Below are 72089 nucleotides of genomic sequence, written 5' to 3'. Positions count from 1 at the left end.
CATCTTCAAACTGGGATCTTTGTAAACCAAGGAATTTCAGTGCATTGCCACCCAACAGTTTATCCTGCAATAAAACCCCAGCATAAATAACAGATAAAACCAAACATTGGTGGCAATCAATGTAAATCAATAACAATCAATATTTATTGATCAATTATTGATTTTTGACTGACTGACTTAGGTAGTATTTTAGGGATCCAGTGGGTGACAGAATCAATCACTTCGATTTCTCTTGACTTAGTAAATTGCATCGGCAAAAACAGCAACATTTTTTTCAACATTTTACCTTGGTGGTTGAGAGTTAATTTTTTATGCATCCTTTTACTTACTGCGCCTTTCAATAACATACAGACCCTGAAATTCAACCCCAACTAATGAATTCCGTGTTTTAAAGCCATCAATCATAATATATAATAATTATTATATTAGAGCGACAACCGACTGACCACAAAAATACAGAAACCAACAAAGTGGATCGAAATCGGCCAATCACCGTGCATGAACATGACCTTTTGACCTTGTCGAGCCAAACAAATTTGTTTTCTAAGAGGTCCGATGCAGTGATTGACGGCAGTGAAAAGTGTAACGTTTGGTTGAATCTTCAGCATCCTCGGAGACCCAGGGGCAGTTAGTCGGGTAGAAGGGATTTGTGTGGGCAAAAGTTTACTATAAGAACAAGAGAGCCCTTGGGTCTCCGAGGATGGAACTTCAGAGTCTGCACGTTATTGAAAGGCGCAGTAATATCTATTGAAATAAAACTAGCTTTGGCAGTGAAGGGTGTCAGTGTTGCATTCGTCTGACAGAAAGTGAAGTGCTGCAAGAAGATGTTCTGCAGCAAAGTGTGGCTGACATATTCAGTAGACTCAGGGTACACTTTAATAAACGAGTGTCACATACAGCGTAACTGTACTTTGTACAGAATACAATGCATTCAGTTCCAAGGTGTAGGATTTATGGATGCTATTTTGTGGATGATTTCTGATCATTCATTATTGTTCCGCACAATTCAAGGCCTTTGTCATAAACATTTAACATAGGTGTGTTACAAGCGCAAGTAAGAAATCCCCATTTTTGTCACATTGGAGTAGTATGATTATTAATCTTACCCTAAGTTCTGGATTGTCTTTGTACACTTCCTCAATTAGTTTCCCGGGATGATGTTCTCCAAGGGGAAATGGGTAATCACTGCCTAAAATGACATTTTCCTGAAAAAATAATAAAATTAATAAATAAAGGCAAGCAGGTAAATATCCTCTATTTTCTACTCTCTGAATGTTACTAGTTTTCATTAACTTGGAATTGCCGTCCTGCAAAATTCAAAGATTAATCACTTTATAGTAGTTTGTTATCTATATCTACCAGTATACTCTTTTCCCTTGTGTAAATTACTTAACACTTGTATTTCTTCCTCAAGATTGTAAGAGGGTAGGACCTGAAAGTAATAAGCCCTTTTCAGGCTGCTGACTGACGCTACTTTATTCCTGTAAATATTATTTTTAGTGAAAAACGGTCTCATTCAATAAATTTATAGCAATAAATACAACTAGGTGGGTTGATAAAAGAAGTTATCAAATGAGAGCTTTGTTGTACATTTTGCCCAATTTAAAATTTGGTTAACGCAGAGGCACATGGCATGGCCATGTAACAGCACATGATGGCAGCATAATGTTGTTCCCTTACCTGACCAATAGTGTCCACCAGATATTTGAGAGCTTTATCATCATGCACAAGACAGTCTGTAAAGATCTGGCCAATGTACTTTCTGCAAGATAAAACATTTTGTTTTACAGACAATTGGTTTGTTTGGCTGCTTCACCCAGCAGCAGTTGTAGAGGAGGGGCTTTGAGGGTTTTTCTTTTTTATTATGTAGAAAATTGGGTCCAGGAGAATATTTTTAAATCCTGAAACACTTGCTATTTTAATCCATCCTGGTCCAATTATTGCCAAACTCTCCACCCCTTCCCCAACACTTCTACACATGATGTTCTAGATCTGCCACTGAGACCATTATTATTAAGAATGAAAGTCAATATCTTGACACAACCTGACCTTGGGTTGACGTTGTTTTCCACCGCACAGAGATCAGGTCTGACGTTGAAACCATGTTCAATACGACCAATGGTGAAAGGAAATGCTCCTCCTATGTGAAAATGGTGAGGAGGATAATTTGGTAATATTTATTGGCATTATGTTATAGCTGAACATACAAAAAATAACAGGATATAAAATTAAAGCTGTATATATATATTAAGATAAACAGTTTTGTGAGTCTTCCTTATTAGCTATAGCAAGCACTGCAGCCCCATTTTTTTATGCAGGAATTAAAGTGCTTCAATTTATTAAAAAACAGAGTAGAGATGAAGAAAAAGCAGCCAAGAAAGTTTAAGGTGAGGCGCTGACAATCCACCCACCTTATCTGTACATCGTGGTAATCTACATGACTGTATGATTATAGCAATTTAACACACCAACGAATGGTCCAAAGTTGCCAGCCCAAAACAATGGAAGGCTCTACACTAGTTAGGTAAAGATGATCCAGTGACACCACTGGCCTTCCGTTTTACTAGTTAAGACAACAGCAGACCCACTTAGTTGGCAAATGCCTGATATTTGCAACTATACTATAATAAGAATGAATAACCCACAATTTTACTCTGAGATCAAACTGTCACTCACTATACAGTCATTTAAAATTACACTAAAGTATGTACTTTTTTTATTTTATTTGCCCATTATATTTCTTTTAGTTCCAGAAAATAACATACTCTGCATTACCCCCCCCCCCCCCATTCCCTGACAGAAGGGATTTTTTTCTAATACCTCCCCCCCTTCCCCCTACCACCACCACCTCTCTTGAAAATTATTTCAATTTAGCTAATTGGTTTACAAATTTCTTTAAATTTTTGTTGGCTTTTCAGACACCTCCCCCAACCACCCTGGAATTTCCAATTCCTTCCGTGTGGGTGGGGGGTGGGATGGGTATTTTCTAAAACTAGTCATTGATTTCATGTTGTTTCTTAGAAGGGAGGCCGGAAAGCAAATACTTAATTTAACTAAATATTAAATACATCATTACGTTGAAGACTCGGCTACTAGTAGACTACAACAATATTTATTGTAAGTACCTCCATGAGCAAAACACACTTTTAGTCTTGGGTATCTCTCCAGAACTCCACCAAATATCATACAGCAGATTGCCTGTGCTGTTTCACCAGGCATTCCTGTAAAAAACACAAGATTACAGTTGAAAATCAACCCTTAGTATTTTTTTCTACATGTAAGTGACCCATTTTCCAATCTTGAATGATAATTTCCATGTAAGAACCCTGAAAGTTCTGGCTTCCTAGCAAACTCAATCTCAGTGTTTTGTTCAGCTAAAAAATACAGGAAAACTTATTTAAACACAAAATTTGCACCAGACTGCATGACTCAAGTGTCTGTAATATTAACCCCCACGTGTAAAATGTTTTAACCCTTTAACCCCTAATAACAAAGTATAACAAATTCCCCTATCTTGTCCCAACACTTTACTTATAAAAGTGCTGAGGAGAAGTTATTAGAATATTAAGAAAATTCACCTTGGGGTGTTCATACTTTTTTCAGAAACAGTTTTCCAACACTTTTCCAGGCCTCAGAGAGTCTAATTTCAGTACCCACAATAGACATTAAACAATTTTTAATTGTTGGTCAGGATCTTTCCATCTGGCTGCTTCTCAATGTCTTTCAAGAAAACTTTATTACTTGAGTTTACAGATCTACAGATTTCCAGGACCTCCTACCATTTTCAAGGACTTTACAGTCCTGGAAAACTCTTGACTAAAATTGAAGTACTTTCCGGGATTTCCAGGACCCGTATGAACCCTGTTAATTCTCATGACCTCAGGGGTCGAATAAGCATTGATATTACAAGGAAAAATTTGCTGATCGCTGTTAGGGCTTTCAAAGGGGTTAAAAACTTAAAAAAGACTTTAAAAAGGGTGAAAAACTAGCTTAATATGGAACTTACCAACAAGCCATGGCAGCCAGTATTTCGACATTCTTCCTGTTAACTCCATATCCCAGGGATGAACAAAAATAGCACATCCCAGTTCTTCAGCTGCCTAAAGTGGCAAACAAGCAAAAAAATATGTGAAAAAAAAAAACATGAGACAAATTTTGGTGGGCTGATGTTCAAGTATCCAGCAGTAAAAAGCTAGAATCATTAACTTGGAATGCCTGTAGTGCATAACTTAAACACCGAAACTCAGTGCAGGTAATAAATCCATGGTTGAATTGACCAACTAATCTACAGCCCTTGGATCCCAAGTTGAGAAGGAGTCACTCTAAATGCTGTTTTGTTGTAGAAAGAAGACAACGCGAGAAAGCAGAAGAAAAAATTTCCCTATACTTTTTTTGGGGGGTAGGGGGGGGTGGGATTAGGATAGGGTACTCAGATTATGGTAATATTTTGTTTTGAGTGGGGAGGGGTGTTTGAGATAAAGATTAACATAAAGTCACAGATAGTATTTCTTTCGGGGGTTTGGTACAATCTGTACTGACCCTTCATATTAACCTTTTTTTTGTGGGGGGGGGGGGGTGGGGTTAGTTCTGGTCCCTGAGTATTTTTGGGTATTGAATAAATTATAATAAATTATTACTTCACCCACACCTCCCTTTCTTTTTTCGGTGTGAGTAACCCTCCTGGGACCTAGGCACATACACGTAATTGTCAGGCATTAGCTTTCTCCCCACCCACTCAACTTTTCTCCCATTGGAGTGATTACTGAGACACTTGTGAGTCTGAGTCATCAGATTTGCATTTATAAACATCTTGCGTGTCAAACATTTAGTATACGAAACATTTTTACTTGAGTGTTAGTTTAAATTTCATTGCACCTTGTTTGTCATTAGCTAACTACTGCAAAGGATTATTCTTGTATGCAAATGAATAACTTACAGCAAAGACAGGATCCAGTTCAGGGGCATCAAGGTTCCAGTCATTAATATGGGAACCTATCTCAACTCCAGGGAAGCCAAGCTCCTAGCAAATAAAACAGTGGCATTATGTTAAATTAAATTTAAGAAGTAAACACATTTTAAAGTATTTTCCCAAAGTACCTGAAATAGATATAATTTGCTTAGTAACTCAAGTCAAGTACTTCTTGGTTGACTTCTTTCATTACTTTATGGGCTAAAAAGACATTTCATTATTAAAGCTGTAGCTACATGACATTATGTACAGCATTTAGAGATGAAAGACTGTAGTTAGTGTTGGTACTAATAGCACTGTCCACAGGTACAGTACCAATTAAAAGTACTAGTAATTTACAAGTCACATCTCATTTCTCACAAGATGTGATGCTTGTCTTGAGAGACACAACTCTTGTCCCCTGTGGTTCAAATGAACGACTCTCATAATGTCACCAATTCAGCTAATCTTTCCAGCAATAGTGGAGCTGTTTTGTTCTGATTATTGAACAAGGTTACCGTAATAACATTAAGTGATAAAGTAGGTGGTGACTATTGCCACAAACTGGCTACTTTTGACAGCCCCAGCCCTACTCACCCTCACACATCTTGTTAGCTCCTGTACTGCAAGTTCTGGTGCCTATGAAGTAACACAAGTTTGAATGTAACTGAAGAACAAAAATTACAAATTAACCTGTCGTGACCAGCTGGCTATAAAAAAATTGCCCATGACCATACCATGTAAAACAGAAGAGTTGGGCCACCAAAGTTTGGTTTGACTGATTTAGATACTCATTAGTTAATCAGCACCATGAGCAATTGGGCCATCAAGCAGTCGTCCCATCGCAAGACCACTTCCCTACACCAGAGTCAAGTTTTAAGTATAAATCCACCAGTGAGAACATTCTTAGTGACTCTTAAGATACAAGCTTACAAAATGGTGGGGAGCTTCTTTGACTGACTATGCAACAGCTGTCAGGTTGAACTAACCGTCTGTCTGCTCTTTTCTGACATCAGCTGTGCATGGCTCAGTGTGTCTGTTCAGCTATGATAAATTATAACAACTCAATGACCTCAAAAATTAATTCTGATCAGAAAGTCAACCTCTATAAAATGCCAACGCATATTAATTGAATAAAAGCGCTCAGATGTTTGTACCACACTGTCTGTAAAACTTTACCTTACCTGCATAGGAAGGGTACCAAGTCCAACAAATCTCTTGGGATGCTTCTTTACAGTCTTGGCGAGATCGTCATTTACTATCCGGCACAAATCCAACGTGTCTTCTGGCTTGGCCTAAACAACAAGGAACCAAGAGCAAAGAAGAATTAAAATCTTTTAAATCAACATAAAAAGACTATAAATTTATTAACAGCATTAAATTGTGATACTCAACAGGAAAACCAGCAAAAAGGTGATGGCACAGGCATGCGATTTTAACACACTGTTAACAATGTTCAGAAAATTCCTTTTATTTAATTAATTAACACACCAGAACCATGTCACAAAAAACGTCTCATTAAAATATTCTTTCATCTCATGTCACATGGCAAAAACAACAAGCATTTCCAGAAAATATCCATACTACCCCCACAGACTCAGAAGGTATTTTTGTTTTGCACCCTGCCTCCCCCCAGGAAATTCAAGTTAAGCTTCATACTTTGCTTCTAAAATTTGGCTTTTAAGACCCCCCTCCCACTAGGAATTTCTGATGACCTTCCATGCAATTGTGAAGTGGTCCAGTCTAATAAAAAAGTGTCTCAATGCATATATGGTTGGTTACTAACTATCATAAGCAAGTTTACAAGATTGAACAAAAATGTTGCTTGCCGATTCATACCCAGTAGCTAAACATCACAGGAACAGTTGAAAGAGCTTGGACAGTAACACCTAGGAAACAAAAAAAAACATTGAGAATGATGTGTTTTTCAGTAAGCGACACAGGCATACTCAGAATAAAAAATCTGAGTGCTCCTATCAGGCGTCGAACCTACGACCTTCCCGATTACTAGTTCAGATGCTCTACCACTGAGCTACAGGAGACTCATGGGAGCTAAGGCCATTAAACTAGGTTCACGGGACAAACATCCTGCATGCTGCTAGGATTGGAATGTCATGTGTGGCAATGCGCAAATGGAATAAATGTGATGGAATATTTTAATTAAGCCTGGTGAATAAATGAGAATGATGTATTTTTCAGTAAGTGACACAGGCATACTCAGTTCGACTCCTGATAGGAGCACTCAGATTTTTTTTTCCTGATTGTCCTGATTTATAAAAACCCTTCAGTTGGTAAACTCAGGCTCTTTATCCATACATCCCTTGGTACTGAAAAGAGCTGAAAACAATCTCTATTTTACATTGCATGCCCGTGCAAAATACATCATGTGGTGATTTTAGTTATTTTAATAATTATTAAACTAATCAAGACAATTGATTTAATGACCCATGTCCACACCAGTACCTGTTTCATCCATGTCTCTAATTCTTGCTTCTGGAGACCAACAGTTCTCATCTATTACACGGAAAAGCTTCCCATCTTTCATCATCTTTGCTTTACCCTAAACACCACAATCCACACAGTTATGTGTATTTAAAGTTAATTTTACTTGATATACAACTTTAGTTGAAGTTCGATCATATCATTATCATGATATTGTGCATGAGCATCAAAAGACTGTACAGTGTGTTTATAAACCCTAAATACATATATGATGCCATCCATTGTAGTGCTAATTAAGCCTCAAGAAAGGAGTACAACAATCTACAGTAACAACGATGCAACTGTACAATAAAAACAATGGAAAGAAAAGGAATTAAACACCAAACTTACATTACAATGATGATGAAGTTGAATCCAGCCACCATATCCATATCGCTAAAAAGAAAACACGGCCAGGTTGACTTTCATACAACTGAGATTAGGGTTAGTTTGAGAACAGATTGATAGAGACTCACCCCACATTGTAGCTACAGTAGACCTAATCTTGGCCTATTAAATTCCTACGTGTTGCTTAAACCTAATTGATGTCATACATGTAGATCTGTAGTCTGTAAAATGTTGCAAAATGTGTTAAGGAGGTTAGGAATTTAATTATGCCCTCTTTCATCCATATACTGTGCCAAAATCTTAAACTCAAGTGCCTTACTCAATTAAGGTAGTACAGGAGAAATATGCAGCGCTGCTCAAGATAAAAAAGGCATGCACAAAATTTGTCGCCACTAATAAACTGTATTGTTTGTATTTGGGAAGTTTTGTCCTTTTATCAGTTCTAATACAGTTTGCATTGAACATCATGAAAACTTTGCCCGCAAAAATTGAAGGGGTTTCTGGAACAAGGCCCTAAGTGACTTTGATGTAAGGTCAAATTCTCCTTTTGTCTAACAAGTGAATACAAGGAGATTTGGAAGGAGTATCTAACAATTTATCAGAAGTCACTTAGGGCTTTTTTCCAGGCACCCCTTCAATTAAACTAGCCAATTTACATGATTTTTGCAAATTTCACACCCAGATAAAATTTAGTGCAGTAGGTTAATAACTGGTGTGTACTTTTACACAGTCAATCAATAAACATTGGCTCTGACAAAAAACCAGTAAAATTGTTGAAGTTGATGACAGTTTTATTGACTGTTTCGGTCTTTATTGATTTTTAATGATTTCAACTTTTATTTCCATCTTGCCTGTATTTGTCTCAAGGAAATGACATGATTTGCTTCAATTTGGCATCTGCCCAGTTAAACCTCGTTGACTTTGTATGAAAATGTAAAAGTTAATATAATAATTGCTATTCGTTTGAGCAAGTTTGGCAGACTTAAGAGAAAAATTGGTCTGATATGTCTGCCGTCTCCTTACTTCAAATGGGGTTATGTCATAGAACTAATGTTCTTTTTGAACAAAGCTAGGACTTCATTTGTTTTTCTGATAATGGAGTACTTTTTTATATTTTCCTTTTTAATGGGCCTTTTTTACACTTAACTAAAGAACAGGGAAGGTTATCCATCTGAAATTAGTAAACTCATGGGAAACTGACAAATGACATAAATTACTGCCTTGGCACACCAAAAGGACTGACTTTCACTGATTTTCATTAGCAATCTCAAGTTGATCTTTTTTTGACCCCACTTTTTAGAATTTGATTGACTACACCAGGGGTAAATACAATTCAAATACATACTCAGTAAAAGTCAAAGTATTTAGCGCATGTTGAAAAAAACTAAAAACTAGTATAGCTGAGGTGTACTGCTGTTCAATATACTGCTGACAAGCGATTGAATTTTTTAAGCCTTTCTATTATGTTAAATCATCAATGAACAGTGTGGCCACTTGATTTAAGGTTCCATAGTGCACGGGTCTACAAGTAAATGAGTTACCTATTAACCCCAGTTTGGAGGCGGGGTGGGGGTGTTGGCTGGGAAAATATGAAATCAATATGCTATATTTAATTGTGTGTTCCCAACTTTCTTTATAGGACGAACACCGTCTATGTTGATTGTACAAAGTTCCAAAAACTATCTACATAAAAATTGTTATTTAAAATACCAGTTGTTTAGTCATTTGAGACATAAAAGCCCTCGAATTTTGCTCACAAATTGCACTGGACGCTTAGGTAGCCTAATTAAAATTCTTACACACACAAGTTACGTCGACACGATATCGATAAAAAGATAAAATACGTTTCATTAGTTCTTCCTCTATAAGTCATGTTACGATATCTGTTTCCAGTGAAAACATTGGTTCCTACAACAGCTTAAGGTTTAGGGAGGATAACCTTAACGTTACAGAAAACAAGACGTCTTTGATACCGTATAAATTTTGATCGGCTCCAAGGCTAAACATGCATGGATAATTTCCCGCTTCTTAATTCTCTCCGAAGTCTGTAGAAATGTTGCACTTACCTCCTTCAGATCGGGCCATCTTTCAGGTAAAATGTGATTATGAATATCAATTTTAAAAGCCATTGTACCAAATTTATGAAAATTGCTTTAGTAAATCTACAAGCCCGAAGATTTCGAGCACAACAGAGCCCCACAGCGACAAAACTTCAACTCCTTTTGCTTCCTTTTGCTATATTGCGCAAACTCGTCCCAGTCTTTTTCGGTTCGGCTGATACTTTCAATTTTCTCAGAGTCGCAGCCTTTTCAAAAGCCTCCCCAAAGTATGACACAAATTAAAAATCAGGGGCGTAGCTACCTGTACGCACATACGCACGTGCGTACCTGAAAAAGTCGAAAATAAAATAAAATAAGGTAAGATAAAAAAAAATAATAATGAAAAAAAAATATAATAAAATGAAATGAATAAAACGAGAAGTGACTTGGTGGCGTCATAAGTGGCTGTTGGTTGAAGATGGCACTACCCAGGTCTTGGTGGAGACTGTACTTTTCTATCCCAGAATTTTACCCTAGAATTGCTAGCAGTCACGACGCTTCTCACATACCCTGTGTCTACATGTGCTGCACAGCGGAGCTTTAACTGACGCCACTTACTTATTCCTGGTAATAAAAGTTTTTCAGTTTTCTGAGCGTCAACATCAGTTTGCCGTGTTTTTCACAAAAATACACTTTCTGTTGTGTTCCCAGTTCGTTTTGTGGCCTTGGTGCGTCTCATGGGGACAACCCTAATACTGAAAATGATATAGACATGCGGTCCCCGGCCCTGGTTATGGCACCTGGCGACAGTTTTAAGAGAAAACATCGAACAAAAACGCTTTTCTAATCACGATTAAATATCTCCAGCCCTTCACGTTTGGAATGATCGTCCACTGTTCTCTAAAAAAATTGTCAGGACAAAGGTCATTTCTTTGTCCAAAATTTAACCTTTGATTGTTAATTACTCCAATTTAAAAACTTGAGGACAGTCATTCCAAACGTAAAAAAATAACTGATCTAAAATTAAAAAAGAGCAAGGCTGATTTCACGGTCAGGGACTGAAGTATATTTTCAAACTTTTGAAAGGCACGGCCTTACTTCTTCTTCTTTCTTCTTATTTTTCTTCTTCTTTTTTAGATTATTTGTTTTACAATTTTTTTGCTGATTAGATCCTTCACTACAGGATGCGGTACTTTTATTTTGTCGCGGTGGTCCTTGCAAACAAAGTTAATTCCAAACGTAGAATGTGTAAAATTTTAAATCTATATCGGAAACGCTAATTCAGTTATCTGTATAAAGAAAATTCGCCGCCATATCGCCGATTTACGGAATTTTCATTTCTTGATCACTTGATAGGAAAACATCGGCTTTTATATTCAACGGAAAATTTCATCCTGTTCTAAGCAGTCAAACCGAAGATATAGGGGATCATTCATATTTTCCAAACACCCTTCAAACCCAGGCCTTAAACTGCTTGAGAACAGACGTATTTCTATAACATTACAACAGATTGACTTGTTTGGATGCTTTAGCTTTAAAAAATTCATGATTATAAGTTTTAGGAAACGATAATTTTTTCCCCGAATTTACTCAGCCTTTGTTCGTTTTACGAAAATGCCCGCTGACCTTTTTTGGCGCTTTATATTTCGTCCTTCTCAATATTAATTGCTAATATCGGTTAAGAAAAATAATCTGATTAATTATTAAAATTTTAGATAAGGATCAAAGTGGGCCTGCAAAACATTATTAAGTGCCAGGTTATTTGTTCAAAATATTGATAAACATCAATAAATTCGCAGAAATTGAAGTTCCCTATCAAATTGTTGAATCTACCCTGTTTGATATGTGCTGTAAACCTATAACTTGCTCATAAGTCAGTTGCTCAGAAAGGCAAAACTGGCTCAAGGTTGCAAGAATTGCACCAAGTTGCTCACAAACTGCCAAGCACTATCGGAACAGGCCTACTCTTGGTCGTGTAATAGACGCCCTCTTCAAAAAGTACTACAAAAAATCAAATAAACTTGTCCACAACTCGAGTCCACTCAAAGTCCTCAAACACCTGCTACCAGTCTGCAAATCTGAATTGAAAACGTTCTTTCACCGAGTTCTTTTTTTACTGATCTCTTCCGAATTGGATTACTGCCGGCTTTTTTTTTCTCTTTCTTTCGTTGCTTCATTTCGAAGAAAGAGTGAAATATTTGACATTCACTGTACAGCTAGTTTTGTCATAAATATCTTCAATTGTTCTCTAGAGTTGATCGCAGCTCTCTTATAAGTACCTTAGTCAGCCAGGCAGCTTTCTTCAGCGCGCAGTTAACTTCTGTTCGAGATGATTAATACAAGTAGCGACCAGCGGCAAACGACTATGAGATAATTTATAATGAAGACCTTGTTCAGGGGCACCCAACGACAGTTTTCTCTCAAATCCTTTGGCACGCAATTTTAGGCTATCTGGAGTGCCTTTAAAGCTCTGTAGGTTCATTTTAGGCCGCGCTATAATATTTTTATGTGCTCGGTCATTCTAGGAGAACTAGAGTCTTTTCGAAATTACTAGGGCATTTTTGTCCATTTCCCGAAACCCTTGGGTCTTATTTCCTTTCCGAAAATCTTAGCTGACCTTTCTCCGGTACCCGAAACCAAATTTTTATCAATCCGTAAACACTAGGCCTGAAATTTTCCATTTCAGGAAAGTGCGAGGTGAAAATTCTCTTTAGAAAATCGAAGGGGATTAAGGGCCTTCCGAACAGATAATTTACCGAAAAAATAACAATCCGTTGGGTGCCCCTGCTTGTTGGACCGCTCACGGACCTGTTACTTCCTACCCGCGGCACACGGCAGACTCGTGATCTGGTATATCTCCTTGTTTCATTTCATGCCTAATTTTCTATTGTGTTGTTTGCAGTCGACTCACGATAACTCGAATCTTCAAGGGAAATTGAAAAAGGTTCAAGTTATCGAGGGTAAAATTAGTTCGGGTTAGCGCGAGGTTCGAGTTAGCGAGGGTTCGAGTTATCGGGAGTCGAGTGTACATAATTATAGATATGCTTGAGTTCAGTCGTTTCCTTTCTTCTCCCCCCTCTTTCCTCCCATTTCTTTCTTCTTTTTTTTTTTTTTTTTGAATTGATGTTTTTTTTCTCGCAAATACGGACTGGAAACGAGAAAACGAGAAGTAGTTTTAAAATTTTTCCTGTCGGTGGCCAATACCTGAACATTTTCATGCACAGACAACAAGTATTCGAATTAAATGTTAATTAAACTTAATTGATATGTGTTCATGTTTTTATTTGTTCGTTTGTTTATCTGTTTGTTTGTAATCTGAGTATCAGGTCTTTGTTGTTGGTTGGCACCAAAAGCAGAAAGTTCATAGAAATATTTCCACCCAGTGAGGATGGAAATAAACCAATTTAACCTCTCTATACATAAAAATTCTATCAATTTCTTTTTCCACGATAAATATCCAAATCTCTGTTTTGAGTGGGAGATTTAAGTCGGGCTTGCTTCCGGTTTCTGAGACAGGGCGAGTCCGGTGTGGGATGACGTCATTTTACTAGCGATCAAATTCTTTCTTCACCACTTCCCCTGATATGATAATAGTGGAGAGAATTAAATCTGTGTCACTGTTGCGAAGTGAAGAGCAGTCATGAAATTCCTAAGTTGACCAAAATAATTATTCTTTGTAACTTGGTTACGGTATTCAATTATTATTTTGTTGGGGCTTTAGAAGAATTTTGACCGGAGGGGGCATGTGAGCTAGTTGTGAAGCGCGCGCGCTATTGCGCGCCATAGCGTAGCGGATTAGTAGCGTGACGGCGAGAGGCTTGAGGGAATGGCAGAAATTTATGACTTTCCGGGGACGCTAGCTAATTCTAAATAATATCTGCTCTTGTGATCCCAAAGAAAAGACACCACAGGTGAGTCTTCAAACTGATAAAGCTTTCAGCGTTTGTTCCCGATTAGAGAGTTGTTAAAATACTTAGTGCAAACGTTTGTTATCAGCGACAGAGCTGCGACAATCGACTGTAAAGGCAGAGTTCTTCTGCCCTCGGTATTCCATTTCCTTCGGATAAAATCCTGTTGCCCAAGTAACTCGACTTTATGCTTTTCTCACATTAGGTGTCCATGACACTATTGAATCTGTATAAACACGGCCTTGAAAAGTTATTTCCTGACGGCGGTTGAGTGTGAAAAACCTCTAAACTCCATTGCCAATTTTATAATGACGTAAAATTTCAATACGACAACTCACTTTGAAGTTGACATAAGCTTAATATTTACAACTGGAAGTAAAACATACTGGAATGGGTTTCATTGACAGGCCAGGTGCTTGATTTGTAATTAACCGGTAAGAAGTTAATTTATTCACTAAAACGAACCACTAAAGTCAATTCATATTGCAGAGGTAATTAGTTGATACACAAGACTGACAAGAACTTCACACTCGCGGCGTAAGAGAGAGCTGGAAGCCCCATAAATATTTTTTCAAATGCTTCTTCTTTTTACGTTTCTTTAAAACACAGATTTGTGCCACCGAGGTAGGTGTTAGTGATTTTCATGGCGCAGAGAGTTCTTGTTTTCGATACCAATGACCTCAATTTCTCTGTTGGTATCGTAGAATTTCTTCACAGGATGGGAAGTATTTGGTCTCGTTGCAGATCGGAAGTTGAAGCTTACCTTTAGGGCTATTTTCTATTAGTTTCTTTGCTATTTCTAGCAGCTCACCAATAAATTTACGGGTAGTCCTTAAAATTGTCACGTAATTTGTGCAGCAGGTTTGAAGTGTGAACAAACATATGTTACTACACACTCATTCCGCTTGAGTATGTGGATCTATTGTCTGTAGTGTGGTTATAATGTTTTATTTAGACCATTCCCTCATCAAAAATTACTACAATGCTGCCGAGATCGTGAGCTTTCGCTTTGCATTAATTTAATTCTCCTAATGGCGTTTAAACATCTGGTTAGCATATTATTTGCGTCCGTCGATTCTTGTCTGGTGAAAACCTCTCAATTTTTTTCTTCTTTGCAGAAAAATGCGTAGACTCGCTCACCCATTGTGTGTTATACTGTGGGGCTTATTTGCTGGCGTTTGTGGTATGTTCAAATCTCTATTTTAATGTGGTTAAGCCCATAGATATAAATAGATATATTATACATGTGAGGGGGAAAAACATGTATTCTTCATCGACCTCTCGACCCTTTCAAAAGAAGCCTTTTCTTTACACGCAGGTTTGTTTAATAAACAAAACTTACCCAATAATTTTTCATCCTTTTGGAAAGGTGGGGGGATTTTTTTTTAATCAAAGAATTGATTTTTGTCCCGAATGCAAATTTTTTTTCGCGCTTTTGTTCAAAATGTTTAATTTGACTGCTTGTATTATGACAGGAGATATTTAAATAATGAAAATATCACCAAAGACAGGTGGGTTGTTGCTAATTGTCAACATTTATCAGCAAAGCATTTGTCCATACAAACAAAACGAAATGTAAAAAGAGGAACTCGCTGTTTTGTTTTGATTTTGTGAAGTCACAGGCCTCAAATTTACAATTTCCTATTAATTCTCAATAGGGTGCTGGCATGGAAATTACTATTTTTTGTGATTTTGTTTTCAATTTTCTTATTCAACAAATGAGAAAACACAAATTTTCATTCTGTGAAAAAACGAAGTGGAAGACATGTAGTGCATTTCGTGGGATGTCAATTTCCCGTGTACATATTAGGTAATTTTTTTTTTTTTTTTAATTTAGCAGTCAGGTCAAAGTTACTTTATTTGCCTTGATGCAAAACAATTATTTTTATATTAATGTGTAACATCGTTTAGCATGGCTCAGATAATTTTGATAAGTGATGCAAATAGCATAAATTGTTTTGGGAGATACACTAATATTGTAAATAAATGTTTATTTCTCTTAAATAATTTGTCAAATTAAGGTTTTCGCTAGAAACAGTAACATTCTTATAAGTTACGTGATATTAAACACCAGCACAACTTATTTATACGTGTAGTTTTAAAGAACTTGGTCAAATATTTGCCCCAACTGAAACTAGGGAATATCTGATATCCCCATGAAATTACAAAAGGTCCTTGGAAATCCTGAAGTGATGGGCCTTGCAAAAGAATGCATTTTCTTTGTATAGTAAAGTCCAAACCCCAACAAGAGCATACATAACAGGGGTTTTATTAGAAGCCGACAACTGGCAAAAATCGCTGCCTACTTTGTTAGAAATTACCTCTTGCCGTCGCCTACTTTGTCGGTATTTTTACTCAAATTATTTAAAAGAATTTCAACAGGTCACTGCCTACTTTAGTTAATTAGCTCAGAAGGCTATTTCAAAACTTATTGAAACCTCTGCATAATATAATCTCCTTACTGTTCTGGATATATTTTTAATGGTATTTGTTAAAAAATTTTGATCGTTTTCTTCATTTTCATGGCCTATAATTATGTTTGATTAAGTGGTGGTAAATAGATGTTTGTTCTGAGGGATGCCGCAAGTTAAGGTCCGAACCCTTACCCTTTTATGTACCATTTTTTGACAGAAAAGATTACATCTTCCATACACCTACAGTAGAAAAACTGCACCTCTTTCCAGTGGGTCTGTTCAAGATATTTTGAAAGGCCCTTTTAAAGACCTAAATGACAGTTTTCCCTACCATTTTCTATACTTCAGCTCGTGAAATCCCTGCCCTTTTAATTCATGTACCTCCAACCTGAAAAAGGTAATAAGCCCTTTCTGGCAGAGCCTCTCCATACACACCATTATGGGCCGAGTACCCTATATGAGGGCTAATAATCATCATCATGAGTCTAACTGGCGCACAGTTCTTTAGGAGTCTTTAAGATGTCTGAACACAGTTTGTGTGCACTTTATTAGCGCCCTAGGGTTGGTGTAAGCAAATTAGGCGTCAATAAAGCTATCCATCAATTTTATATCAACTGGATCACATAGTTGAGGTTTGTTCTTAAAATAACTCAGTTTCTCGTTTGTGAACCCTTTTTTTATCACAGAGCACAGAAAGTGCATTCACGAAGAGCTAAGCCTTTTTGCATGCTGTTCATCATTGCTGTGAAAACCCAATTAAAAGCCACGCATGCACATTTGCCCAAAATAAATTGTGGCTCATTGTGTAAGTGGAAATGAACTTTTTTTCTAGGGAACTGCCCCATAGAATTTTGTGAAATTTGACAAAACGGTAGTTCTCTAAAAGCGTAACTCGCCTACAAACGAAAACCCAGATCTGACAGAGGGTATCTTTACATTAGTGCAAAACCAATATTTACAGGAGATCTCTCTGTCAAAATTACATGAAAGCAGTGTCACTATGTCAGTATTTTGTAAGTTTTTCTGGAGACAAAAAGTGGAAAAAATCTAACAAGTGCATTTGCTAAAAATAAAGGACACCCCTTATTTGTGGTGCCTAGGCAATGGTACCTAGCTCAACAACAAGTATCAAAAAAAAATTTATATATTCCTTCTTAGTTTATCTTTCACCACACCCAGAAGTACGTAGTTTGCAATAATGTTTACTAACACCTTCGTACTAGAAAACTGTTCGGCCATGGGATTTAAAGGATTAATTTACTAACTTTGGTGGCAAAATTGCTGTCTGACAGCACTGAATCTTTTGTGCATATTTCTGTGGAATTAAATCTAAATATTTATAGAAGATTAGAGATCCCTAAACAGCAGTGGAAACACTCACCTGCAGCTCTTGCTTTGTTAAGTCCCTGATGTTCAAATTCTCCTAACTTACAAGTAAGAAATATATGGAGACCAGTGGGGAGATTATACATGTTGATATTAGGGTTCAAAGGGTGCTTATCCAGCCATGTTGACTGCCAATACTGCCTGTCAACTCTACCTTCTTACCATAAATTTCATCTGTGACTCCATTTGATCACGGGAATTACACTGTATATGTCAATCGCTAGATTACAATAAATTTATTTTGCAGATGTTAACAGTCTTGACTGTAGATTAATAGAATCGTCATGTGGAGCATGTATTCAAAACGTTGATCCGCCATGTTCTTGGTGCGAAGATGTAGTAAGTACTTTATTATGATCATTAAAACTGTAATTATTATCATTAAATCAATGTTTGAGTTTAACTGCATTAACCAACGCATATTTATTAAGTTACTTACAGTATGTCAAGGTTTGGAGCTGGTATCTCAGGGTTATAAAATGAAAATAATGTCCATAAGAAGCTCAAGGGCTGAGTGAAAAACCATGTTCTGTCAAAGTTTAGGCCGATTATCATTTCTCTCAAAACACCCTGAATTTTTGCATGTGGTCTTCAATTTAATCAAAGAACGCCGCATTGCGTCGAGCTGTTGTTGTTGTTTTTTTTAACCCAAAGCGTCTGTTTATTTACTTTATATCTTAGTTTTTCTTTCAAAGAGTCAGGAGTTTGCCCTTGTTTTCTTGATAACTAAGCATAAACCAGTGGAAATAAACACAGAGCAGTATTCTCTGACTAAACTGATAACCACCTGCCAAAATTCGGGCACTTTTCAATGAAATGAAAAATTGACCTAAAATTCTACATTTAAGACAGTATGCACTCAGTCCTTTAATTATTTCCAATAAGGGACTCTAAAATAAGGTCCAAAAAATTCGGAAAATGCTACCTCATTTAGGCCATCCCAAGATTCCAACAAATTGTCTTGTTTCAAACATTTGGGTAAACTGACAGCATTTTTTTTATGTACTGTCTGTTAAGATCATATAAAACTCAATCTAATTTGGTGACAAACATGCATGTATGGCATGTTTTATCAAACTTTTGAAGTTTGAGTGATTTTTCCACCCCTACAATGTATCTTTCACCCAGAGACAATTTGTTTTTAAAAAATTCCAATGATCTGAGTAAATGTATGTCTATGTCACTGACTGAAAAACAAAATACCTGACTGTGTTATTTATTCACCACAACATCACATTCAGGGGTGTCAATAAGTCTTTGAGCAGAAGGCAAAAAGTGCAAAGCAGGCAGCTAATGAAAGTTTGATTCTTACTCTAATGTTATTAATTTCGGCGAAAGTAGGCCGCAAATTTAGGTCAATTCGTTTGACATAGACGATGAATTTCGCGGGTTGCCGGCTCTTATTGAAATCCCTGGTCATTTTTTTCAAAACTTGCCTTGTTAATAATTTATTTATTTGTTACCAAATGTGGTCATGTTTTGTCATACACTGTATAGTTTAGCAATATAAAATTATACTGTCCGGCCTATGTGCAACACTACCATGCCACAAAATAAAATGACCAGCATTGTAATATCAGTAACAATTGTGTTTTTGTAAACAGGAATATGTTTGGTTGGAACAGCCAAGAGATAGGTGTGACTCATTTATGAACCACACCAGAAATGGATGCCAGAAGATAGCAAATCCTTCATCTGATTCTGTTACACATGAGGTGAATTCAGTAATCAGATATTTTTAGACGTATATAATCAGAACTATCTAAAACTTCTCATTATCTAGCTTCGGTTATGTAGCTGCCACAAATTATTTGGGTACTATTTGGTTAGCGTTTGCATCATGCCTGAGTACTGTAATGATTCAATTCACTTCCCTCCTCCTCCAATAGGGCGACCCCTGGCCCTTTCTAATACATTGTAAGTACTCCTCCTTTAGAGTCATTGTTTTTGTTAATAAGTACCCCTTTTGCAAGAGCTTCCTTTTGAAGTAAATTCTATTTTCTACTACATGTTTCTCATCTGATTTCAAGTACTATTAAAAATTATTTTATGATTATTGAACCAGAAGATATTAACTTAGGAAGGACAAGCAAATTCTGATTATACAAACACATCTTGTTACAGTTGTTAGTGTTACAGTACATGTACAGTATCTTTTATTGTTCAATAGTCGCCCTCCCTCCCAGAGGTAAATTACCATCCTCAGGGCTCGAAATTGCGACCAATACAGTCGCATTTACGACTTAATTTTTGAGTTTGCGACTAAAATATCCGGAGGAGTCGCAAATTTGCGAGTTGTTTTCGCATAGACAAATAACGATTACAAGTCTAGCTATAGCTACTTTGCCACTTTTTTTGCCAAAATAAATACATAATAAAGCGTCTTTGTGTAAATGTAAATAAAACGAAAATGTAATAAACATGACAAGCTGGATCTTTTATAGTTTTTTTTTTTTTATGAAGCCATTGCGTTACACTTTCTTCAACACAATGAGGATGTCTTATGTTTCACTTGCAAGTTCGCGTTGATTTGGTTTTTAAGTGCAAATTGTTTCGTTGGTATTTTATACAAACAAGTTCAATGCGTTTGAAGGCGAAATCGCAATGCTTTGCAATTGAAACTTTCCGATCAAAATCTCCGGTTTTGCAGGTTGAGATGTAAGCGCGGCGCGGTAACCTTTGACATCTTCGCGTTTCCGATATGCAAATTCGGTGCACAATGAACTGAAATCAATTCTGAACCAGAACTACACAGTTTACGCCAGCTCTTCAACAACGTTAGCGTTTTCGATTTCTTTATTCGCAACTTTGTTTTTTCTTGGTAGAAATCGTATTTGCTTGCAACCACAGAGATTGAAATCCGGGATTGAAATAAGTCCGATTCGATAGCGGTAATTAGCCGGCAGGTCTATTCCGGGGGTGAGGGGTGGGGGGTGAGGGGTGAGGGGTGAGGGGTGAGGGGTGGGGGGTGAGGGGTGAGGGGTGAGGGGTGGGGGTGGGGGGTGAGTTTAACTGGGGTGAGTTTAAATGTCCCTTGACAGAAGTTCAGTCGGTTTCCCCATTAAACCTGTGATAAGGCCCAATTTTAGCAGTACTCTTATTTATTTTTACGCGGTCGCTCGCTAAATTTTTGCAGGAATGGTTTTTAAAATACCAAGACTGAGAGCCTGATCACAGGTTTATAGTTCTGAGATACTACGTCTGCCAACAACCGCGTCTCAATTCATACTAAAGCGCGATAAGAGGCGCCTCATTTCTCAGGCTACCGATAAACCAACCAATGGAATAATGAACTTTGACAGGCTGTTGACAACATTATCACAAGATGTTGATTTCATGCAAATGATCACAAAACACGTTCTTAAGTTGACTTGAAAGTTGACCTGGCTGAACAAAAGCAAAACACTATTATTAAGGATATTGTGTTTTACTTGTGAAATTTTGGCGTAAATAATGGATTAAGCTTTATAATACTTCAGAAGTATGTTTACTGGGGCATTTTGTTTATTAAACTCGCCGCGATACGTAACCGGATCCTAGTAAATTATTTTCATTATTTTTCACTCTGACGCCATTGAAAAGTTTCACGGCGAGGTTTACATTCACGGCGTGAAATATTTCACTCCTTTATAATTTTACTTTCACGGCGTGACCGGGCGGCTTGAATTTATTTCCCAGTCTTCAGATTCACTCCCAGAGTGAAAACGTTTCGGAATAGCGTGAACACGGCGTGAAATTTCCACCTCACAGTGTGAAGTTTCAAATACACGCGCCGTGACCGTGAAAAAAATTCACTATTTGGAGTGAAATCCATAAGCCCTCTTTTCGCGTGGAGGGTCACATATGGAGACAGTATGACAAAGGGAAAGGGGTTTCTGGGCTGCTATGGAACCCATTTTGTTTTAGCACCTAAGATAGTGTGTGAATTAAATCACTGATTAAATTCAAATAAATTAGCCACAATGTAAAAATTATAGTTCTCAGGAAAATTATCAGTGTCACATGTACCACGTTACAATACACTCCATTAGTGAATGTCGGGTATTAGATGCGTCTCAGATCTCAGTAAAATAGGGGAAAGAAACTACAGTCTTGAATCTTGAATTGTTATAGTCTGAAATGTCAGCTGTCTCCTCCCCATAACCCCCTGTGGGTTAGGGAGAAGAGACGGCTGACATTTCAGACTAGAATTCGTTTCGAACAATTGGCTCACCCCTCACCCCTCACCCCTCACCCCCCACCCCTCACCCCTCACCCCCTCACCCCCCACCCCCCACCCCCCACCCCTCACCCCTCACCCCTCACCCCCACCCCCTACCCCTCACCCCCCACCCCTCACCCCCCACCCCCTACCCCTCACCCCCCACCCCTCACCCCCGGAATAGACCTGCCGGTAATTAGCAGAGCACGATACATGTCACGTATGCAAATTTCAACCGCGGTGAACTTGAAAAACATTGTAAGTTTTAGGATTTTCAAAAAGTGTTTTATAGATACAGGCACAAAACTTGACTTTAAAAAGGCTAGTTTTTTAATGTAGTAATTGTGTGTGCGGGAAAGTTTCAATTTCAAATTGATTTCCCGGCGAGTTCGCTTAGCGCATCGCTTTGCAAACTTGTCACTAAACGAAACCTTTGAAGTGACTGAAGACACGATTTTTGTAAAATAAATCATTTCTTACATTGTGCACGAATCGAAACCTTTGAACTGAATGAAGACAAAATTGTTTCGAATCACATAACTCTTACAATGCGAACACGTTGGCACGCGTTTTAAAAATGGCACGGATAAACGCATCACAAGACAAGTGCGCGAGAAACTCGGTTGTTTTCTTCTCACAAGAAACTCGGTAATATTTCAAATTTTCTGCTTCAGTGATTCTCGCGAGGCGAGATTCGTTCTGGTACACAGTCGTTATTAGAGCTAGATAACGTGAAAGCTGTTGAAGTAATAAAATCAAAGTGTTGTTAATCATTTGTGAGTCAGAGCTATTTATTAACTAATTATGGTTAGTTAGTTTTGCGATTAAAATTCGTGAACTTGCGACTAGATTTTCGTAGCCAGTCGCAAATGGCGACTGAATTTTTTTTTTAATTTCGAGCCCTGATCCTGGGAAGTAAATGTGTGTGTGCTATTCAGTGGTACAGCCATACTTAAATGGCAACTCAAAAAGATATTTTTTCGCTTAAAAGTTCAACGTACATGTAGCTATCACTATTATTTCTCCAATTTTGTTGTGGTACTGTAACTATATAATCAAGAATAATTATCACTTCCAACAGAATTTCATGTCATCCAATCCAGTATGCAAGCATACTTAATTATAAGCATACAAGAGGAGCAGGAACCCAGACAGAGATACATGTAGCATTTGTGAGAGTCTACGAATTTGGAAAAGGGAAAATTTTGCAATATTGAACAGAAAAGTGGGAGATGTCAGTGAATGGGAGGCAACCGAGAGTCGAGGTAGTGGGAAGATGGACGTTAAAGGCCCATTGTCCTTCTCCAGTATGGTCATTACCGATTTAATGTAGAGCGTGATTTAGTTAAACGAGGCACTCATTCCACCTTTGCTTGTTAATTTTACCTCCAGAATAAGCCACTTGATTCAGATGTGAAAGTAAAGCCACAGAATATAACTCTGTCTCTTAGACCAGGTTAGATCATAATTTAAATTATAGCCTGTTAATGTGATATAAAAGTGACATTTTCAAAAGAAAGAATTCATTTGTTAATTGTTAATGCACTAAGAAAAATATGACAAAAACTGGTGGAAATTGAACCTTAATCAAGACTTAGTAATTAAAATTAGGTTTTAACAGCTAAGGAAAGAAACATGAACTCAACAACAATGTAATTTGTGACCAATTTTTAGAGTTTTGAACCAATATCATTACTTACCAATGGTACTGTACATGCATTCAGTTAAATGTATACAGTCAGAGCACTTTCTAAAAACAAAAGAGTGCCCATCACACTACACGTACACTGTAAGGCTAGTCCATTCAACTAAGTGTAGTAAAACTGGGCTTCTACTAGCCCATGGGCTAATTGTTTTGTTTGTTTCCTCTTGAAAACATACAGTTAAGCTCGATTTTAATTTAATTTGAAGAACATGCACTCCATATATATCCTGGGACATATAAAACCAAATGCATCTTGATGTAAGCTTGCATCTTCCTGACCAATACATCATGAGTTGTATACTTCTGAAAAACCTAGTCTTTTTAAAACAAGGCAAGAGGCAAAATGATAGAAGTTTTGTTAGAGGTCCTCTCTCAGGGAGAAGGGAATGAGAGGATGTCTGTTATTATTTGCATCAGATTAGTTGCTTGCCATGTGGCCTGCTGTATTTTTTTCCAATGACTAGCGTACTACCTAGCTTCTGGAAAAAAATGTGTTTGAGTGTGACTAGCAATCCATTCTTTGCAGGTCAGCCAGCCACTGTCAAGGTACATGTTAAGATGCCAGAAAATTATCCAGTAGATTTGTACTATTTGATGGACTTGTCAGGGTCCATGGTAGAGGATCTGAAGAAGTTCCCAGCTCTTGGACAAAGTATAGGTGTGTAAAGGGATTGATCCAACTAATGTAGGCTTTCATTGCTTATACAGTACATGTATGTACTCTGACCCGTTTAATCAACTGATTAACTCCCAGTACGGCAGGAAAGAACTTTGCAACAAATTGCATAGAATCTGATAGTCACACTTCAAACAAGTCCTAGAAATGTTGCTAGTTGCAGGATGATCAGAAGATGATTTAAAAACTGCTCATTCTAAGGAAATTATGGTATAATGGCTCATATACATGTATGATGACTGCTACGCCAATCAAAACCCTGGAGTTTGCAATAAACCCTACAATGATCCAGTTTTAAATAATAAATTTTTATTAATATATTTTAGTTTCTACTGTTATATAATTACACATATTTTGAGTTTTCTCACTTTAACTTCTTTTGACAGCAAAGGAAATGAAAAATATCACTACCAATTTCCGTCTTGGTTTTGGAGGATTTGTAGACAAGCCGAGAGCTCCATACATTGACACTGAACCTGCACGGTAAGGATTGTATTGGAACAAGTACTTCAGTGGAAGCTCTCCTAGGCAGATACCCTTGGGACTTGAAAAAGGTTTCTGTAATGGAGCTGGCCGCTTACGAGAATGGTTCTCGTAAGCGGCCACTGGAGGTGTAAGGGATAGTTGGCCACTAACGGGAGCTTGTCAGCTAACAATAAACATTGCAAATATGGTTTGGCTTACATTAAACATGTATGTGTGAACTCATAGAAATGCCTCCTCCCCCACCCCCCTTATCCTGTCTCCCCATCTCAGTGCCTCAATGACTTTTTTGCCTTAAAATTGCCTGTTTTCAACAAAGTGCTAAAGAAACGAGAAATAGCTTATTACTTTTCTAGAAAGAAAACTTAAGCAACCTACACAAAGGAGATGCAAACAATTGATTTCTTTTGTTCACAACTGCCAATGCCTCGCTTGACTTGGTTCAGTGTCGTATACAAAAGAAATCAGTAGAGCATCAGTATCTCTTTTGATTTTAAATCAAAAAATTCATTTAAGTCTCTCTTACCCAAAACTCTTCAATTATTATTAGATGCAGCATGCTGATTACTATGGGTCTCATTGGGTTAACCACCCTTTGAGAAGATTAAGGGGGAAAATGGCCATACTCAAAAGATATATACCAGTATTTGTACTTTGTGGGCTCTCCAAAAATAAGATGTTGATGTTTAATTGAATCTTGAGTCTTAAGTTGGGAACCAAATCAGATCACCGAAAACTACAAATTATTTATTCTGTACATACAATGTAATACCTTTTCTTTTCTGCCTTGATAGCTTGAAACACCCCCTTGATCCATTATCTCCAGACCCAGTTTCTGTTCCAGCATTTGGATTCATTAATCAGTTAAGGCTGACTCAAGACTTCAATGAGTTTCAAGTAAGCGAGAGTCTATATATATGCACTCTGGTATATGTTACATGTATATTCTAACATGAGATTCATGGGAGGTGTTTTATAATATATTGATAGCACAGTACTGAGTTGTCTGTAAGCAGAGTAAAAATTTCACATCCAACATGTGTTCACATTATTGTTTGACATTTCAATTTGTATATTCATATTGTACATCCTTTAACAAGTTGTAGAAATGCTGACTGAAAATTGTTCCTTATTACCAAACATGTTTTTAAGTTCTTGGTACCATCAGCATCAAATTACCTCTGTGGTAGTATTTTTAATTATTAGTGACATTAAATATTGTTGGGTGTGTGGAAAGAAGCCCTACACTGAGTATAACCTAACCAAGAACTCAACACTAAAACTGAATTCTAAACCTCAATTAGAACAAGGCTTTTTTCCATGCACCCTTTCAATTATACAATTTGCCACCATTCCCTTCCAACTAAAGTTTTGAAGAAAACCAGGTTGCTATTGAAACAAAATGGACCTGAGAACCCTGGATGCGAGATTGCATCTAACTCTGCAATTTTCTGAAAAGGTCAACTTCAAAGTTTGTTTTAAATATAATTTTTTTTTATTATAAAATGCCAACACAAATGTCAAAAATTGCCGCAATGCATTGTCGTTGTTATGAACAACCAAATTCTTCAAAACAAATTTAGAGATGATTTATGACAGTTCAAGGATGTAGACTCGCCTTTGGTATTTTATTTTCTTGTTAGAGTACAGTTCAGCGAGTGAATATTTCAGGGAATGTTGATAATCCTGAAGGGACGTTAGATGCACTGATGCAGATTGCAGTCTGTGATAAGGTAAGACTTTGCTGATAAAGCCCACATCCTTCTTGACAGGTTAAATTGTGATCACTGAAACTGCTAAATTTAAGAGAGTAGATCATTATACTAGGAACAGGAAGGTGCAGTGGAGAGAGCAATGTAAATAATTCCACAACAGTGTTCTGCGACAAATGTTCCTTCTTGCCTAGTAACTACTTTTCACAGCTGAACATTTTCTGTAAGAACATATCTCATTATTTATAAAAAAACTAATAAAAAGTGTTGTCTTCACATTCTTATTTCCTGCAAGGAAATTGGCTGGATGGACAAGCAGTCAGCAAGGAGATTGGTCATTGTTATAACAGATGCCAGTTATCACTTTGCTGGTGATGGCTTGGTAGGTTTAATTGTTTAGTTTAAGACCTTCCATTATCCACTGTCTATGCATCACAGTTTGCTGATATGCACAAACATTAGCAGTGCGTGCAAATAATGAAGGAGGAAAGTAAACACATATACAAACTCAAAGCCAGGAATTTTCAAAATCCAAAATATTAAACACTAAGTGTGAAAGGTTAAAAAAAAGTAGACAGCTTGCTAATTTACATGTTTATGTTAATCTATGGGGAGTTGAAGTCACATAAAATTTGTGCAAGACCCCTCAAATTCTGAAGCTCAGGGTCCAGGGACGCATTTTTTCAAAACCTGACATGAGCACTACATAGTATAACAATGAGATTTTACTAGTCTATGGCAGGTTAGATATTTTATGTTAAATCATTTTTAACCAAGTCACATGTGATCCCAATGGGAGCTACTTGGATCTAAAATTAAATGGAAGGTGGCAGCTAATGTCATAATTTTATGCCATGTACTTATGCTGTACGGCAGTGTTTAAGTGTGCAACATGTCTCAAAACATTTGGTGTTGCAAGATGGGTCGCAAGAACAAGTGCTCATCATAACACACTTTGCAGTTAATAGATTAAATTGTTGCAATGTTCACAGTTGCTTCAAAAGTTGCAGGAAATGAATGTAAATATATGAAACATATTTTGAACTGCAGATGAAAGATCAAATAGGAGAAAGATCCTTGCAGTTAATAGGCAACTTAAGCAGTTGTGAAAATAAAAAGTTGCAGTAGTTTAATTCTGTGCAACTTGTCTCAAAATGGCATTGCAAGATGAGTTGCATGAGCTACATGTATTGCAAGATATATTTGACATTACAGTGTGGTACCGCTTCAGAACAGTAAACATTAACACCTTTGGGCTAATACTTAAAATCCCAAATAAAGCATGTCCCTCACTCACTCAGTTAAAATCGTTATCTTAACAGCAAAAAGTCCCTGCCAGAATTTTACTGCCCAAAAAATTCTTTTCACCAAATTCAAACTCAAAAAATGTAATGGCAAATTTGAACCTTCCAAAAATCCTCTTACCTCTCAGTAACTTTTAAATACAACTAGTTACTGTTACTTATTTTCATGGGACTTTTGCAATTTCCAAAAAAAGAAAGTTATCATGTCTTCCATTTTCATGAAATTAAATTCCACAAAAAGTAGTAACAATAAGGTGCATGTACCCCAATGGGCACCTGAATAATTTTGTTTTTTATTTTGTGTTTAGCTTGGTGGAGTTGTGAAACCAAACGATGGTCACTGTTATACAAAGAACGGAAAATACACAGCATCAACTACAATGGTGAGACAGTTCTGTTTTCTCTTTTTTCTCTTTTTTTCTCTTTTCTCTATTTTAATTTTTGAGGGGCTGTTTACATGGAAGGAGGAAGATCCTAGCACTAGGAAGATCCTAGAGGGCGGATCATCCTAGCTACATATCTTTTCTCTATTCAGTTTACATGCAAAAAGTTGTACTTGGCCCTAGCGCTAGGATCTTCCAAGAGATAGGAACTTTCTAGCTGAGAGATAGGAAGATTCTAGAACTAGGAAGATCCATGTAAACTACTTTTGCTTGGAAGATCCTAGTACTAGGGTCAAATAGAACAGACATGGCGGCAGCTGGGCGTTCAGCTGCTCAAGGCCGACAGTTATTCTTCTTTTTCTAGTCCACTTGGTTACCACTTCGGCCGAAATTTCTGCATGTAAAGCAAACAAAAAATTTTCTGCCTTCTCAGATCTTCCTGGTGCTAGGATCTTCCTCCTTCCATGTAAACAGCCCCAAAGACTTATACAAACTTATATCCACATTTTCTCAATAACAAATCTCCCTTCCCATTCTAGAAGATTTAGTATCCTTCCCATCTCTCATATTTGTCTATAACTACATGTATATGTGATACTGTGAGAGGAATATCTTTCACAATAACTTTGAGACTTTAACTTTGACACATATGTTTTCAGAATAAAACCTGTTCCTTTTCAGTAAGCGCTGTTCATGTGTCCAGATATTTGACAAGCTCTCTCAAAACAGCCTATGTTACCTAAATTATACAGTATGACCAGTAGAGTTGGGTCAAAGTCCAAAAGGGACATTAACTCTCAGTTCACCTCAGGAATGAGCGTTAGTTAAATTAACATGTCATTGAACCTTGTATGTTGATTCCGTTTTGTAGGACTATCCATCTCCAGGTTTTGTCAAAAAAATGTTAATAGATGAACAAGTGTCTCCAATCTTTGCTATCAATCAGGCAAAGCGGGATGTTTATGAACAATATAAGGTATGTCATTAACATCTTAGAAGGCCATTACTGCTATTCAATTTACAGTACAGGGTTGAGGTGGCACTTGCCATGAATGTGACCCTACCTTCAATGGGCTATTAGTTACCAGTACCAGTCTCAGCTACAAGTAATGTAGTGGTCACTGCTTTTCATATGTAAATGCAACTAGTTAGCATAAGAACAGCATGATCTACATATGAAAAGCACTGAGGTTTGTATCAAAATGAGGTCACCCCCAGCCTTGCTTCCAATCCAAGGCCAGGTCACTAAGCACACAACTGTAAAATATCCTATTGTGAGTCACTAATCTAAATCATTTTGTTGTGTAGGAGTTAGTTGCCTTTCTTGGCAAGGAGTCTGGAGCTGTAACAGAACAGTTAAGTGAGGACTCTTCCAACATTATCCAGCTCATTAGACAAGCATATGAGGTGAGCTCTTTCACATTCCTCTTAAGTATCAATATTTGTGCCACTTTGTATATAAAAACAAGCTGTTTTAAGTGTGTGTAAAATAATGATCACCAGTTAAACAAAGTTATTTCAATTTTGTCAAACTGCAGTTAAATCCCCCTAACTATAACTATCAGGGAACACAATTTACTCTTTAGTTTATTGATAAAAGATGGTATTAAACTAACAAGGACCCACTGGTGAAAGGGTGGAAGTGATGGATTGGCCTTAAGAATCCAAATTTCTCCAAAAATGCTCAACTTTAGCCAGCAGACTTGTTTTCACGTGAGAATTTTTCTTTAGTTTTAAATACACTGTAGAGAAAAAAATAAATTATTTCAAGCATCTCTTCAGTTGATTCAGTTTTTAGGTTAAAGTCATAAGCTTACTGGATAAATTCGCGCCCTTGAATTACAGTGTAAATATGGAACTACATCTCTGACACAATAATCGATCTGTATGCCAATTTATCTAGCAAATTTAGGATTTCAAGGCCAAATCATCATGATCACCTGTGCCCTTTTTTCCGCAAGCCACTCAAATGAAAGTTTAAGTTGTTGAGTTGAACTGATCCTGAAAATCCCCCGGGAGACAGACCAAACTGATGGAGAACAGCATACACGAGTAGCCAATAACATAATTTATACAGTTCTACTCTCGTGTAGGATCTGAGGGTGACTGCTGTAAATTTAAGGTTACTCCGTATTCCGGAGTAAAAATAAGCGGAATAGCTGTTAGATTTTTCTTTTAAGTAAATTTGGGAAGACATTTCTGTAAACATTCGCTGACAAATAATAATTTAAGAGCCAGTAACTCCTAAACCCTCTTAGGAGGGATTTCTTGTCATCATTGTATTTATCCCTGTTCCGGAATAGGGTCAATCGAACGCACCCTTAATGAATTGTTACTCCTGCTGTTTTGTTTTGTGTGAACTCTAGCAGTGATCAGCGACGGAAAACACCTATTTTTTCAATAATGAAATGTAACATCAGAAACGCTTACCACTTATAACAAGCCGATAACAACCAAAATCTATTTATGTGTTGTTACAGAAAATCGCGCAAACACAGACAATCCGTGACACAGCACCTGAGGGAGTCAAAGTGGATTACACAGCTTATTGTCCGTAAGTCATCGACTTACATGCAAATACGTTTTCCAGCCATTCAAGTGACACTGCAAATAGATGACACTGTTCCTTTAATCGTTTCCCTTCTGGGTTCAAACCTGGGCTCACATGATGTGGGTCAACAATGTAACTTTTGAGTTTGTGAATTAAATCCTTAAGTGTGACCATTCAAGTGAAAGCGGTGCAAATAGTCTAACAAAAATTCCTAAGCTGCTTGCAAAACTTTTTAGTCAGTTAAGGCTCTCAGGTCTTGCAATCTCAGTTTTTTTTACAGAGCCTTCTTCGAGCCTCAATTTCTTATGCAAAATTAAGGAAGACTTAGGATCATAGAAAAATAATTCTAGTCTCACAAAGTCTTGAATTTGACGTTTGTCAACCCAAAATAAAAGTTACTGAGCAATTCTGTTAATGTTTTGGTTTTCTGGCCAACTGGGAATTTTTGTAAACATTGCCAGACCTGAAAGGGATGAATAATAAAAATGTGTATATTGATCTCTTCATTGTCTTCTGTTTGAAGAAATGGGAAGCAAGTTGGATCGAAAAGTTGTACCGGTGTTCAGATAGGGCAAGAGGTAAAGAAGTCGTAAAAATGCACTTAGGTGCATTGTAAATCTTATGTATTTAATCTGTTGACCTTTATCACGGTAATTTTAAATTTTCATGTAGGCCAGGTATCGAAAATACACTCACACTGCTGAAAACAGCACCTTAATTAGCAGATAGGCCAAGTCTAAAGGTTGCAAATAAATGTTGTGCCGCTAATGTGAAGGACAGAAATGATGGATCAGAGAATTAACACTGCAGTGTATAATTAAGTGCTAAAAAGTGAACCCATAAATTTACCACGGAGTGTTAAGTAACCCTAGAAAGGAAATGGGTGATCGCACGAGGCAAAGAATAAAATCTTTGACCTTGGCGGGAATTTGTTTTGTGTTTTGTTTGTTAGGTGTCCTTTGAGGTCTCGGTGACTGTAAAAGACTGTAATCTCAAAGAAAAACGTTTTTCTCTGGTCACACCATTTGGGAATGTGGAGATAAACCTGGATTTTATTTGTAGCTGTCAATGTCAGAAAGGCGAGAATACAGTAAGTTGATTAAATTCGTTTTACATGTAATGTTTAAACGAGTAGGAGTGTTTTATCGGGTTTAAAACCACGAGGTGCAGACGAGTGGTTTTAGACCCGATAAAACTCGTGCTGCGAGTATTTTCAACGGCTTCAAAAACATTCCTGGAAAAGCGTGTGTCAATAGAGTTCATAACAATTATGCTTTAGTGAACGTTGGAAATTAGCAAACGAGAAAAACACCGCATACTAATGAGGAGCGTTTTATCAGCTGATAAAACACCGCATATTAATAAGGAAGAGGTTTGTCGATATAAGGTCACTCCACGTGATGTATTTTCGACCATTTGATAGGTCAATGGGGTTATGAATTATTAATGAGTTTTTGAAGATTTTAGAAAACTCACGATCAGTGAGTGATACCCTGTCTTGTTTCCTTGCAGGAGGCGTCCAGTTCTCATTGTTCTGGTAATGGCACCTTAACCTGTGGGAAGTGTGTTTGTGACAAAGGATGGTAAGTCTGCCACTTGGTGTTGAGACTGGATAGAAACTGCCAGCGAGAGTATTTATGAAGAATGCTTCGGGTCCAAGATCGGTTTTCGGTATTTATTTTAATAGAGATAATTTGTGTGCACTGACACAATTTGATTTGTTCGGATTCGTTCGCTGAATTTTTTAGTTGCAGAAATGTTAAGGGGACATACACCTATTCCCCAAATTTTGCAACTCTACGAGTTGCTATTGGCTTTTCGAAAAACAGGAATAGAATAGAAGTCACTCTGTGCAGTTTCGTCTCTCAGCAATTTGCTGTATTTCTTTTTTGTTTCAGGGCTGGTAGAAAATGTCAGTGCACTGAGGAATCCAAACTTGCACCCAGTCAATGCATCAAGTATGATTTGATTATGTTAATTTTATCGAAATTTAAGAATAGTTTTTGACATTTGTTTTACACCCTGCATTCAAGACCAGTTGATTCTGGTTTAACAACGTGAAGATCGGGGAAAAAAAGTTTTTATAGGATTCGGTAAAAATTAGTTTCTCGCGTTATTCTTCCCAGAATCATGGTTTTTTAAAAGTAGTTTGTTATTAAATGAATATGAGAAAGAGTTGAGGGAGATGTCACTTAAAATGAATCTTAAACTCTAAACGTATTTAACAGATTTCAAAATCCTCCACTACTGGAATTGTGATGCCTTGGTTCTCAGAAGATGGGGAGGGAGGGGGTGGGAATTTAAATAACGACAATTGTCAGGTGTTTAAGCGAGAGTTTAATGTTCAATAGATGTTAAATATTTTGAGTTGCTTTCATTACATTGTCGACCTTTGTATTAAAGTACTAAAAATCCGTAGCATGTCCCTGAGCCCAAATGTCTGACATTCCAGACTAAACATAACAAAAAAGCAGTAATCAGTCTTTCTTAAAGGCGCCTTCACATCACACCCTGTAATTGTCTTTAAAAAGCCACAAGGAAAAACTTAAAACCCGTATTGTACTATACTACATCCGCTGCAGACAATGATATCGTCGGAAGTATGTTACGACTTTCAGTTTATCAACTAAACAATTTCGCAGTGATTCTTGCACCTGCCGGGACATTACATCCGAGTCAAACAAGAGATAATGAGAACAAAAATTATTATCGCTGTCAATAGGCCATTTTACAGTTGTGTGCTTAGTGACCTGGCCTTGGAATGGAAGCGAGTCTGGGGGTGACCTTGTTTTGATACAAACCTCACTGCTATTCATATGTAAATGCAAACTAGTTAGCATAAGAACAGTATGATCTACATATGAAAAGCAGTGAGGTTTGTATCAAAACAAGGTCACCCCCAGACTCGCTTCCAATCCAAGGCCAGGTCACTAAGCACACAACTGTAAAATGGCCTATTGGGAATTAAGGAATAATTTCTTGCCTATGGGGGTTTCTCAGGTGAAAACAAGAGTCTGCTAAGTTTCTGGAGTTTACCAAAATGACTTTATAATGTCACGTTTGCCGTGTCAACAGTTTTACTGTCAGTAATCTAAAGGACGACATTTCATAGGGATTCGTAGGGACGCTGGGTGTCCTGATAACAAGTGCACCATAACTTTAACCCTTTGAATTGAAAAAAAAAAAAAAAAACAGTGTTATTATTATTTTTGTTTACAATAAACCTTCTAAAGAAAATAAACATTTCTAATTAATGTACAACTTTTATACTTTTAAAAGTGAACTTCAAAGTTTTAATGCATGTTGTTGCCTATGCATAATGTGTCTTCAGATTGAATCAAACCGCTTTGTTACGAACGTTTCACAATAGAAACTCAACTACACCGTAAGTATAATCACGAGTGTTTAATTAATTAATTAATTAATTAATTAATGTTAAATTAATGCTAAATAACTTTAAACTTGTAAACAAAACAAAAATTTTGATATCCAACCCCGTTGTGTTGAACAACTTGACGAAAGACAGAAGATAACTTTCAGGATCAAAGTCAAAACGCCTAAAGACCATACTCCCCCCTTCCCCCTCCCCCAGAGAAGAAGAAGAAGAAGAAGAAGAAGGGTTGAGTTCTGTATGGATCCAGTGTAACGGATGCGGGCAAGGAAGTCATCCAGGGGCGAGAGTCGCGAAGTCCTCGTAAGTTAAGATGTATCTCTAGAATTATTTCCTAACAATAGTCTAATGTTAGGCCAACGATATACTATTGTTCAGAAGCAATACTTAGATACTTCTTAACTTACGAGGACTTCGCGATTCTGGACCTACAACCCCAAATGCACCAAAAAACATGCCATCGATGACCGCGGTGGGTGAACTGTCAGAAACGAGGTCACACCGTGATGTTGGTGAACGCTAAGATTTTGTGCAGTGAAGCTGACATCTACGAAGATGGCATGTATCAAAGAGTCTAATGAGATCCAGTGCTACGCGCCCGCACGGTTTCGAACTTCCCAGGTTTCATGACGTTGTGTCACGTGATCGGTGTCATGACGTTGCCCACGAGTCTTTGTCTTTGATCAAGGAAGGTATCCTCTGTCGACTTAACTTTAAACTTGGTTTGAATCTCACTGGTATCATGATAAATATAACACGAAGTCAATGTATTTGTTATTCTGGCGATAAAATGTCCTTGAGAGTGAGTCTTTATCAAAGCATGAAAGTGAAAATGCGATTAAGGGTATTGTCATCCCCGCCCCACCTATTCTGTTAAGTTGTTTTAAACACTATTTTAAAGGTTAATACTTCCTTTTTGACTGGTAACCACATGAAGTTGGAGCGGTTTTTCAATCGGGTGTGAAAAGTAATTTCACGTTTGTTTTGGTTTTGCGTCTACTGCACACTGTAATTGGTTACCAAAACGTGCTACTTTCTCAACCAATGAGAGGCAAAGCCAATCGTGAGTTGCCCGCACGCGCTTTCCCGCGCTTGGCACCGGTTACAGGTATTTGCTTCGAATTATGATTGGTTCATTTTGCTGTTTGCATCTGTGATAGGTCAGTATTTACTTTGGTTATGGTTTTTCGACACTCAATTGAAAACTTGTTTATTTTCTCTTTCATCTTGAAGAATACGAAAGTTGTTTCTGGTGTTTGAAGGCTCATCTGCCTTTGGCAGCAGCTTTTGTTTTATTCCCTGAGTCAATTCTTCACCACGTGTTTTTCTTTCCCAAAAATATAAATGACTTCTAAAGTGTTGTGTTCGGTTGCAGAAAACCAGCTTACGCTAATCTAAGATTAAAACTATTAAAATTTAACCACTACTCCTATTGCTATTATTTAAAAGCATCCTTCACGACTAATTTTTCGTTAGGTTTGAATTTTGAATCTTTATTTCCAAGTTAAACTTAACTTATCCTGTTTAGAAAATTCCCAGCTCTGTAAACATAAAGGGCCAGTTATTAAAAGACAGTTTAGACGGTGTTTAACAAAACCACGTTCTAAGCTATTTTCAATTTTGCCAACAGTCATATCTAAACATTGGCTTCTGCTGACGGTAACAAGAAGGCTTGCATCACAGACTAGAATACTATTTATCTACTTAAAATAAACCACTTATAAACAGATTTGGAGGCTCACTGATTGTTTTAAGCCGTGGCCTAAGTTAGACTCTGTTTAAATAACTGGCCCAAAGTTATTGGTGAGTTCGCCCTCTGACTGGTGGAACTCCGTGGAAACATGCACGGTGTACATTTTGAGAGGGGGGGGGGGGGGGTTTATAAAGGGAATTTAAAAAATATATATTTTTCCATTTTTTTTATAGAATTAACAAACTCTAGTACGTTTGGAAGTAGTGGAAATGACAGTTGAAACACAAACCGTAGCGGAGTGTTTTGGCAACCGTTTCTTGTTTTCCCGAACATGTAGTCGTGTTTTTTTTTTTAAACAGGGCCCCTTCGAAAACAAATGGACGGTAAATTGTTGGAAATAGTGTCTAAATTCTAAATTTTTAAAATGTAGCAGAAATAACATTCAAGTGTGCTTAAAATTAGATATGACTGTCGCCTATTTTCGCTTTTGACATTCCCGGGCGTTGCCATCTTGGATTTCATGACGTAATACAGTTGCTCAATTGTTTCACACAAAAGAATTTCTGCTTACTAACAATAGCGGCAACCGTATGACGTCATAAAATCCAAATATAACCTTAAAAGACGACGAAGAGCCTGTTTTTACGAACTAAATAATCATACGTTTCGACTACTTAGTTGGTCTGCAAATCATGTGTTAAAGTACAAAGACGAATATGTGACGTCACAAATATTTGAAATCTTGAAATTATGGGATTTATTAAGATGTTCGCAAAGAGCATAATGAAAAATGCCTACTTGCCAAAAATCAGCGTCTTATTGCAATTTGGGGGGTGAGATGTCTTAACGGGGCTAATCTCTTATCCCCAAATTGCAACAAGGTACTGATTTTTCTCGAGTAGGAATTTTTAATAAAAGCTCTTTCAGAATATCTCAGCAAATCGTATAATGTCATTTTTTTTTTTTTTTTTTTTAAGTTTTTGCGACGTCATCACGTTAGTGCTCTTTTTTTTTCTTTTTTTTTGCAACAGTCTCGTTAAAAAAAAGGAAAGTAACAAAAAAATGCTTTGGAGATGGACGTGTTGACAGTGGCTGACTGTTTCTTTCTATCATTACTTACAGGGATAACACAACTGAAGCTCAGGAGTGTAACGGACGAGGCACTTGCCTGTGTGGAGACTGTGTGTGCACCAAAGAAGGGGTAAGTGATGAGAAGGCAGAGGGCCGGGGGAGGGGAGGTCCCTCTATATAAGCAGAAACCCTCATTAGTTTTATGATATATGCATCTGAACCACCACAGTAGGTGGGATGTTTGAGCTGTCAGCCTGAAACAATGCTTGAACCTGGCGAAGTCATCAACAGTAAATACTATGTGTCCAAGCTAGAATCTCGCCGAACTTCTTGTGTGTTGTTCTTTTTTAGCTTGAACCTGGCGAAGTCATCAACGGTAAATACTGTGAGTGTAGCAATATGCATTGTCCCGAAGATCCGGACACTGAGCTCATATGTGGTGGTGAGTGCATCTTTGCTTTCTCTAACTGGTCACCACCTGAATATGTTTTTAGAAGAAGTTGCATGTGTTTTTATTATTATTATTATTATTATTATTATTATTATTATTATTATTATTATTATTATTATTATTATTATTATTATTATTATTATTATTATTATTATTATTATTATTATTATTATTATTATTATTTATCACGGTGCTATAAGGACGGTGCCTACTAATACCGAAGTATTTTGGCACGGTTAATGACTATGTGGGAAAAGCAGATCTTAGCAAGGGCTATGAGAATCCAAAAAGAAAGTTGGGGGTAAGCACGCATTTTTCAAAGATAATTAAGCAAAAATTATTCTAAAAACCATAAAATACAAAGCAATGTATGGGTTTTTTTTTTTTTCGAAATTGCAGCTTTACTATCTCTGAAAAATAGGCAGTCTCAGACTGCATGTGTCTACTGCAGTTATGGTATAGAAATGTGATATAAAAGAATTGAAGAAAAGGGAAATAAGACTGAAATGAAAACGAAGAGGGAGGAGTGGAAATAGGATAGAGATAAAAAAAAAATGGTTGTAAAAATGTTGCACAGAATACTGGTGAGATTGAGATTAAGCTGGTATCGTTTACCACAAACATTTTGTAAGAAGAGAACCGTAACTTTATTCTAACATAAACAATATATTATATAATCTTACAACGTGAACCACAACTTTGTACTGAAAGCAATGCAGCAAAGTTCTAAACATAAAGTACTGAAAGCAAAGTTCTAACCTGAAACGTAGGCATAAAATGCAACAGAAACTATTAATTAATCTATACTGAACTTATGAATTGCAAGTAGCATTCTTTAACTCCTTGACTCCTGTCGTGTTTCCATAGTTTTCGCATAAATTAACTTTTTCCTAGAGCGGTTTAAAATGCGCAGTAGATAAATAAATATCGTTGGCTTCCAAAATTAACTGCATATTAAACTGGAATGATTAAACAAAATGTTTTCTGACGTAAAATGATATCGTTACTATAAATCATTTGCCGAAAAACACACTTGAACGCAAAAATATCTAAAATTCACGGCATGTTGATGAAGACCTTTGGCATATCAAATTTCAACCCGCTTACGCAAATTGTCCTTGATTACGCATTTGTCGCTTCTCAAACGCATATATGAATTGACAGAGACACAAAAATCAACAAAAAGCTTTTCCAACAAAACATTTTATTGAAATAAACAATGCATTTGCTATTAGAGGCCAAAACTTTCAGGTTTTTTTTGCGTGCGTGCAAACACGCATGTAAAATTTGAAGACACTTCGTGTTTGTTCAAAGCGATCACTCGCAGTAAATTCGGGCACGTTTGCGATGAAAATTACAGAAGTTACAGAATTCTGGTTCAAATCATCACTTAAACTATTTGTAAAAAGCAAATCAACATCGGAAAACATCATTTACCGTATTGTCGCCATTGTCCTGATCCGGAAATACAATCGCTTAGATCTCGGTCAGTCGAGGATTAATTTAGCGTCGGCTTTCGATAGGATTCCATTTGGGATTCCTGTGGCATTTATGCTCTTACGCTCTTTCACTCTTTCACTCTTTCACTCAACCCGATGACATAGTGTCTACGCTTCTCTAGAAGCCGTAGACACAAAAATGCATGGTTACCCCCAATTTTTATTTTGGATACCAAGAGCACTTGCTAAGTTCTACTTTCTCCGCTTAGTTTTAAACCACCCAAAAATATCCCAGTATTAGTAGGCACCACCCATAGGAAACCCCGGTATCTCCAGATGCGCATAATGTATGCGCAGTAATAAAAGTAGGCACCGTCCTTAAGATATTTTGGCCAGACTCTTCACATCCTTTAACCATCCGAGATTACGGAACAATGGCCTTTCTTTCACTCCTGAAATAGCGGTAGTAAAAGACTTCTAAATATGAGAGTAGGTGGGGTCTTTAAAATACAGCCGAACCTTCTTATTACGGAGGTGTCTGCTTTAGAGAAGTAGGCTTTATATGGATTTTGGTCTCTCAGGGACCAAGTGAACTGTCCGTAACAGAGAGGTCCGTTTTAGGAAAGTTCGGTCTCTCACGGACCTAGTGAACTGTCCGTAATAGAGAGGTGTCCGTATTATAGAGGTGTCCGTAAGGAGAGGTTCCACTGTACTGCGAACAAGACTGAATAATTGCATGTTAAACCCAAATGCTTTTGTTGTTTTCACGTGGCTGTTGTTGATTTCAACTGTTTTTTGACATCAGTTTATCCTCAATAATCCAAATTCCTTTTTTTTTTTTTTGTTTGCTATCCTCAGGTCCTGATCGCGGTGTGTGTGTTTGTGGTAACTGTAGCTGTTCTGGTAACTGGACTGGTCCCTCGTGTAGCTGTACCAAGAGTAAAGAAGGCTGCATGAAAGACGGGGTAAGACTGTCTCCGGCTGTTTTACTAACCTTGGGGTGTTTTCACATTTAGGGGACGGTTCATTTTTTATGGGATGGGGGGGGGGGGGGGGGGGCTGGTGGGATTTTGGGGAGAGTCTTTTGGAAATTGTATGGCCCCCCAGCCACCCGAACCGCGAGCAGCCGCGTGGGATACCCCGCCAAAAATTTCCCAAACTAACGCGTATTCTGCCTATTCCGAGTAAACCGTGTTTCTTCCATTCTGTTCATTCTGCTATCGGGAGCAGAATGATATTCCATTCATTTCGAAAACGGAATATCTCCCAAAAGGACACAAATACCGACTATTCCGAGTGTTCCTAAATAGTCCCAAAAGAACGCGCCCTTTATCACTTTCGTATTGCTGGGGTGTTAAGTATTTGGAGGACAAATATTGGATGGGGTCACTATTGAATAATGCAAGGAAGTACATAACTGATGGTTGTTTAAAAAGATTTGAGAACTTCTTTTTTTAATTTCAGGTTTTTCAACATTCAAATGGAAAGGACGCAAACGTTGACAGCGCGACTGCGAAAGCAGTGAATATTTCTGGAATGTTCATTGTTGTTATTGCTCTATGGCCAATCAGACGGTGGATCAAACCGCGAGAACAAACCACAAATCGCAAGAATAATTACCGTTAGGGCTTGCATTTCATTTCATATCTGACTGTTTCTCTTTCCCAGAACAATAAACATTCCAGGAATTGTTCTGATGCTCACGGTTTTCGCTAGTCGCGCTGTAAAACGCAAGGAAAAAGAAATATTCGTCACCAAAATACTCACTACTCTTATCTTTTGATTGGCACATATTAAAGCAGTTTTTAACGTTGTCGTTCCAGGTATTGTGTAACGGGTATGGCTCGTGTGAGTGCGGTAACTGCGTCTGTAACGCTTCCACACCTTTCAGAGGAAAGTACTGCGATGAATGCCCCGTGAGTATGGAATAATGTTTTTAGTTATGAAACGAAATAATGATGGCGCTTTCCAGACAAGATGACGTTGGGCGTCACTCATGGAGGCGAGTGCGCGTTGGATATGTTGATTGTAGCCAACGAGCCTTTTGGCGCCGAGGTAGCTATAATCACAGGGCTGCCACGGTCAGGGAAAGACAACTGTTTTTTTTCAAGGTCAGGAGAATTCTTAATTCTACCTTCAAAGTTAGTGAAAAGTCGGGAGATTTTATTTTTGGGTAGCCACCAGGTTTGGGAGAGTTTCCTTGTTGGCAAAGATAATGCTGTTTCAAAAGACGTTTACAAAGAAGCTGATTTCTGCGGCTTCCTCGTTGGCTTATTTGCTAAAAAGTTTGTCTTCTGTGTCCTTGAAAACTGATTTGTGGTCAGGGAAAACTGGTCAGGGAATTTTTATTATCCTGATAAGTGGCAACCCTGAATCACCTCCTATCCAACAAGCGTGAGTGGAATAATTGCTTTATTATTAAAAAAAAAATCAATAGATATTGCCAGATCTTGCTGATTTCGCTTTGCAAAAATAACCAACTTAATGGTTGCCATTTCTCGGCCATGGTATAATGGCTCATATATTATGGCTGCTAAGCCAATCAAATCCCCAGAATTGCATTATACAAGGATCCAGTTTTTAATAATACTGTATGACCCACGGCATAATTTCCGTGTGTTCTCATTGGTCGAAAGACACCACGTGATCAGGCAAGGGGGTATAAGATGATATACCCAAGTCACATTTTCCGGTTGAACTTTTCAATCCGATTACTAATTATTAATTAATTTTTATGCTTTTGTTTTGTCATCCACAATTACCACGTTATCGTCATTGGCTTTCCTCTTTACCACAGTAAGGCTCGTTGTCAAAATTTATCGGAGGTTTACAAAATAAATGAATACATGTGAACCCTTTCTATAAAATGGTATCGCCCTTGACTAGGAAATTATCATCAGTATTTGACAGTTAGCCCGAAGCTTCGTTTGTCGGCCAACTGTTGAGTTTTCGGACAATCTTTCAGCCTCGAGAATTGCTCTTTAATATACCATTCGCAAGAAGGTGCATGAATGAACGAACGAACGAACGAACGAACGGACGGACGGATATCGCTGCAGCCAGCCTTAACAATACAATACAATACAATACAATGCAATGCAATACAATACAATACAATACAATACAATACAATACAATACAATGCAATACTTTATTAATTCTCCCCGAGGGGTTTTTCAGAATTAATTTACAGTATATATATACAATGCAACTAAAACTAACGATATAAAATATAATAACTTACATATTCTATCCGGGTAAACCTTCATTGGGTCGTCAGCAGTACTTTTAATTCCCAACGTTGTAGACGATTTTCTGCGTGTCACGTGAAGTTCAGACCATTTGCAGATCTGAACAGCACCTTCTTCCTAACGTATACGTAATCCCTAAGTATTAGTCTGTTTTGAGGAATCGACTGCCCATCCAACTAGCAAACTACCAAATCCGTGGGTGATTTATACTGTTTTAAAATTTAAAGAAGGAACTACATAATTCCTAGGATTCGCCACCTTTTATAGATAGTTTTTGTGTCCTTTTCTCAGAGCTGTGTAGGAAAATGTTCTCAAAACAAGGACTGTGTACAGTGCCTAGTGTTCAAGAGCGGCCAGCTGAGTGCTGATAACTGCAAAACGCGCTGCGCAGATTTCAAGATCACTGAAGTGGACGAACTTAGTCCGGGTAAGTCAACACAAGTAAGTTAACGTGTAAAAGCAAGATATAACGTACTATGTGGAACTATGGTTCACCGGGGAGGATCGAACCTCTATCTCCTGCGTTCAAGGCAGACGTGATGACCACTACACTACAGGCGAACCTACAGTGACAGCGGACGAAATAGCACAGCTTATTCTTTTTACATCACTAAGATCACGGGGTCGCCCACTCAACACGGAGAGTCTGATTTCACTTAAGATCGACTTACAGCGACCTGAATATTCCAATTTCAACACAGCTGCTATGTAAGCGTCATGAACAGGCTTAACTGGTCGTTTTGACACTACAGACGGAATGTAACTCCCAGTCCGGATTAAGCAGTGACGACGACAGCGGCAAGAGAACGTCAGAAAGCAATAGTTTTAATCAGCAGTACACTGGTGCTGCACGTGCGTTATACATTGTGATACATTTATTTGCTTTCCTCTTGCAAAACCGAGAACGTCAAATGGTCACATTCAAGATTTTGTAGGTTTTATGGAGAACATGAAGGCGTGATGATTAATTTTCCTTTATCTTTATGAACTTTAAAGTCGCCACTACGACGTTAGCTCCTGGATAGTTTGGTCACATCATGTACACAAACTGAACGCGTAGAAATTTATTCAGAAAATGCAAATAAAATTTTCCAGGTTATATTTTCAAGTGACGTTTTTGTTGTTTGCAGAAATGGGAGAGAGGTGTACATTTAAGGACGATGACGACTGCTCATTTAGCTTCAGCTACGAAGAGAATCCTGGCAAAGATGTGGTGATATCTGTGCAGAAGGAAAAAGGTACCCTGCAACCTCACAGTGTAAAAAACGAATTCTTAGAGGTTTTAGCCGTCTTTTAGCTCGGAAGATAGTGCGCCAGCCAGGGGCTGTAGGGTCGAATCCTGGCCAATCCAACGGCTGGGGTCTTGAGACACCTCGAGACTTTTGTCACGTGATGGCGCCATTGGGCGATGGCGTTAAGTCCTGTTGAAAGAAAGTTCGACACTGACTCTCAGTTACTGACTGACAAGAGCCAAAGGTTTTTCTTTGAAAATGTTATAAACTTTATCCGAAACTTTTGAGAAGTATTTTGGGACGCCAATTTTGTACTGCAATTTTAGCATGTTACGTTGTCACACTACAGTGTTGATGTGAACGGCCTGTTGATATTCCTCCATGGGTGGGGTGGGGTGGGATCATGAATTGACTGTTAGTGGCTGTCAATTGCTGAAAACCGGTGTATCTTGTTTTTCATTCATCAGTTTGTCCCAAGGAAGCCGAAGCACTCGCTGTCATTCTTGGAGTTGTTGGAGGAGTGCTTGGTGTGGGTCTGGCTCTACTCCTTATTTGGAAACTGCTTGCTACTATCCAGGTGTGAACCAGCGACTCTTGCGTTTCCATAACGACTCAAACAGCTCCTTTTGAGTGCGCACATCGACTGCATATGAAAGAACGCATTTACTCTAAAATGCGTAAACTTGACAGGGGCCATTGTTAATAAGAGGAGCGTCAAGTTCTTGAATTCTTTGCTAGTTCTTTGCTATCTATTTCATCCATCCTTGATTCAATCATTTATATTCTAGCAGCTTGTGCGAATAAATCACACCAAAAATTTTTAAAACTTGAAGCCATCAAATTTTTTACTCCTTTGGGAATTGGAACTGCCGACTTCATTTCCTCATTTCTTCATTTCCAAGCTTCTCGTTCGTAAAGCTTAAGCATTGTTTCCATTTTGCAGGACCGACGAGAATTTGCCAAGTTTGAGAAGGAAAGACAGAATGCTCAGTGGGACACGGTGAGTGGGTGCGGATGTGAAATGTGCTAACTTGCTACCAGGGGTGCTTACCATTTACGCAAACCACCTGGATGGAAATTTTCGGCATGAATACGACATTTTACGATTTAAAAGAAGATGGATAACATGCAAAATGTATGAACATCAGCTGTAAATCCTAAAAGGAGTAATAAAATGCATCAGTTTGACCAGAAGTCCATATTTTCAGAAGTACTTCAAATGGAATAATGATGCGTACCATTTGATTTTCGAACTGAAATTTCCGGGTTTTCCATGTAAATGGTAACGGCAGCCCAGGTTCCTAGTACAAGCATCCCAGCAACGTGCGAAAGGGACTAGGTTCGACTCTCCCCAGGTCTCAGAACTTAACCTGAGTTTCCAGTTGTCGCTGGTGAGAAACTGAAAACAAATTGCTAATAAACCTCGTTGCTTTCGTTCTTTCTTTTTTCTATGTTTGATACAGGGTGAAAATCCAATCTTCAAGCAAGCAACAACAACGTTTCAGAATCCCACTTATGGTGGAAAGTAATTCGAATGCAGGACACTGGGAACAAAATGAAGCTTTAAACATCTTGAAAACTTTGTCATGGCGCCGGAGCCATCGTATTGCTCTCCGACTGACACTGTTGCTGCGACCACGCATGAGTATTTTGTTCTGAAATGAAAACTATTTTTCTCATGAGTACGAGACGTTTATGTGTCGATAGCGGTTCACAAAGTAAAGATGTTACCTGTGGTGCAGACAGTAGGATAGCTTTTAGCGGAAACTGACTTCTGAAAACCATTCGCAGACGACAGAACGAGTTTTTGGTTCTGTTTGCACTTTACCGGATCAGTGTTCTAATCTAGGTAAAGACTTTCCTTCACAGAAAGCCAGCTATCCGGACACACAGCCTTGAGATTTCCCCACCTGTTCTGCATCAGTACCGTCGGTCTCTATACATATGCCCAACTTAAAGGCCTTCCTGGATTTGCCGTTAATGCATGGCTTGGTGATAAAGAATTTTAGTTTTTTATCTGAATTTAGTCCTATTGTGCCCTGTACAGCGTAAATGTAGCTATAACAGCATGAAATTGATCGAGATAGTTTTATATTCAGGCGAAATTTTATTGCCACGTACAGAGTATACTTAGAGATGTTAAATGAGCAAGTTTTCTGAATAAAAGCAAGGTCTTCATGATAGCATTGTAAAGTTTGGATTCAAACTAGGTGCGATGAAAGCTTTTTAGAGTCGCACTTGCGATAAAAGTAAAAAGGATTTTTTTCCAGAAGCTAAAACCGGAACTGAACACTCAAAAATGAATGTTAATTTAGTATAGGTTTTTATCTTCGTTATACCTCGTTTGTTCACAGTTCTATCGCACCTGCCGCTCTATAAAGCTTTTATCGTCTCTGAACTTGACAATGGCGTCGTGAAGACAGCGAAACGTTGTAGTTTGCTTTTATCGTTTTTAATTTCAGCCCAATTTTGACCCCAAAACTTGAAACTCCCCACAACTTAGCCTCACAAGGATTGTTACCGTTATGGCTTCTGGTATCATTTTTCTCGTTCTCTTGGGTTTAAGTCGCTAACGACACGGTGACAAAGCAGAAGTATAATACTATTGTTCACGGTTTTTGTGTTTCGCGCTACAAAATACTGTGCCCACTCGCTTACTTGTCTTGTTATCGTGTATTTTTTACTTTTAATTTTTATATAGTTTGCATTTAATAGCTCTTCTGTAAAGGTTTATTTTAGGTTATTCCAAAAGATTTTGTGAATTTTTTTAAGAGATAAATAATTTTGTCGATAAGAGGAATGCTGTGAGATTTGAGTTTTAATGTTTTCCGCGCTCTCGCATTTTGTGAACATGCATGATTGCTGCTACTTGTAAAACGGTAGCTTTAACAATTTGGTCTAAGTGGTTTATTGTATTAATCGTGTATGCCTTATCGCTTTACCCGATTCTGTTATTAAAATAACTTTTCAAACTTGTCTATGTCTCTTCGATATAATCACAACAGAGCAAAACTGTTCTTAGTACTGACTTGCGATCTCACCACAAGATTAGGACAACGAATGATTGAACGGATTGAAAGATTTTTAAATCAAAAGGGGAAAAAAGGTTTTTGTCCCTTAGTGGGTGACACAACGGCAAAATGAGTGCGCATGCTGGTCACGCGTGAGCAATCTTACTCGGCAAAATGGCCGCATTTTTAAAATTCCCACTGCTTGTTCTTATTTCGCGTGGATAAGCCCAAATCAAAATAGATAAGGTTGTCGCTTTCAGGAAAGTTTCCTTCGAACTTCCTCCATCACATATCTTATTCAACCAAATATATAGTGTGGTAACAGGTGTGAATTTGGCGATTGAAGTGGAGCATTCGTAATCGATTCACGCTTGAATCACAAAACTCCGGAGCGTGCGCATTCATTTTGCCGCTGTGTCTTGGTGGGTTGTTAACTTTCAGGCATACGCAGTGAATAAGTTATCGTAATGTAGGGGAATTTTACTCGGACGCTGGTTGTAACATTAAAAATTCACCAATTTCGCGTTTTTGGAAGGAAACACCACACCTTTTCGAAACGGTAAATCGAAAGAAGAACTTCTAGGGAATGCTTGATAGTTTCAGCAGTGGAAATCAAACATTAACAGCGAAGAAATTGTTCTTCGATTTGTGGTTTCGTCAACCCGATGAGCGGGCGGGTCTGAAATGAACTTTTAATCCGCGGACTTTCTTGGTAATGTTCGAGTGCTTCTAGGAATACAACACAAATAATTACATACATACATACATACATACACGTCTCTTCGCGGCGAAATTTATACGCTTTTGCTTCTTAGGCCTGTAAAAAGGCGTATCTGAATAACTTTTTTATTTAGGAAAGCTTTTTGTGTGTTTTTCTATTTTTATTGATGAAATGTGGCAACTCGGCGTAATCTTGTAGCTTCTAGTGTAAACAAACACGTGTCCTCGCAACTAGCGGATGAAATTCGCCCAGACAGAATTGAAGCCGCAATTAATTTCATTCAGGGTCCAGTGTGAGCGAAAAGATCGATGCAACAGAACAAATGTAAACACTGAAAATTTGCTTATGCATAGCGACAATCATCGCAACGCTTGATGTATTTCTACATTTACTTTCATTTGGATAAAGCCAAAACTTTAGCAAGGTTGAAAGCTTCTGTTATAAAATGCGACAGAAGCCGTCGTTTGAACGTAGAAAAGGAATATTACCATGCTAAAAACAGCCAAATTTAGGTGACGTGCTAGGCAACCAAAATCGTTCACGTGTCGGCAACAACACGACGCAAGGAAAAAAAATTGCGGAGGTTCTTGGAAGAAAAACTGGACGCTTATTAAGTTTTTGGTCTTTCAGGGCGCTTATTCGAGGTGGGTGCTTATAAACTTTTTGGGCTCATTTTCAGGGTGGGTCCTTGTTCGAGGTGGGCGCTTATCCGAAGGTGGGTGGTTAATCGAAAAATTACGGCATATTTTCCTATAGAACGTTTTATCTCGCTTTCTCATATTTACTTACAGAAAAAGGAATTTTTTCATTATTTGTCAGTTTTCGTGATTTTTATTTCTTTATTCTTTTTTGATTGTTTATTTATTTTGTATTTAATTATTTTTATTCCTGTTTATTTACTTTATTTATTTCCTTCTTGTTATTAATTTCTTTCATTTCATTTCTTTATATTTTTTCTTTATTTTTCTTAATTTTTCTATTTTGACCTGTGACTTCCGCTGTGACGTGAACAAAAATAATCCAATCGAAATTGCCGACGGAGCTACGTTAGCAGACTATGACGTGTTAACGTGTTCAGGTCGTGCGACAGCGAAGCGAGCGCTCGGTTGCGGACTCTACAAAATGAGTGTGACGAGGTGCTTGAAAGCGGATTGGTAAGCGATCAGTTCAGCCCTCCATCGCAAATTCGGTGCATTTCACATCTGCAATGTGATTTCATTGGCGATTGAATACGACTTTGGAAGCATTAAAAATTCCTTTTTATGGTACCATGTTGTTATTACTTGGGTGTCCTGTGGAGTCCAATTTCTTCGTAAGCCTCAAAACATTCTCGTCCCCAGAGCCCCAACGTTTTTTTTTTTTTTTTTTATTGTTGAAGGAATAGGCTCGATTTTCAGCCGCTGTTCGGGAAACGAGCCCGCGCTCCTCCCCCAAAAAGACTCTTCTCGGGGAGGAACAAAGACCGGACTCGAAATAGCGGCGGAAATCGAGCCTATTGAACAAGTGGCTCTGGGACCATTTAAAAAATATCTTTTTTTCATTGGCTGTCCAAAACCTTATGCGCTATAAGGTGAAAAATGTTACGCTTCTGCGCATTGGTGTTTACTTCCATTGAGACGCTTGAGATCGTGTCATATAAAGAAATAAATAATGTAAACATTTTGGCGATCGAGGAAAAGGACTTTCTGTTTAGCGCAAAGAATTAGTTAGCGGTTTGGATAAAAGTTAATCAAATGAGACGCCTGAAATATTTTCGGAAACTGGATGTTGAAATAATGTACTAAGTGTTTGAATTCTTCCAAATAAGCTAGCTTGCTTTCCATTAAAGCCAAGGAGACCATTGGGATCCCGAAGGAAGAAGTGAACGAAGAGTAAACCATACTCTTTGTACTAGCACAAGTCAGGAGTAATGTAGCTCTAAATTTCGAAGGTAAGTGCCTCTGACTTGGTTTTATTCCGTTGCCCAGAAACATGCTTAGAGCCAGACAGACTCAACAATTCGATTTATAATATTCGGAAGTACTGTACACAGTCCCACGCAAATAATAAACTGCTAAGAAAAATTGAAGTTTACCTTGTTTATATACAAGTGACTGGTGTATTAGGCGGATTATTCCAAGGAATCTCATATTCTGTTTTAAACTGACCACAGATTCATTGGATTGTCCTGTGCAAAATAGTGTAATTTGGAATTTAATTTAATAAACAAAAATTAAATAAATAACTGCAAACCTTACAGGAGCTCTACCAACTCACCGATCAGAGGCCAAGCAAACAGAAGCTTAAAGGCAAGTCAAAGATTTATTCTTCGGTTTTTCTTGCACTTATTAAATGTTCTTCTCGCTGGCACTGGTTCACCCAATTAGTGTATTGTTTGTTTTTAATGAATGATGGCTTCTGAAGGGTTTTGTTGAAGGGAATAAGAATCACGACTAAGGGACTTATGTAAGTGTTATTTAATACTGAATTTGTCCGGACAATCCATTAACTGCTAATTAAATAATGACTTTCAATCAACAGCTCAAATGAGAACTGCACCTTTTCTGAGTCACATGGAAATGATGGCATCCCATTGTACTGTTGAGAGTTAAAAGCAAAGTAACTGAACTGATAACCTCTTCAAATCACAACCCCCGATGGTCTGTTTACATGGAGGAAGGATTCACTCCTGGTTTTTCCGGGTTCACAATACAGGAAGAACAGAAGAAGGATACATCCGTGACTTTGCCACTGAAAGGGTCACCTGGCTTTAATTGTGCTTCTCTTTTGTTGTCATTGTTGTCTTTTGATATGTGCTTACATGAATGGCACCTGCCCAACTATTAGCTAGATATGATTATCCCATCTGTTTGCCTCCTTCTCGGTGAGCTATCCTTCTTACTTCTTTTAAATGTTGTTTCTAGGTGAAGAATTTTCTCCCTGTGTTTAGCAGTTATTACACTCAAATGGCACCCATCTCAGAAAGAACCTTCCTAGAATTGAAAGGTTCTATTTCTTTTGTATTCAAGTCAGTTACTAATTTTAATTGATTCTGTCCTTAAGTAATTAAATTGATATTTCTTACATGTAGACACTTTTTAGGACATCTGAATTTGTTTTTTAATATTATTACTCATTCTATTTTATAACAATTTTGAAACTCTGCAAGTATAAATAAATTAATGAAAAGTTGCTTTAAGCTGGCTAGTACATAAGATTTTTTACATTTTAAAGTTTCAAATGGACTAGCAAAGCCCTTATGGCAGGTCTCATTTTTTAAAGACCCAGATCAAGTGTTTGGCACTGTAAAGGATACTACTGAAATGCCTCTGTGGCAAATAGACCTGTTTGATTTAGTTTAAGCTACCTGTAGCTGCCAATGCCACATTAGCATGTTTTATTTTATTCTTTGAGAAAACAACAAAGGAAATTTATGGTGTTATTTAGAGGTAATCATTTCAGTTTTAAGAGGCTGTCTGCGTTAGATCGGATAAGGCAAATTTCGGCTTTTCACCGATTTCGCTGATTTTTTTCTATGAACATCAATCATTATATCCCATAAACAAATATCACATTTACTGAGCTAAATGCAATTTTTTTCGTTGTTGGCGAGACGGTTTACAAGGTGACCTCAAAAAAATACCCAATTTATCTTTGGGAACTCTACAATTTATCTATGCATAGCCGGTGCTGCCAAAACGTCATTCCTTGCTCAAACAGCTTGAATATTTTACACATTAAAGTTCCATTTGTCAATCGAAACTAAACATAAAGCCGTCAGACCGATAGACACATTTCTGAACCGAAGGCTTTCAGAAATAGAATAATAACCACTAGGTAAATATTTCTGGCCATTTAGCTGCATATTTTAAAGAAGATCTATCCTTTTATTGGTATTTTAAATGAAACCTCGAGCGGAGACAAGGAGAGCTTTGTTTGCTTTCTGAAAGCAACTCAAATATGTGGGCGCATTTGGCGAGCTGTCATTTATCAAAATGCGGCGATATTACCGAAGCCGGGCTGATGTTGGGAAAAGAGCGGGCATTTGTGGTTGACTATCTGCCTGAGACATGGACATTTTTATTTGGAAAATTTTGGCGAGCGGCAAAGTCGTGCCAGTAAGCATGCAGGGAAGATTGTAAGTGTGCATGGCAGGGAGACAAGACATAACTGGAGTGGTCGATGAACTGATTCTTCTGTTTGGCAAAATCGCCGCTGTTGGTTCGCGTAAGTACGATTATCCTTTAGGCTGTGGTGTGTTTTTCTCCGTCGTCCGTTTCTATTAAGGTTTATTTTCGGTTTCTACTTTCACAATGTTTATTTCGCCAGTCAACATATAATTTTTAAGAAAAACCGAATCTCTGGAAAACACGTGATTTCAAGGTATGGATGCACCGAGTGTCAGAGTGCGTTTTCTTTTTATGCAAAAGGTTTTGGTATATAGAAACGCTATTAAGTTCGGTTGATATTCACCGACGTTTCGGCAGTGCTGCCTTCTTCAGGGTGTCATGTTGAAAGTTCGTTATTTGCGTTTTCTTTTTACCTGGTTTCAAACGAAAGTAGATTAGTCTTTTGAGTTAGGATTGCCGTTGGAGCTCTTTTGAAGTGACTGGAGAGGATATGGAAGCACAAGAAAAGCTGTATCGATGAGCCGTCATTCTTCGAAAAACTATACAAATCAATTTGCGGTCGAGATTAATTGATATATACAACACTTGGGCAACACAAGCCCTGAATGTGGTTCCAATTACTTGACCTGTTCACCGTCCATGTCAAGTATTACCCATAATATTTAACGCAATCTGTGTTTATCCTATTCTATGGATGAGAGAACTTTTAAAAGTCAATGATTTTGTCGTTGCATCTATATACCTAGCTATATGCACTTCCCGCAAGAACAAAATCGCTCGCCAAAATGTTCCTAATAAATCCCGGGAATAAAGCTCGCGCAGATAGGCAAGCTCGCAAACCGGCCATGAATACCCGCTCTTTTCCCAAGATCAACTCTGCTTCGCTAATATCGCCGCATTTTGATAAGTGACAGCTCGCCAAATGCGCCCATATATTTGAGTTGCTTTCAGAAAGCAAAACAAAGCTCTCCTTGTCTCTGCTGGATCAACAATGAATCTGTAATTTTTCATGCAGGGAACAACTGGATGGAATAGCAGACATTTTAAAGTAATGCCGGCCTTTCGGTATGTGCTAGGAGGGTTTTGACAAAATATTCAAATTGAAACACCTCTAGGTTTTAATTGAATAAGATTGAAATGGACAACTGTGTCTTAAATAAACACTGCGTCACAAAACGTAAAGAAACCAGTTCACATACTATAAGAGGGAGAAAGGAACTTTTTCCCCAGCTAATTCTTTGTCTTGGAGATAATTTTAACTTTTGATTTTGTTCATGCATACAAGAAAAGTCACGCTTTAAATTGAACGTAGAATGAATATCGAATATATACCTTGAAATGAACAACTGACAGTCACGCAAAACAAACACTGCTATAGTACATCGTGGAAAAGAAAAATAGCTCAAGAGGTTTCATTTAAAATACCAATAAAAGGATAGATCTTCTGTAAAATATGGCTAAATGGCCAGAAATATTTACCTTGTGATTATTATTGTATTTCTGAAAGAGTTCGGTTCAGAAATGTGTCTATCGGTCTGACGGCTTTATGTTTAGTTTCGATTGAATCAGTGAATATTAAAGAAATCGCGGGGCTCTGTACGGCACGCAGTGTAAAGTGCCCACAAATTTTATTCCATACATTAGTAGATTGGTGTTAGTCAGGTCCCATTTTTGTGAAAATAGGCTTTAGCTACACACTGTATGTCACGTTTAACGCATTCTGAAGTATAGGAGGGGGTATTTTGAAAAAATTGTAACTCAGTCAAAATTTCATAGAAAACGAAATTTAAACATTTTAATTATTATTGACAAATGGAACTTTAATGTGTTAAATATTCAAGCTGTTTGAGGAAGGAATGACGTTTTGGCAGCACCGGCAATGTATAGATAAACTGTTTAGTCCCCAAAGGGTAAGTTGGGTAGTTTTGAGGTCACCTTGTAAACCGTCTCGCCAACAAAGAAAAAAATCGCATTGAACTCAGTAAATATGATATTTGTTTATGGGATATAATGATTGATGTTCATAGAAAAAATCAGCGAAATCGGTGAAGAGCCGAAATTTGCCTTATCCGTTCTAACGCGGACAGCCTCTTAAACATCTTAAGGAACCAAGTGCTTAAAAGTATTAGAATCACCCCCATCACTGTAAGTAGGATTCTCTCCCCACCCACCTTTACCCTGTGGTTTCTGAGAGATAGAAAATCACTGGGGTCCTTAAATTGGGTAACCAGAAACAAAACTACTGCAGTTTGTTTGATCACTGAAACAAAATAGTTATTTGCATCTGATCTTTAGGGATTTTAAAATAAAAACAGTGTGCTTTGTTGATCTTTACTCATATTTTACAAACGTTACAAAGATTGTAATCTACATATCTCCAGATTTTTTACCGAGTTAAAATAAAGTTTGTATGTATGAATCTAAGATGATAGGTCTCAGAACACAGCGATGTAAGACAATTAAGATACCCGAGCCATTCATTGACAATGGTTAATCTTCGAACTATAGCAGCATTAACTAGCATTGTGGGTTGAATTTTCTACCCCTTTCATGTGAACAACACACAGATTTTTCGACATCAACAATCAGTCTCAGTTATGGAGCGCATTTAAACATTACATTAATGACACAAGGCGTAAGTCTGATGACAATATTCCACAAAATAGAGGTGCAACAGGGAAACAAGAAACCACTGAAACATTTCTTGCCACGTTTCGTTTCCAATAGTTTAACCGACAAATGAGACAAACTTATTCGGCTTTTGAGTTCCACATCTGAGTGATTTTTCCTTAATTTCCCGGAAATCTGGTTGCCTTTTTTCCGAAGTCATTCGCATTACAAGGCGGAACAGATCAAGACTATAGCACAAAGTACTAACCGGACGGGTGTAAACATGCAACCACAACTATATCCCAACGAAAAAGTTGTTGAACGCCTGAAAGCCGTTGGCCGAAGACGTAGGCAGTTGTTTTTTAGAGTAGCTGCAGGTAGGGTAGTTATAATCTTTTTTAAATTGGTCATGAAAACACTCTTTCAACTTATATTGTTGTTTTGACAATCCTTCGACAACAAGTTTGCGGGTTTCCTTTTCCTAATACTGAGCAAGCACAGTAGTAATTTAACACACTGAGCGTGCGTTACCGGATGTCGTGAATTTCACGACATCCGGTAACGGCTGTTACCAGGGCCAAAGATCCAACCGCTGACCAAAAGATCGTAGGTTCTGGTAACGAGGATGGCTTGATGTTATACCCATTTTTTAACTCGTGAATGCACGCATGCGCAATGAACGAGTTATCGCGATGTAGGTTTAAAACATGGTTGGAGGGTTGTTAACTTTCAGGCATGTGCAGTGAATAAGTTATCGTAATGTAGGGGAATTTCACCCGGACGCTGGTCGTAAACTTTCGCGTTTTTGGAAGGAAAACACACCTTTTCGAAACGGTAAGTCGAAAGAGGAACTTATAAGGAATGCTTGACAGTTTCAAAAGGGAAATCAAGCATAAACGGCAAAGAAATTGTTCTTCGATTTGTGGTTTTACCAACCTGATGAGCGGGTGGATCTCAAATCAACTTTAATCCGTGGACTTTCTTAGTAATGTTCGAGTGCTTCTAGGAATACAACACACAAATAATTACAGGTTTGATTGTCAATTTGTATGGAAATACTATTCTAGTAGACCGATTTTTCGTATTCCGAACAATTCTTGCGTTCACAGAAGTCATCACTGTTATGAACTCTCTTGCCGTGCTCCGATAAATTGGCTTCAAAATTGACGTCAAATCGTTTGCAAGTCGCCTCGCGGCGAAAATTATTACGCTTTTGCTTCTTATGCCTATAAAAAGACATCTGAATAATATTTTTTATTTAGGAAACCTTTTTGCCTGTTTTTCTATTTTTATTGGTGAAACGTGACACTCGGCGTAATTTTGTGTAAATAAATACATTTTCTCGCAACTAGCGGATGAAATTCGCCCAGACAGAAGCCGCAATAAATTTCGTTCGGGGTCTAGTGTGAGCGATAAGATCAATTCATCAGAACAAATGTAAACAATGAAACTTGCTAATGCATAGCGACGATCATTGCAACGCTTGATGTATTTCTATATTTACGTTCACTTGGATAAAGCCAAAACAGCAACTTTATCAAGGTTGAAAGCTTCTTCCGATGTTATAAAACGCGACAGAAGCCGTCGTTTGAACGTAGAAAGGAAAATTACCATGCTGGAAATAGCAAGATTTACACGTGCTAGGCAACCAAAATCGCCCATGTATCAAGTTTAACTCGACAACAACACGAAGCGAGGAAAAAAATACGGAGGTTCCTGGAAAAAAACCTGGAGCTTTTTTGTCAATTGGCAACCACGCAAAACAACATAAAGAACGCACACGTCCACCTTTGCGTTGCTTCGCGTATCGGATGGAATCAGAGTACGTGTGTAATTTAATTATGTAATTATTGCGTTCGCAGAACGCCATCCTAATCTTGGTTACGGCTTTGAACCGAGATTTTTTTGTCGTCGATCAATCGATCTTGGGACGCACATCTGGCATCCCCCGCAGATTTTTTTGCAGGGGCGGATGACATCACCACGTAATGTTGCCTGGCAACAGGGAAAAACAAGTATGAACGACGTCAGATAAAGGAAGGTTGCTAGGCAATAACAGGTTGGAAGACAGACGCAGTTTATCCGAGCAAAATTTGCATACATCGGGAATAATTTACCGGATCACATTTCAACTGCAATGTTTAGCAATATTCACTGGATGGAAATATCTCTGCAGAATCTTTTCCCATTCTTCCAGAAATCTTTTTTGTGAAAGATGTCATTGAAGAACCAACACGTTTTGTGGCCACAGTAAAATAATTTTCCGTGGGAAATAAATTCATCGAACACGACAGCGCGCCCGTTGTACATTTCGTCGTGTCAGAAATAGATTTCAACCGCAAACTAGCCTGTGGGACTACGAAAAGACCATCGTCATCAAAATCGTTGCAATGTTCAGAAACCTTTTACAATACGAGTAAAGAGGGCTTTTCACCAACGGATAATTCGCTATCCAGCAGATAAAATCTTTTGTTTGGAGAACATGTCCGCTCTCTGATGTCTTTCAAAACTGTATGCAAATTAGCTCGCTTCAGTTTGACATTTTTACGGCTTTATAGTCGCGTTAGTTTCGCGGCATTTTGGTAAAATACCTTTTGAGTAGAAGACCAAAATAGTACGCTGGCCTGTAAATTTCGTTTTTCAAAGATTGAAAGCGTTTACCGAAAATGATGTGCATTATTTTAAAGTTCGACGGTGTCACGCAACAGACGGACCGAAAATGTAAGTTCAACTACGTAGCCCCTGAAATTTTAAACTCAGCTTCGTTTATTGCAAATATTTCACCTTGGTAGTTACACAATACGTACAGATATAAAAGGACGAAAGAGCTACCTAAAAAAAGTCACGCAGCAGGCCGTACAATCGCACAACTTAGGGCTGTCGAACGCACTCTATAATCTTTGATTACTACTAGTTGTTTATACATAATGCATTCCCGCAGTGCGGCATGGTGTCCACGAATCCTTGTAGCGTAGTCTAATGCGAGTACAGCTTTACGGTTACCACTATTCACTTCTGTTTTCACGAGTTGGCTCACAGGAGCCTTTGCTTGTTTTCTGTAATGTTCTTGTCGGTCACCTACACCAGACCTCCAGGTTTTGCGCGGTCAGAAAATAGCGATCTGGTTGTCGGAAGTTCGAGTCCCGGTCAATCCAAAAGGGATTCGAAGTAACATACACTCGTGTTTGACTAGGTGTTTCGGCACGACTTGCGCGGTTTCGGTTGATATTAATTGCGTTTTAGATTTTGTTGTTGTTGTTTCCATTTTCTCCGCTGTGTTAATGAATATATTTTTTGGACTGCAAGAAGATTATTTAAAAAAAACGTAAACAAAGACATACTCAAGTCTCTATACTCTTTAGGGACACCGTTCCTTATGTTAAAATTAAGCAAAACTCTTTGAAAACACCGCTGACAGACATTGTGTAAAGAAAAATGTCATACAGATGGTTCAAAGGTTCTCACCTGCTGTGCTCTTGATGTCGCCTATTGAGGGTTGACTTACATTAAAGAAATCTTAGCAAATATAGAAAACAGACCTTTTGTGTGACACCTGTTCTTGCAAAAGGTTCTCATCAGTGCAAGTCATAAAATCCTAAACCTTTATCTATGTAGATCAAAATAAGCCGCTTATTTTGAGGCTCTAGACATAACATTCGGATTATTTTCCAGGCTTGCAGTGATGAGACCCTCTTTCAATAACACGTGTAAGGTACAAATGGGAAATGTCGATATATTTTGTAATGTTTAAAACACGAGCAGCAGTGTTTTATCGCACCTAGTGGTTGTAGACCCAACAAAACACGTCCTGCTAGTTTTTTGAATGGCTTCTAAAACATTCCTTTGAAAAGCGAGTGGCAAGAGAGTTCATAACAATGATGACTTTTGTGAACGTTGGAAATTAGCATACAAGAAAAAAAATTAAACACCGCATTCTAATAAGGAGGTTTTATCGGGTTTTAAAACCACTGTACGGGATCTTTTATCGACCATATGGTCAATGAGCTTATGAATTATTAATGAGATTTTGAAAGTTTTTTTAATACACAGACTTGCATGCTTCTCGTTAAACAACAATTTTTTTTATTTCAGTTCTAGGAAAGTCAACTCGATAGCTCCGTTTAATGCTGTTGGAGTAGTACCATGGATGATTCGCTTGAGAATTCAACGAACCCAAACTCAACTGGAGTTAAAAGCATGCCATTCACAAAAGATGAGCCTATGGATATGAAAGTGGTCAAAGCAGCTTGTTACTCTATCATTATGCTGATTTCACTGCTCGGAAATTCTGCACTCATCGCCATCGTTGCCAGATACAAACACATGCAAACGACTACCAACTTGCTAATTGCAAATATGGCCATCTCAGATTTAATGGTATCGACATTCGCCGTTCCGCGAGAGCTCGCGCAAATCTTCACCGGCGTGCAAAGATGGCTGATTGACGGGACTGCTGGAGTCATTCTATGCAAACTTGTTTATTTCTTCCAAGACATTTCCACCGCTGTATCGATTCAAAGTATCTTGGTCATCACTGTAGATAGGTATGCTGGAGTGGTTCAGCCATATCGAGACCCCATCATTACACCAAGACGGAGACGAGTCCTTATTCCACTAATATGGTTAATAGCTATGGGTCTACACGGCACTTACTTTTACACATTGCGTCTCAAACAAGTTAATAACATAAGATACTGCATCTTCAGCTGGGAACCTGCGTTTGACAATCTACAAGCTCAAAGAATCTACTTCGTGGCGATATCAGTTATCTTAATTGTCATCCCCTTGGCGGTCATTACAGTTTTATATTCACTCATTTTCAGGTCTATACTAAAACAGAGATCATTTTGGAAAACAGTGTCCTCATTCAGAAGGCAAAGGAGAAAAGAAGACACTAAGATCATTAAGAAAATTCTGGCCATCATAGTTTTATTTGTTATGTGTATACTTCCTATAGATATCACTGGATTGCTACACTTTTTTTGGTGGCAGGAAAAAAATCCTAGTGGAATAGACCATTGGAACTTTGCAGTCAAGTTCATATTTTACTCCAACGCATCACTTAATCCATGCATTTATTTTCTTCTGAATGAAAGATATCGTCAGAGCCTTTGGAATCTTTTAAAATGTCGGGATTCCCAACCAGAGAGCCAAGCTACGATGTACGACATGGCCCTAAGAACATTAAAGTAAACAAGTTTCAATTCATGTTGAATCGTTCACGAATTTATTTGTAGGGTCGAGTAAAAGTAAAACAATGGTTACTCTTCCGAAAAAAAAATGATTTACGGTGGTTTTTCTTGGGATTCTGTGAACAGTTGTCAAATTCGAATCACTAGCAATTCGACCATTTTAAAAGAGCCATAACATAGTTTTCAGGTCAAATCCGTCTGGAAAGGATTCCGAATCAAATTAATTTTCTCCTTCAATAATTGGTGAAATAATGTATGCAAATTTTATTGTCTCCTTTTCAGCCTTTTGGGAAGAGCAGCATGCTATCTACCTTTTGTGAGATATTTGTGATATGTGCGCTTCTGAATAATAAATCATTCATTCAATTGTACAGTATTGTTATTCAACTTCCTCCCGAAACTGGCGCACATTTATAACAGTTGATCTTGTAAAAAGCATCCTTAGCTTGTTTAGCGCTAAAGTAAGTTCATCCATATAAAGTAAAATTATTTATATTTGAACTGGCGCCGTTACTATTAGTCTTGTGGTACGAACCAACCATGCTGGTAAATAAAAGCAAACATTTCATTGAATTTATTTCTCTACTCAGACTGATTCAGGAATAATCTTTGTAACAATGCCTAACATCTGGAAAAGGCTTTTCTCACAGATCAAAGATACTGAGTCTCAGGTTTTCAGATAGATCACTCAGCGAGCTCTGATGGGTCCATTTCATTGCCAGGCAGTTTCTCACTTAACAGTGAACTACGGAAACGTTGAAATTTTTCCCTGAGTTTATTTTTTTGAGCTATTTTTACAAATTAAAATTAAAATGCTAAAACTTGATTGAAAATTTAATAAAAGTAAAGGTAAACTTACAACGCAAATTAATTTCAAAGTAAAAATTGAAATTAAGATCAAATACGTTTCAAAAACTATCCTAGAATGGAAACGGATTGCACTGCTTTCGAAAAAGAAACATTTTTAAAACTATCCAGTGGATAATGAACCGTGGTAGGCCCTTATTCGTATCAGACATTACAGACGCTGACAAATCCATGAGACGAACTTATCCCGTACTAATCTGTTGCCTTTATCATATATGCCGACTGTCTCGGATTATCCGGGAGTCTACCGACACGGAAATTATCTGCCGGTCTAAGGTATTGGTCGCCCTGAAATCTCCCATGTAAAATCCACTTTTTCTTTAAATCCACAAAATTTCGTTTCTTCTAATTCATGGTACGGCTCCTAGATGCACTTTTGTCTATCTTTCACCCAAGCTTTTATAACGTTCAGACAGAAAGCACAGGAAATGGGTCGATTTGCCGGGAAAGGTGGGGGGAAAGGGGAGGGAGAATTTAGGCGGGAAAGAGAAGAGATCTCCAGAAGATTTGCTGGTATCTCTGCGCTATCCCGCGACTAACACCACATTCTGTGGGGTGAGAGGAAGTAAATTTGCTGTGACTGACAACTTCTTTTATTTCAGTTTTCTGTTTGTCGTGTTGTTCGCATTATTCTTAACCTAGCTACACTTTTTTAAAAAGGGCAACTGGTCTTGCTAATATCTTATGCCAATAAAATAATAACATAACCTGGTTCCCAGGTTCCTCTCTCTTCGAGGGAGGGAGGGAGAGGGCCCTGGGAACGAGTTTATTTTTGCGGCACTAAAAGATGGCGAATGCAGCTGTTATTTGAGCTGCAGCGCTCTTTTCGCCGGACGAACTACCAGAACCGAACGGTGGAAATATTTTGGAGTGTTGAATAACAAGAACCATTTCGCTGAAAAAATTATTGCTGTTTACGTATATTTAGAATTTTTTAATTTATGACCGTGTGAATGTTGCCAATTGAAAAAAACGTAATGTGGCTACATAAATACTGCCAAATTGTGCCCAATGAATGCCCACATTTTAATTGCGATAACCTACAGACGCACAGACGCGCTGATAAAACGGCTGACAGGTTAAAATGGGTATATTTAAGCAAGTACGCTGGTAAAACTTTGGTTTTTTGCAATGTAGTCACCTCGAAAGCTGGCTTGTAACCTGAAGGGCACTACATCTAACAAAAAATTAAACAACGACTGGTCTCATTAAAACCCAACTCGTTTGTTAGTGAAGCAACTGTGTTTTCTGATTTGAAGCCGTTTAGGACACCGCCAAAAATGGCGAACTGGACTGAAAATAGGAACTTTACGAGCACGCTGAGCAGGAGTTGCTGTATCTTACGCTACTTTGAACGTTTTTCTTTCCATCATTGCGCCTCTGGGTAATGTCCTGATCCTCATTGCTCTTCACAAAGCATCTTCTATTCATCCACCAACAAAACTGTTATTTCAATGCCTGGCAGCAACTGATCTTTTCATTGGTCTCGTATCACAACCGCTCTTTGTCATCCTCCTGCTGAATGATGGCGGCATAAAGAACAACCTCAACTTCAACTTCATTCAACAGATTATTCAAATAAATTATGGTTCAAGTTTTTTTCTTTGCGGAACGTCGATCGCGACCTCGACCGCAATCAGTGTTGACAGGCTTCTCGCCCTGAAGTTGGGACTCAGATACAAAAACGTCGTAACACTGAGGCGAACACGTGCACTCACTGTTTGTATTTGGCTAGCTGGGATATCAGTTGGATTTATTTACTTCTTTTGGATTCATTTGTTACATATCTTCTTCGCTATAGCAGTTGTGCTTTCAGTGGTCCTTTTATCTATCTCAATATTCTGTTACACGAAGATAATTCTCACATTGCAGCAGCACCAAGCTAAGGTGCAAGACCGCCAAAATCAGGAAGGAATGACTCCACAGAATATCGCAAAATACAAGAAGATGGTTTCTAGCATAGCGTGGGTTCAGTTGGCATTGGTTGTTTGTTATGTTCCCTTTTTAGTTTCCATCATAATAATCAGAGTAAATGGATGGACTGGTGTGAGAGCGGAGATCGTTTGGGCATCTACAGGAAGTCTTCTTTACTTAAATTCGTCTCTCAACCCGATTCTTTACTGCTGGAAGATAAAAGAAGTAAGGCAACTCGTGTCAGACACATTAGGACAGTTTTGTTGTTCAAGTAATCTTCATTGCCTTTATTAGGGACCGAGGAAGATAAGCGGAAACCCGGCGCAACGATCGTTTACAATATTTAAAGCAAGGGTAAGATGGAATAGTCATAAGATAGGCTGTTCAAAAAGAATAAATGGAAACAAACGTAACCAGACAAAACGGTCTATCACGGAAGGTTTACAACATATTTTCAATGCAGGTAACAAAACAACATGTAAATATGCGTACAGACAATTCCAAACCAGATTTAAAACAAACTTGTAAATATAACAATTCGTTAAATCATCGCAGCATTCCAGAGCCATAATCACGTCGTGCCACGACATGATTATGACTTTGGAATATAGTTGAAATATTGTATCTTCTTCATTAAATGTTGCTTAGACCAAAACTTGGTTCTGCGATGACTCTTTCGCCTTTTTCGATGTTAATTCAAAACTGTCGGATGGATTTAGATCAAAAGAAGCTCGATTTTGTGTTGTCAACAAACTGAGCCGAGATTAATGTTGAATGTTGACTCGTTATTTCGATGAAGGACGACTCGTCTAATTTAGCTACAACACAACAGAATTCAAACAGGGTATTTAATGATTGACTTTAATACATATTCCTAACAGTACATCAAGAAAAAAAAAAAAAGAAAACTTACTGGTTGTGGTCTGCAATTGGCGGCTTCGTGACAGAGCCACAGCGGCTTTCCATTGATTCCATGTGGTCATCGACAGCGCCGGACAAAACAATCTCGTACCCAGAGTCTTCAGGCTTTTTGGTCAGCGGGGTAACGCCGGGAAGACTCTGGGGACATCGAATTTTATTACCGCAGGATTTCTGCGGTAAAACAATGGAAACCGTTACGGAACAGCCAATCAAAAAAATTGAATTTTTTCGATGTCCCCAGAGTCTTCCCGGCGTTGCCCCGCTGACCAAAAAGCCTGAAGACTCTGGGTACGATATTGCGGACAAAATGAAACGGAGATTAATCCTTTAAAATCTTTTTCTCTTCATGAAATACTCAAATAAAACGATCCACTATGATTGAAAAATCTTTAGCTATCGAAAGTATCAAAGAATATTCGCCGAATAAGACCTAAAATTGGATTATTTTACTCACGTTTTAGACGTGACGGCAAACTCAGCTCGGCATTTTGACGTCGTAAACAACCCCGCTACGGCGGGAAACTTTTCACGACGGCTGTCCAGAAGTAATTTGGCAACTTTTTTTACTTCCGCCCGCCGTCATAGACACCCGCCGTCGTCGGATCTTAAGCTCGGTATTGTTAAATACAGTCGAACCTGTATATAACGGCCCTGTATTAAGCGGCCACCCTCTATTAAGCGGCCAGTTTTTAAAGTCCCGATTGTTTGCTCATACAAACGCTGTATTTGTTACCTGTATTAGGCGGCCACCTCTATTAAGCGGCCGCGGCCACCCTGTAGCAGTCCTATGTTTGTCTTTCTTTGTTATTTTTACCTGTATTAAGCGGCCACCCTTGAATGGAACTAAGCCATATGTTATTTTATGCGATATTTTATTGTGTTTAAAATGCGATCCTGTATCACTATAAAGAAATAACATGTACAAAGCTACTGTAAGCTGATACTCGGCCGTTTAATATAGTTAACGCTTTTCAGATGTCCGCAATATGCTGAACTACAGTACCGTATCACGAACGCTAAAAAAAGGTTGTTTTGAATATGCTTCACTCTTTAGCAAGAAATTCCTCTTTAATTAACTTGTTCTTCAGCCATGTGACATTGAAAATTGAGCGTAACAACTATGAAATGACGGAATGAGATATTTTGTTGTGAACTGTAAGTCATAGAAATAGAGCACTGTATACCGTAGGAGAGTAGAGGACAATTTATTGTATGGTACTTTTACACATTGTTACGTATATTATACCGTTAAGTGACAAGTTGGCACTGAACTTTGTTTAAAGCATTGGCCACTTGAAAGAGTGGTGATTGTCCTATTGTTTCCTTGCATGAAGTGTTTTTGTATGATACGCCATTAAGGTGGGGGTTCACCTAAAAGCCATTTTCACGCCGCTTAAAATCGGTCAAATGAAAATATCTTGTTTGCATTTCAAGCAATACAAAAACCCTCCATTCATAGCACAAATTAATGATTTGGGGTGTTTTATGAATTTTTGGGTGATTTTTAGGTATATTTGGAAGGAAATAATTTTTCTTGAAGGATTGGTAAAATTAAAAGAAATAAGGAATGTTGAAGATTTAGTGAAGTTTTAAAATTAGAATTTGTAGTTAATAATTAATAGACGGATACCAAGTTAGTCCACTAGCAACCTGGGGTGCTCTTGCGTGGTTGTCGACTGTCTGTTAGTGTTCCAAAAATCATTTTCTTTCTTCTATCCATTCTTAAAACTCTTCAAATTTCACTCAAATTCAGGTAGAGCCCCACCTTAATATCAACATTAGACCACGCCCAGTGAGTATTTTTAGTGATCCTGTCTTAAGCGGCCACTTACTCAAGTCCCGAGGGTGGCCGTTATATACAGGTTCGACTAAATGACAGCTGACTGCAGCGAGACAGCGAGAAAGGAGGTGGGGGTGGGGGGCGAGAGACACTCAACGGAGTTTTTTTTTTCAGGGAAGCTCCGCCCCGAAATCCAAACCCTTATCCTTTTATATAACATAAATGACAGAAAAGGTAACCCCTTTTTGCAGTGCAGTAAAACCTTTCTATATTAGCCCTAACAAACTAGACTTTAAAACAAAAAACCCCAATAAAACAGCTCCCCAAGAAAACAACGTCAACACGTAAACCCCGGACAGAGTATCATTGATGGTCCTTCCTTAGAAAAAACAAGAAATCTGCAGCTGCCTTACCCACCCCTTCCCACCTGAAGGGAAACAAGACAGGCCTTGGGCGCGAGAGGCCTGGGCTCCCCTTATTAATTTTCTTTGTTTCCAAGCCTAGGGGGGCTTAGTAAATCGGTCAGTGGGGCGGCAACGCCAACGAATTTCAACTTGTTCAACTTGTACAAAAACGCAATCTGCCCAGGATCCAACTTGGTAGGAGTGGCGTTCAAGTTAAACAAGAACGGGATGAAAAATTAATCGTCGTGTGCTCTAGTTTTCCACAAAACCTTGAATTTGGTTCATTCACGTCGTTGTTTTGCAGCAAGAGAAATGTACCAAAACTTAAAACGCACGTGCAGAGTGATTGTTTTTCCTCGTCAAACCTATTATTTTGAGATGTTGTCGTCGCGGTTGCCATCGTCGTAGCTTTTAAATTAGTGACCTTAAGATTCGACTACAAGCACGAGATTTAGTACGAGTACAACTTTTCAAATCTAGTTTGCGTGGTTTAGATAATAGCTTGTCACACCAATCTTGTTTCTAGTATCTCCTTATCTGCTGGAGAACAACAAAAAAGAGCAAGATCTTTTAGCTAATTGTCAATCTGGCTTCAGATCTCTGCAAAGTACACTAACAACTTTGCTAGAAGCTACCAACAGCTGGTCTGTCAATATAGATAATGGTTTCATCAATGGAGTAATTTCCGTTGACTTAAAGAAGGCTTTCGACAAGATAGACCATAAGATCCTTTTATGCAAGTTAGTTAACTACGGAGTTCATAACAATGATGACTTTTGTGAACGTTGGCAATTAAAATACGAGAAAAAAGTTAAACACTGCATACTAATAAGAAGGAGGTTTTATCGGGTTTTAAAACCACTGCACGTGATCTTTTATCAACCATATGGTCAATGGGCTTATCAATTATAAATGAAATTTTCAAAGATTTTTTAATACACAGACTTGCATGCTTCTCGTTAAACAACAATTTTTTTTTTATTTCAGTTCTAGGAAAGTCAACTCGATAGCTCCGTTTAATGCTGTTGGAGTAGTACCATGGATGATTCGCTTGAGAATTCAACGAACCCAAACTCAACTGGAGTTGAATGCATGCCATTCACAAAAGATGAGCCTATGGATATAAAACTGATCAAAGCAGCTTGTTACTCTATCATTATGCTGATTTCACTGCTCGGAAATTCTGCACTCATCGCCATCGTTGCCAGATACAAACACATGCAAACGACTACCAACTTGCTAATCGCAAATATGGCCATCTCAGATTTAATGGTATCGGCATTCGCCGTTCCGCGAGAGCTCGCGCAAATCTTCACCGGCGTACAAAGATGGCTGATTGACGGGACTGCTGGAGTCATTCTATGCAAACTTGTCTATTTCTTCCAAGACATTTCTACCGCTGTATCGATTCAAAGTATCTTGGTCATCACTGTAGATAGGTATACTGGAGTGGTTCAGCCATATCGAGACCCCATCATTACACCAAGACGGAGACAAGTCCTTATTCCACTAATATGGTTAATATCTATGGGTCTACACGGCAATTACTTTTACACATTCCGTCTCAAACAAGTTAATAACATATGATACTGCATCTTCAGCTGGGAACCTGCGTTTGACAGTCTACAAGCTCAAAGAATCTACTTCGTGGCGATATCAGTTATCTTAATTGTCATCCCCTTGGCGGTCATTACGGTTTTATATTCACTCATTTTCAGGTCTATACTAAAACAGAGATCATTTTGGAAAACAGTGTCCTCATTCAGACGGCAAAGGCGAAAAGAAGACACTAAGATCATTAAGAAAATTCTTGCCATCATAGTTTTATTTGTTATGTGTATACTTCCTATAGATATCACTGGATTGTTACACCTTTTTGTGTGGCAGGAAAAAATTCCTTTTAGAATAGACCATTGGAGCTTTGCAGTCAAGTTTATATTTTACTCCAACGCATCGCTTAATCTATGCATTTATTTTCTTCTGAATGAAAGATATCGTCAGAGCCTTTGGAATCTTTTAAAATGTCGGGATTCCCAACCAGAGAGCCAAGCGACGGTGTACGACATGGCCCTACGAACATTAAAGTGAACATGTTTAGATTCATGTTGAATCGTTCACGAATTTATTTGTAGGATCGAGTGAAAGCTTTTGTTGTTTGTTCTATCAAGCTCGTCACCTCCGCCGTTGGGATCAGTCTGCCGTTAATATTTTGTATGAAAGTAAAACAATGGTTTCTCTTCGGCCAAAGAATTATATTTACGGTGGTTTTTCTTGGGATTCTGTGAACAGTTGTCAAATTCGAATCACTAGCAATTCGACCATTTTAAAAGAGCCATAACATAGCTTTCAGGTCATATCCGTCTGGAAAGGATTCCGAATCAAATTAATTTTCTCCTTTGATAATTGGTGAAATAATGTATGCAAATTTTATTGTCTCCTTTTCAGACTTTTGGGAAGAGCAGCATGCTATCTGCCTTTTGTGAGATATTTGTGATATGTGCGCTTCTGAATGATAAATCACTCATTTAATTGTACAGTATTGTTATTCAACTTCCTTCCGAGACTGGCGCACATTTATAATAGTTGATCTTGTAAAGAGCATTCTTAGCTTGTTTAGCGCTCAAGTAAGTTCATCCGTGTGAAGTAAAATTATTTATATTTGAACTGGCGCCGTTACTTTTGGTCTTGTGTTTCGAACCAACCATGCTGGTAAATAAAAAGCAACCATTTTATTGAATTTATTTCTCTACTCAAACTCATGCTGTGTTTACACTTGAGCGTTTTACCGAGGTATTGGAGTTTACTTAGCTAGGTAAATATTTTGCGTATGTAAATGCCAACTGATACCATGGTCGTTCGATTAGCCCTGTGATCAGGTATGGTTAAAGTCGGTAACCAAGGTCGAGATGACAGATATATCAGCTTTGCGGTCGCATATTATTTCGCATTCCGTGGTGTCCAGATTGCGTCAGTCTCATTCGATCATGTTTTCGCAACTTCACTTTCACGTTTGTTTTTTATCTACCTACGAGTCATGGCAAAACACAAAGACATTAATCCCTCACGACGACGAACAACTCGAGAGGTAAAGTTGACATCACTGCATTGCTAATTTGTTTGCCAAATCCGGAGCAACCACTCGGACAATGTAATCAAACGTACGTCTAGATATCCTGAAGTTCTCTTTCCACCAATCTTCAACGAAATTTCCGTTCAAAAGGGTTTCAAACCAAAATTGGTTTCTCGGCCATGACCAGGCACGGCTAGCGCGCCTTGTCTTTTGAAGAGCAATTTGAAGGAAAACAAATCGCTTTCGCCTCGACTTCTTAAGGTGCTGCAAAAGTAAAAGCCGCTGAAATCTTGAGACTTGAGTTTGCAGCTCAAGAACAAGAAAATGAAACGCAAGGACTACAAGAGCCACAGCTTCTCTTATAAACGCGGGCAATTTATGCATGGATTTTAGACTTGCCGCCATTTCGATTTGATCGTGATCGTGATTGATGACAGGTTTACCTCGGTTATTTGAGCCAGTATAAACAATGTACAAATGTACCAAGGTTTTGTCAGTAAATGATTACCCTGGTAAGTGCCCAAGTGTAAACACAGCATTATTCAGGAATAATCTCTGTAGCAGTGTGCTTTTTTCACAGATCAAAGATACTGAGTCTCAGGTTTTCAAATTGATCACTCAGCGAGCTCTGATGGGTTCATTTCATTGCCTGGCTCTTTCTTAGTTAACGGTGAAGTACGGAAACGTTGAAATTTTTCTCTGCGTTTATTTTTAGGGCTATTTTTCAAATTAAAATTAAAATGCTAAAACTTGATTGAAAATTTAATAAAAGTAAAAGTAAACTAACAACGCAAATTAATTTCAGTAACTAAAAATTGAAATTAAAATCAAATGCGTTTCAAAAACTACCATAGAATGGAAACCAATTGCATTGCTTTCGAAAAACAAACATTAAATAAAATGCAAGTGAAATACAGAGACAATTCTTATTTTCCCCCTGGCCCACGGCTATCAATACGATGATTCCTTGCGAGTGGCGTGGTGTTCTGAAAAACATGTGGTAGGGAATATGGCGCAGTGGAGGGAGTTTGCGAACAAGAAGAGGGCGAAAAGGACTAAAACGGATAACATAGTGAGTGATTTCAACCGAGAAGAGATCCTTGTTTAGAAAATGAGTTCCGAAGTAAGTCAAAAGCGACAAAAGTATAGTCGTGTTGGCACAAAAGAATATGTTCCGTTTGACAGCTATGATGAGCTTAATGTTCCGATCGAATATCACTGACTCTTTCCAAAAGTTCTTTGCTAACCAAGTAGATATAAAGACATGATTTGTGATACTTTAGCCGGAGAACGTGGGCCATCATGTAAAAAGATGGGACAAATTCTACAACTCAAGGTATTCTGTGTGGGGTTTATTAAAAAACAGGACCCTGCAGAAGATGAGGAAACCGATACCGACCCGGCCGGACAGGGAACAGGTACCCAACAGGAAAATAGTCGTGGGTTCATATACCACGAGGTTAAGGATTTTTCTTTGACCACGTCAATCCACATTTCCTTCGTAGGGCTAGTAAGCCCGGGGAATAAGTAGTACAGCAGTCCTCACGGCACACATTGAAAATAACTTCATTCAATTTTTATAGCAAAATGGTGTGTTTCGTGGGCATGAACTAAAACCTGAAACAACCAAACGAAACCACCTAGACGAAAAGTAATACCTTTAAAACTAACCGAAAAGGGCCTAAAATATAACGAAGCTGTTGGTTTTCGTTGTGCAAACGTCTTTGCTTGTATTTAGTATTGAACAAATCAACATTTGAACAGTAGCCCTGGGCCACAAAACTATGAAGTGAGCTGAATCCGGCCAACTTAGCAGAACACTACAGGCAACTTTTTTTCTGTGATGTGAACTCTAGCCGCTTCGTAAAGTGCTCCATAAGATTTTGAAGTGTGGAGATAAGTCAAGTGTTGGTTTCGTAATCTTCGTCTTTTTGGCAGTTGTCGTTCGGAGGGGTGAATCCGCGCAACACTACAGCTCGCTACAAGACGACAGTTTCTAGCATAGCATGGCTGATATTGATCGTTTGTCATGTTCCGTGCTTTATTCCATTATAATCGTAAAGATAAACAGATGGGAGGGAATAAGCGAGGGTATCTTCTGGTTCTCTTTAAGAAGTTTCCATTTCGAAACTCGTCTTTAAATCTGTGATTGTTTACTTCGGGAAGATAAAAGAAGTGAGTCAACTCGCGAGGAACACATTAAGACGGCTTTGTTGTTTGTCGAGTTAAGTCATACATGTCTATACTCTGTCATAGAAAAGAAAAAAGACGAGTTATATTGGTTTGTGTTGGATGAAAACACAAGTCAGTAACTCAACCTTCGTAATCTTTTTACATAAACCACTTTATCCTTTTAATAGTCAAACTGAAGGGTCTTTTTTGTGAATTTACACGAAGTATGCGTAAGAAATGAACGAGGACGAGAACATTTAAGAGCTGGATTCATATCAAACATCGCTGAAATCCATGAGACGAACTTATCCCCAACTAATCTGTTGCCGTTATCATATATGCCGACTGTCTCTGATTATCTGGGAGTCTACCGACACGGAAATTATCTGCCGGTCTAAGGTACTGGTGACCCTGAAATCTCCCATATAAAATCCACTTTTTCTTTAAATTCACAAAATTTCGTTTTTTCTAATTCATGGTTATTTATGGGCGGGAAAGAGAAGAGATCAAGCTCCAGAAGATTTGTTGGTATCTCGGCGTTATCCCGGCTAACACCACATCCTGTGAGGTGAGAGGAAGTGAATTTGCTGACTGACGGCTTCCATTATTTCAGTTTTCTGTATGTCGTGATTTTCGCATTTTTCTTAAGTTAGCTGCACTATAGTTTTTAAAAAGGGCAACTGGTCTTGCTAATATCTTATGCCAATGAAATAATTGCACAACCTTGTTCCCAGGGCGCTCTCTCTTCGAGGGAGGAAGACAGAGGGCCCTGGGAACGAGTTTGACAATTGCGGCACTAAAAGATGGCCAATGCAGCCGTTATTTGAGTCGCAGCGCTTTTTCCTCGCCAGAGCCGAACGGTGGAAATATTTTGCAGAGTTAAATAACAATAACCATCTCTCTGAAAAAATAATGGCTGTTTACGTACATTAAGAATTTTTTAATTTATAACCGCGTGAATGTTGCCAATTGGAAATAACTGCCAGATTGTGCCCAATGAATGCCCACATTTTAATTGCGATAACCTACAGACTCAACGACGCGCTGTTAAAACAGCTAACAGGTTAAAGTGTATATTTATTAAAAGGTATATTTAATTAAGTAAGTACGCTGGTAAAACTTTGTTTTAGTAATGTAGTCACCTCGAAATCTGGCTTGTAACCTGAAGGGCACTACATCTAACAAAAAATTAAAGAACTACTGGTCTGATTTCGTTTGTCGGTAAAGCCGAACTGCGTTTTCTGATTTGAAACCGTTAAGGAAACAGCCAAAAATAGCGGACTGGCCTGAAAATAGGAACTTTACGGTGGAAATATTTTGCAGAGTTAAAAAAACAATAACCATCTCTCTGGAAAAATAATGGCTGTTTACGTACATTAAGAATTTTTTAATTTATAACCGCGTGAATGTTGCCAATTGGAAATAACTGCCAGATTGTGCCCAATGAATGCCCACATTTTAATTGCGATAACCTACAGACTCAACGACGCGCTGTTAAAACAGCTAACAGGTTAAAGTGTATATTTATTAAAAGGTATATTTAATTAAGTAAGTACGCTGGTAAAACTTTGTTTTAGTAATGTAGTCACCTCGAAATCTGGCTTGTAACCTGAAGGGCACTACATCTAACAAAAAATTAAAGAACTACTGGTCTGATTTCGTTTGTCAGTAAAGCCGAACTGCGTTTTCTGATTTGAAACCGTTAAGGAAACAGCCAAAAATAGCGGACTGGCCTGAAAATAGGAACTTTACGAGCACGCTGAGACAAGCAAACATAATTCCAACAGGAGTAGCTGTATCTTACGCTACTTTGAACGTTTTTCTTTCCATCGTTGCGTCTCTGGGTAATGTCCTGATCCTCATTGCTCTTCACAAAGCATCTTCTATTCATCCACCAACAAAACTGTTATTTCAATGCCTGGCAGCAACTGATCTTTTCATTGGTCTCGTATCACAACCGCCCTTTGTCATCCTCCTGCTGAATGCTGGTGGCATAAAGAACAACCTCAACTTCAACTTCATCCAAAATATTATTCAAATATATAATGGTTCAAGTTTTGTTCTTTGCGGAACGTCGATCGTGACCTTGACCGCAATCAGTGTTGACAGGCTTCTCGCCCTGAAGTTGGGACTCAGATACAAAAACGTCGTAACACTGAGGCGAACTCGTGCACTCACTGTTTGTATTTGGCTAGCTGGGATATCAGTTGGATTTATTTACTTCTTTTGGATCCATTTGATACGTATAATT

At 38.1% G+C, this 72089-nt stretch overlaps 3 protein-coding genes and 1 pseudogene across 6 annotated transcripts in view; 3 read left to right on the top strand and 1 right to left on the bottom strand.

The window, feature by feature from the left end:
* Window positions 1–10005, bottom strand: part of LOC146486340 (2-amino-3-carboxymuconate-6-semialdehyde decarboxylase-like) — an 11834-nt gene extending 1829 nt beyond the window's left edge. The window contains exons 1-13 of the mRNA XM_085100177.1: window positions 9844–10005; window positions 7781–7825; window positions 7412–7508; window positions 6788–6837; window positions 6133–6243; window positions 5546–5587; window positions 4937–5020; window positions 4007–4100; window positions 3126–3221; window positions 2050–2140; window positions 1681–1762; window positions 1107–1205; window positions 1–64 (exon numbers count right to left, since the gene is read on the bottom strand). The exon at window positions 1–64 is cut by the window's left edge and continues 1829 nt beyond it. Of these exons, the coding sequence (XP_084956303.1) occupies window positions 1–64; window positions 1107–1205; window positions 1681–1762; window positions 2050–2140; window positions 3126–3221; window positions 4007–4100; window positions 4937–5020; window positions 5546–5587; window positions 6133–6243; window positions 6788–6837; window positions 7412–7508; window positions 7781–7825; window positions 9844–9906 (1018 nt within the window). The 5' untranslated portion in view covers window positions 9907–10005. The remainder of the gene's footprint in view (window positions 65–1106; window positions 1206–1680; window positions 1763–2049; window positions 2141–3125; window positions 3222–4006; window positions 4101–4936; window positions 5021–5545; window positions 5588–6132; window positions 6244–6787; window positions 6838–7411; window positions 7509–7780; window positions 7826–9843) is intronic.
* Window positions 10006–13627: 3622 nt separating this feature from the next.
* Window positions 13628–46043, top strand: LOC146486339 (integrin beta-PS-like). Of its 4 annotated transcripts, none has more exons than XM_085100119.1 (28): window positions 13628–13727; window positions 14843–14907; window positions 17772–17863; window positions 19129–19239; window positions 23118–23181; window positions 23957–24088; window positions 24493–24589; window positions 25384–25486; window positions 26233–26322; window positions 26597–26683; window positions 27914–27988; window positions 28860–28964; window positions 29297–29395; window positions 30469–30542; window positions 31063–31117; window positions 31492–31629; window positions 32052–32122; window positions 32438–32497; window positions 33871–33924; window positions 36746–36824; window positions 37046–37136; window positions 39443–39549; window positions 40408–40500; window positions 42127–42262; window positions 42966–43073; window positions 43535–43644; window positions 44011–44067; window positions 44531–46043. In XM_085100119.1, the coding sequence occupies exons 2-28, from the start codon at window positions 14847–14849 to the stop codon at window positions 44594–44596; spliced, it is 2415 nt and encodes an 804-aa protein (XP_084956245.1). In that variant the 5' UTR covers window positions 13628–13727; window positions 14843–14846; the 3' UTR covers window positions 44597–46043. The 4 variants fall into 4 exon arrangements, with proteins under 4 accessions (XP_084956245.1, XP_084956260.1, XP_084956238.1 ...); XM_085100112.1 differs by lacking the exon at window positions 13628–13727 and adding an exon at window positions 14254–14348; XM_085100134.1 differs by lacking the exon at window positions 33871–33924.
* A 4823-nt stretch (window positions 46044–50866) lies between these two features.
* LOC146486338 (QRFP-like peptide receptor) lies at window positions 50867–58711 on the top strand. The gene is made up of 2 exons (XM_085096679.1): window positions 50867–51005; window positions 57611–58711. The coding sequence occupies exon 2, from the start codon at window positions 57662–57664 to the stop codon at window positions 58709–58711; it is 1050 nt and encodes a 349-aa protein (XP_084952805.1). The 5' UTR covers window positions 50867–51005; window positions 57611–57661.
* Window positions 58712–65634: 6923 nt separating this feature from the next.
* LOC146486337 (QRFP-like peptide receptor) lies at window positions 65635–66684 on the top strand (annotated as a pseudogene).
* Window positions 66685–72089: the final 5405 nt, after the last annotated feature.

Source organism: Pavona decussata, unplaced genomic scaffold, assembly GCF_977016875.1.
Source record: "Pavona decussata unplaced genomic scaffold, jaPavDecu1.1 SCAFFOLD_21, whole genome shotgun sequence".
Taxonomy (NCBI): domain Eukaryota; kingdom Metazoa; phylum Cnidaria; class Anthozoa; order Scleractinia; family Agariciidae; genus Pavona; species Pavona decussata.
Note: the sequence above shows the minus strand (reverse complement) of the source record. Positions and strands in the feature narration are given on the sequence as shown.

What these genes read in the sequence shown, in the direction of transcription:
- LOC146486339 (XM_085100119.1), top strand. Translation starts at nt 14,847, where the DNA reads ATGCGTAGACTCGCTCACCCATTGTGTGTTATACTGTGGGGCTTATTT. An exon ending in ACTTTGCTGGTGATGGCTTG is followed by an intron (nt 26,684 to 27,913) that starts GTAGGTTTAATT and finishes TTTTGTGTTTAG; the next exon opens with CTTGGTGGAGTTGTGAAACC. An exon ending in AGTACTGCGATGAATGCCCC is followed by an intron (nt 40,501 to 42,126) that starts GTGAGTATGGAA and finishes TCCTTTTCTCAG; the next exon opens with AGCTGTGTAGGAAAATGTTC.
- LOC146486338 (XM_085096679.1), top strand. Translation starts at nt 57,662, where the DNA reads ATGGATGATTCGCTTGAGAATTCAACGAACCCAAACTCAACTGGAGTT.